The 71,256-nt window shown below is 47.9% G+C and overlaps 5 protein-coding genes, 1 non-coding gene and 1 pseudogene across 7 annotated transcripts; 4 read left to right on the plus strand and 3 right to left on the minus strand.

Annotated features, from left to right (window-relative positions):
- The first annotated feature begins 14,304 nt into the window (after positions 1–14,304).
- Positions 14,305–15,949, plus strand: LOC136460082 (LOB domain-containing protein 15-like). 2 transcript variants are annotated; one of them, XM_066459916.1, is made up of 4 exons: positions 14,305–14,415; positions 14,612–14,704; positions 14,993–15,290; positions 15,417–15,949. In XM_066459916.1, the coding sequence occupies exons 2-4, from the start codon at positions 14,691–14,693 to the stop codon at positions 15,846–15,848; spliced, it is 744 nt and encodes a 247-aa protein (XP_066316013.1). In that variant the 5' UTR covers positions 14,305–14,415; positions 14,612–14,690; the 3' UTR covers positions 15,849–15,949. The 2 variants fall into 2 exon arrangements, with proteins under 2 accessions (XP_066316013.1, XP_066316014.1); XM_066459917.1 differs by having other exon boundaries at positions 15,420–15,949.
- Positions 15,950–25,715: 9,766 nt separating this feature from the next.
- On the minus strand, positions 25,716–25,796 carry TRNAL-AAG (transfer RNA leucine (anticodon AAG)). The gene has a single exon. It is a non-coding gene; the product is annotated as a tRNA-Leu (tRNA).
- Positions 25,797–38,806: 13,010 nt separating this feature from the next.
- Positions 38,807–40,676, minus strand: LOC136461433 (protein MAIN-LIKE 2-like). The gene is made up of 3 exons (XM_066460726.1): positions 40,344–40,676; positions 39,869–39,957; positions 38,807–38,924 (listed from the first exon to the last, which is right to left on the minus strand). The coding sequence occupies exons 1-3, from the start codon at positions 40,674–40,676 to the stop codon at positions 38,807–38,809; spliced, it is 540 nt and encodes a 179-aa protein (XP_066316823.1).
- A 499-nt stretch (positions 40,677–41,175) lies between these two features.
- On the plus strand, positions 41,176–41,691 carry LOC136461434 (uncharacterized). Its single transcript, XM_066460727.1, has one exon. It carries the CDS (start codon positions 41,176–41,178, stop codon positions 41,689–41,691), a length of 516 nt encoding a protein of 171 aa, XP_066316824.1.
- Positions 41,692–48,191: 6,500 nt separating this feature from the next.
- Positions 48,192–48,677, plus strand: LOC136461435 (uncharacterized). The gene has a single exon (XM_066460728.1). The coding sequence runs from the start codon at positions 48,192–48,194 to the stop codon at positions 48,675–48,677; it is 486 nt and encodes a 161-aa protein (XP_066316825.1).
- A 2,183-nt stretch (positions 48,678–50,860) lies between these two features.
- Positions 50,861–53,172, minus strand: LOC136457254 (protein NUCLEAR FUSION DEFECTIVE 4-like). Its single transcript, XM_066457322.1, has 2 exons — positions 51,958–53,172; positions 50,861–51,682 (listed from the first exon to the last, which is right to left on the minus strand). Exons 1-2 carry the CDS (start codon positions 53,112–53,114, stop codon positions 51,217–51,219), a joined length of 1,623 nt encoding a protein of 540 aa, XP_066313419.1. The 5' UTR covers positions 53,115–53,172; the 3' UTR covers positions 50,861–51,216.
- A 7,547-nt stretch (positions 53,173–60,719) lies between these two features.
- Positions 60,720–61,988, plus strand: LOC136461436 (tryptophan--tRNA ligase, cytoplasmic-like; annotated as a pseudogene).
- The last annotated feature ends 9,268 nt before the right edge of the window (positions 61,989–71,256 follow it).

Below are 71,256 nucleotides of genomic sequence, written 5' to 3' on the forward strand. Positions count from 1 at the left end.
AACTTGTGGCTTGGCCCCTGGTTCATCCAAATTTCTTGCACTAATCGATCTCTAATCACTTCCTGTACTATACAATCAACAACCTTAAAATAATTGCTGACAACATATATATTCCCAATGCATATATTATTGGTAAGCGAGGCGTGGCTGCGTGGGTCGATCCATCGAGCAAGATTGGTTGCTCACTTGCTCTTACTGAATCTGCAGGACAGCTACGTACTACATTCAGGATCTTGAAAATGCAGAAACGAGCGCTGTCGCTTACTAGTCCTGAAGGCTGAAAGTATAAGCCATTCTCGCGTAGGTGCTGGCCTGGTTCCTGCTGTAACAAACAGAACCCATATCGTCACATAGTACATGCATACGTACTCAGGCACGGAGCCAGCGGTGGGGCTAAGGGGGCTCCAGCCCCCCTACCGCTCGCGAGCAAGCGAAGCCCCGTAGAGCTGCCGTCTGAAATTTCAGCTGTAGATGTATAGGTAGGAGGGGCTGAGATTTGCTGAACCTCTTTTCTTACTAATTACCGTTGTTTAGCCCCTTCTAATTTTTTTCCTAGCTTCGTCCCTGTACGTACTGGACGAACTGCATAGCTCGAGCTCGATCATCTCTTCTCATCGATGAAATGAAGCAGCAGTGCATGAATGTAGTACGGCAGGAGTATGTATGGGAAAAGTGTACGTTGGTAGGAGTTTGATCATCAACACATGGATGAAGAACATCTGTCCTAGCTAGACAAACAGCTTCGCGAGTTATTGGCAATCCAGTTACTATACGTTTTTGTGCCTGAAAGACCTATACAACGATTTGCAATCTGTGTGGATGTGGTATGCTGCAGTTCATGCCGTACGTCGGCCAACTAACGCAACCGATCTTGACAATTTCCTTGCAACAAACTCAATGTCGTTGTTCAAGCAATTAGCATACAGGATCTCCTCGATCGGAGTCTGATGCTGTGTCTTGTTTGCTCCTCATGCATGCACACCTACTCGAGCACCTAGTACTCCAATTTTACCTCTTTTGTAGTATGTTGGTCACCCTCCAACACATATCCAATTTCCAAGCTAACTCTGGAATCTCTGGTGCCAACAGTGATGCGTACTATGAAGCCGCATGCAGACAACCCTTAAGTTATAATCTACATGGGCTAGATCCATATAATATTCTAAAACTAGCAAGGTGGTAAGCACAAAATAGTGAGGTTATCTAGCTTTATTTTGCATTTGGAGTTTTTATCTGAAAATGGTTCATGCAAATAGCTTTGTTTACTTGTTTGACTCACTGCATCCATAGCCCCAAACTCTATATATATAGTTTTTATGCAGTTGGAGGGGCTTGCGCCCCGACAGAGAAATTAAATTACTAAAAAGAAGAGTCAGCAGTTACAAGCCATAGTTCAAGAAACAAAAAAGGAAGAAAAGAAGATAAAAGATAAAATACAAATTAAACAGATTCTGGATCCATAGGTCAAAGATATCTGAAATACTAGACTTTATTCCGAAGATCAACAACTTGATTTCTTTTGTAAAAGTCTCCTTGACATTATTGACTGATGGCTGAATGTTGTTGAAGATGAGGTCATTTCTTGCTGTCCAAATTGCCCAACTCATTAAGATAGCCACCAACATGAAAAAAATGGGAATGTGACTGAACTCTTATTTGTAGTAAAGCTTTAGGAAAAGCTGAATCAACCTGGAAGTCAATGTTCAATACACTCCAACATTCTTTAGCAAAAGGACAAGACAAGAACAAGTGTTGCACCGTTTCTTCTGACTGAGACTGACATAACACACAATTATAGGATTCTAGTTGAATATTTTTCCTTCTCAGAATGTTTCTAGTGCTTAATCTATCTTTCATGAGCAGCCAAAAGAATACGTTATGCTTTGGTTGATAGAAATAGGTCCATAACCATTTGAAACCTTGATGTACTTGTCTATGCCCAATTAAAGAAATATAAGCATTTGAAGCAGAAAATTTACCTCCCCAACTCTAACTCCAGATGTCATTCTAGTTGGTTAATGGAAAGTATTGCAGGATATATTTGTATTGCCAACAGAGGTAGGCTGAAGTCCCTTGTGATGGGTCTTGTGCATAAAGTTTCCTCACTGAGATGGCCTTTAATTTGTCATAGGAGAAAAGTTCTAGGTATTCATCCTTTAAGGGTTCTTCCAACCAGTTGTCCTGCCAGAAGAGGCATCTCTAACCATTTTGAACTTGTGCAGTAGATAGTGACTTGAAAGAGTCAATTAGTTTTAAATTTTGCCTACCAGAAAGAACCATTTTTTATATGACTAGGTAGTTTACCATTAGAATATTGTTTCTCCCATACTAGAGAGACCCAAGGGATGTTCTTTTTGTTAAAGAATTTGTCCTTGTTTTTGAACATCAGTGCTTCATTGTGTTTCTTTATATTTATCACTCCAAGGCCCCCTTCATCTTTTGGAATACACACCATCTCCCATGAAGCTTTTATAGTGCCTTCTTTTACCCAAAGACAATGCTATATAAATTTGTTGATCTGATTAATGATTGAATGTGGCAATGATAGGGAACTCATATATAAAGTTGGAAGATGATATAGGATTGCATTTGTAAGCTCTAGTTTACCATCTTGTGAGAGGAATGCAGAAATGCTTGCTAGTCACCTCTCACATTTGTTCACCATGGCAAGAATTCCTCAACCCTAGGTCTAATTAATCCTAATGGTAAACCCAAGTATGTGAAGGGAGGGCCCCTTTTGCACAGTGATGAGATCCTAACATATGGGTATGTTAAGCCTCGGGTCCAATGGTTCCCGAAAGATGAAGACCCCCTGACCGACCCCTCTAGGATCGCCCGGGGGCTCGGGGGCTATACCCATCGGCTACGCTCTCGCACACCATCTGAGAAGAAACCCGGCCGAGCCTAACTCTGCCACGACATCTGCTTGGGGCTTGGGGGCTTGCCCGAGCCTTGAGGCTCCTGATCTACGACAACACTTCGGCCCGGCCCTTGGCTCCTGCCCCGCCAACGACGCTAGCCAAGGCCCGGGCACAAGAAGACACGTCCCGAGCTACCGAGGCTCGGGGGTTCCCCGGCGCTGCCCCTTGGGCACGGCATTGCCGACCACTTTCCCAACAAGGTCACGCACGGGGCGTGACACAAGAAGATAAAGCTTCCCCGTGGCCTCTAGGGGCTTGGAGGCCCCTGGGCCCGCGTGTTAACCCCTGAAGCCGACCTCCTTCACCGTCAAGAAGACTCTAGAAGGTCCACCTGGGGGAGGCCGGTCAAAGCTGACACAGCCTGACATGCAGAGTGTCAAAACAGAGCAGCCGAATGACGCCCAAGGCTTCTTTGGCTCGACGACACCGCCACGGTCCACAGCGCGTCACTGCAAGGCCCTCCTGGACTCCGGCGCATGTAGACCATAGACTGGTTCCCCCAAACCGCCATGTACCTGACCTATCTCGTTATATAAGGGATAAGGTCGGACCTAGGAGGGAGGATCATCAGAAGATAGAGCATTCCACTCCATTCCATTTCTTGGCCTCTGCTCAGCACCGAGAGCAAGGCAACCCAGAGATGGGCACCGAGAGCTCCTCCACTGCATCCCGTCATCTTCCTCCTCTCCGACAAGGGAAAGACTCCACCAGCGGCGAGGCAACCTTAGGATTAGCACCGAGCTAACCCCCTACCAAATCTCTCTATAACCTGTTGTAACCCCCCGATTTTGGGTGCTTTTGAGTATAAGGATCATCAGCTGCTAGACGTAGGACACCGATTGGCCCGAACCAGGATAAATCGTTGCGTCCTCTCTGTGATTCTTGTGTTCTTGAGTCCACCCGAGCCACCAGAGACACATACTCTGACATCGACTCGGACAACAATGCTTGCCGTAGTTTGGACCCCGCGATAGCTGGTGCACCAAGTGGGGGGCAGCGTCAAGTGTGACTCAGGCTCTACGGTGGCCGGAGCCACCCGCCTCATTGCTGGAGCAAGCGGCACCGCCCCAAACGGCGGTGTCCGCTTCCCCGGCGAGTTCTCCGTCATGGCTGGCGCCTTCGCTCCGGGCTAGGTCCTAAACTTTGGGAGCCTGGCCTACATCGCTGACTGCTATGACGAGCTTTGTCCACTCCACGAGGGCCACGCTGGTGGGTAGCGAGCCCCCAGCGTGGCCTCCTCCGCTCGAGTTTTTAGGAGCAGATCTCAAGGTCTTGGCCCAATAGATCTGGTGCAGTTTGGGCCTGAACCCCACCGTGTCGGACCACTGCCAAATGTTCTACATACTGGCCAACGTCCACCACCAGATCGCCACCGGTGAGGTGCTCCCACCGCCTGATCACTTCTGGTACTACCTCCCAGACCTACCTTTTGGGATCCAGAACGCGGCAGCGTCCTTCTAGATTGAGCTAAAGCACCTCATCAGTCCTGAGGTGCCACGGAGTGCCATCCTCTCCAGCGCAACAGGGACCGATGTCTCGTCGTTGCATGCGCACCTTCTAAGAGATCCTCTCGAGGAACGACTCAGAGTACGACTCCTACAACATCGACTACAACGCCCCTCCACACATGTGCTACCACGTCGACGGTGAGGTTCTTGCCGAGGAGGCGCCTGGGCTCACGTCGTCGGACCAGAGTCCCCGCAGTCGTGTGGCCTACCTCTAGGAGAAGGAGGATCGCCTGCGGCTCGGTAGGTGGACCTAGAGGCTGCTGAGGCAGAGCTCGAGCACCAAAGGCAGGACCTTGCCCGGCAACAGGCCGTGCACCCTCTCGGCGACGACGACGACGCCCCCATGGGGGCTCCCAACGGCCTCTGCTTTCCCCGTGCGGCGTACAACATGGCAGCCACCGCCTACCGCCTGGAAGACATCTCTAACATGCCTAACCCGAAGACCAATGAGCAGCTAAATGAGGCAAAGCGGCTCCTCCACGTTGCTCTCGAGCAGCAGGCCAAGAGCTCGGCATCCCGGTGCTGCGTCGCGCTCTCCCGACCGTCCTAAATGATGGCCACTCCCAACGGGGACCGCTCCGACGTGCATGCCCATAGGCAGGGGGGAGTAGTGGCGACACCTCCAGCAATAGCTCCAACCGACCATGGACCCGGGGCACCAAGCCTTGGTAGGAGCAAAGGCATGACTGTTCTCCTCAGTGTCCCCCCACGTCACCAGATCGGCGAAGACCGCGACATCCGTGACACCATCAAAGTCAGGTGCCACGCTCTGGTGCAGTCCCGCACCCTTGAGCGTTGGGACAGGGGTGCCGTCCTGAATCACTTTGGCCCCCCGGCGTTCAGGGCAGCGATCTGGGTGGCTCCCTACCCTAGGCGTTTCTGGCCATCGACGCATATCTCCAAGTACGATGGTGAGACCAACCTAGATCATTGGTTAGAGGACTATCGCCTCGCCATGGAGGCTGGGGGGTCCGATGACAACTTCATGGTCTAGTACCTACCCCTGCTTCTATCAAGCTCAACCAGAGCTTGGCTCGAGCCTAGCAGCATCCGCTACTGGGGCGATCTCCGTTCGGCCTTCATCGACCACTTCCAAGGTATGTACACTCGGCCTGAGAACTCATTGGACCTCCGCAACTACAGGCAAAGGTCCAATGAGACCCTCCAGGAGTACATCCAGTGTTTCTCCAAGAAGCACAACAAGCTCCCCAACATCACCGACGCTGACGTCATCAACGCCTTCATCTGCGGCATGACCTACGAGGCGCTTGTCCACGCGCACGGCCGCGAGACCCCGCGCATGACACGGGAGCTCCTAGACGTTGGCACCCAGTATGCCACCGGTGAGGAGGTGGTCTAGGCCAACTTTAGCAACAAACCCAAGGTCGCCGGTCACCTCAGCGGAGTCGACGGTGGCGACGACCCTACCTTGTCTCAGCGACGTCGTGATAGGAGGAACAAGGACCGGAAGCACCGTGGGAAGGAGATGGTGGACGTGGCCAATCACGCTGCTAGACCTGAACCTCGCGGGCGAGGCGCATGCCTAGAATACTTTGAGAAGGCTCTTGAGGCCCCCTGCCCATTCCACGGGGGGCAAGCAAAGCATCTCCTCAAGGACTATGCCACCATGAAGGGCTACATCCATGGCACCCTCGCCCAACAAGGCAAGGCCCAAAAGCCTGCCTTGAAGGCCGATGACCCTACGGGAGGCGCCTATTAGGAAGACACTGAGTTCCCCAAGGTCGAGCACTGCCTCATGATCTTTAGGGGCTCCCATGCCTATGAATCCTACCAGCAGCGCCGCATCACCAAATAGGAGGTGAATGCCATTCACACCCTCACCTCCATGACATGGCTTCGATGGTCCCAGACGGCCATCACCTTCAACCAGGAAGACCACCCCGATCATGTCCCCCATACGGGGCGCTATCCACTCGTGGTCAGCTCGATCGTGGGCACCACGTGCCTCACCAAGGTGCTGATGGACGGGGGCAGTGGCCTCAACATACTCTACGCCAGCACCCTCGACAAGATGGCCATCCCTCGCAGCAACCTACGCGGCAGCAAGGCACCGTTCTACAGGATCATGCTGGGGAAGGAAGCCATGCCCCTTGGGCGCATCCGGCTCAATGTCACCTTCGGCCAGCCGAACAACTTCTGCAAGGAGCCACTCACCTTCAAGGTAGTTGACTTCCCCAGTGTTTACCACACCCTCCTTGGTCGACCATGCTTCGCCAAGTTCATGGCTATCCCCAACTACACCTACCTGAAGATCAAGATGCCCGGTCTGAAGGGGGTCATCACCGTCGAGGGCAGCTTCAAGCAAGACTGTGTTGCCCAAGCAGACGTACTCATCACCCCCTACGCTCCTGACGGCCCTGACCACGATGTAGGAGGGGCACCGGCGGAGGAAGCAACCAAGGCAACAGCAGTGCTCGATCGACCGAGCATCAGCGAGATGGACAAGGTTCCTGACGATAGTGGTGGCTCGACTGGCCCCTCCATCTAGGCGCTTGGCCGCCCAGAAGGGGTTGACCCAATTGAGGTGAGTTCTGACCTTTCTCCATGAGGGAAGGCCAACACCGAGCCATCCGCCTAGAAGCGCCGTCTCCCAAGCCATGACCCGCCTGCTGACCTCCTTCGTCGGCCTATCTCTCCAACAACAAAAACCAAGATAAGTCTTGTCCTCCCGACCCTCTTGCTTCGCTTATCTCTATAATTGTCTCCTTTAACCCGAGCCACCCAAGCGGTAGCTCGGCTGCAGCAGAGGATCGACCGTGCTAACCACCTGCTGACCTTTCTGAAGGAGGACTACTATAGAGCCCCCCCCCCCCCCGAGCGAGGCAAGGACAGGACAGACGGAGCGAGAGGACCGGGCGAATGATCGGCAAGGTGCTAATGGAATGGCCCCGATCGCCACATTACCAGCTATGTCATCTTTCCCTTCTCTTATGTCCATTCTGTTTTCTTTGCAGGTACCTGTCTATTTCCCAATTCTTCATTGGATCGAGCCACCCCACCGCATGATGTTCCTGGGGCCCCCCAAAAGGGGCATCGCCGAGGGTTCTAAGGCTAGCCTGCTAGGTTTCAAGGCCGCCCAAAGCACCTAAAGTGAAAGGGATGCTCGGGAGTCGAGCCCACACGGCTATAACCAGGACACCCAATAGCATCCTGACTGTCTGGACAAGCGATGTCTGAGTACTGATTCCAAGCCACTCGTGGTGACCCATCAAGGGACACAGTGAGCCCTCGAGTATTAACAGATGGGCTCGGGAACTATTCGAGTGGCTCAATCGGAAAGCCGAGGATCTCTCCTCTGGGGGACATGACCGGGGCATGGAACGATCGTAAACCCGGGGTTCTCATGGACTTACCCGCTACTAGCATGGGCATGGTGATCTTGGCCAACGAGGCTATCATTGTAATAGCCCATCCCAATGAGGGACTAAGTCTCTGAGCATGACTCAAGAGCAATGGGATTACAAACGAAAGATTTCATTTTATTAATTGGGAATGACCCGATTACAATATATGGCGGCAGAAACCATGATCTACTACCGCCTATACGATGGCAAAGACTGTAGGGCACACCCAGGGCTTCCCCCTGAGGCCTGAGGACAGGCGACACCGACCGTTGCACCATCAACAGGGCTGGTCCCTCCTTGCTGTCACCTGGATAGAGGGGCAGCGATCGACGTGTCGTGGTCCCCCTCCCCCGTCAAAGGGCGTAAGGACGCTGGAGTCCTTGCACCTTCTAGGGGAGGGGAATGTGACAAACACCTCTAGTGCCACGTCGTGACCCCTCCTTCACTGGAGTCCTTCCACCCTCGAAGAAGCAGTTGCCCGGCACACCAAGACAGGCTCACTCGGAGGGAAACGTCGCACTTCATCATCGTCATCACCGTCAAAGAAGATAGATCTGAGAGGAAGAAGAGAAGGGGCCAAAGGATGGGATTAAAGATGTCGTGTCCCTTAGGGCTCCCCTTTATAGCCCAGATGATGCGTTGTGAGCAGCTCCGGGCCCTCTGATCAGCCATCAACGTAAAGGGGCCCTGGGGAACCGGTCGGGCGTCTCCTCAATCCCTGCAGCACGTCTCTAGGCGGTTGCGTGATGATGGTCACGCAGTAAAGGTAGAGTTAAGGAATCACTGATAACGAGTCAAGTCTCCGCTCCACTTTCCACCATGCGCGACGCCCACTTCACACATGCCTCCTCGTGAGACTTGAGGGGATCCGACTCCCCTCGAGCCCACCGGCTATCATCGATGGCCTAGATCCATGCCCACCAAGTGCTGCAGCTCCTCCTCTGCCAGATCTGCTCCACATGGCTAAAAGCTCTAGTTTGGTTTTGGTAAATTGATGAAACCTTAAGTGCTAACCGAGTTTATCAAAGTGATTATGAGATAGGTAGCACTACTCCAAGTGGTGAAGCAAATGAAGATCATGACTTGATGATGGTGATACCATGGTGATGATCAAGTGCTTGGACTTGGAAAAGAAGTAAGAGAAAAACAAAAAGCTCAAGGCAAAGGTGAAATTGTTAGGAGCTTTTTGGTTTAGTGATCGAGACACTTAGAGAGTGTGATCACATTTAGGATCAATAACCGTACTATTAAGAGGGGTGAAACTCGTATCAAAATGCAGTTATCAAAGTGCCACTAAATGCTCTAACTCATTGCATATGCATTTAGGATCTAGTGGAAAGCTAACACCCTTGAAAATATTTGTGAAAATATGCTAACACACATGCACAAAGGTGATACACATTGTGTTTAGCACTTGGGAGCAAGGGTTCAAAACTTCACCGGTGGAGTGTTTGAAACTTCATGGGCGATCAGCATTTGAAGCAGGGGACATGTGGCGAAAATCTAAGGACCGGATGCTGGGGTCCTGTGTCCGGTCGATTTGACCGGTGCGTCCGGTTGGCCCGATTTTTCAGTGAACAGAGAACCAACGGCTCTATTCATGGGGGCTCTCTATTTAAGCCCCATGGTCGGCTCAAGCTCACTCTCTTGGCTATTTGCATTAACATAGCAACCTTGTGAGCTTAGCCAAAGCCCTCCCACTCATCTCCATCATTGATTCATCATCTTTGTGAGATTGGGAGTGAATCCAAGTGCATTGCTTGAGTGTTTGCATCTAGAGGCACTTGGTGTTAGTGTTTTGCTGTAGGATTTGCTTGTTACTCTTGGTGGTTGTTGCCACCTAGATGGCTTGGAGCAGCGAGGATCATCGAGTGGAGGTTGATGATTGTCTCTGGCTCCGATCGTGGTGATTGTGAGGGGTTCTTGACCTTTCCTCGGCGAAGAGCCAAAAGGTACTCTAGTAAATTGCTCGTGGCTTGTGTGATCCTCATCTTGTGTTGGTTGTGCGGCACCCTATTGAGGGTTTGGCGTGTGATGCCAATTGGCGCGTGAACCTCCAAGTGAGTGAATCACCACAACGAGGACTATCTTGCCGGCAAGCAAGTGAACCTCGGTAAAAAATCATTGTGTGAACATTTGATTCCAAGGTGATTGGTATTCATTGGTATTCACTCTTTTGATTGATTGGTTCATTCCTCAACTCGACGGTATAACCATCTTGCTCTCTCTCTTTACAATACCACAAACTAGTTGTCAAGCTCTTTAGTATAGCTAGTCGTGAGAGCTTGTTAGTTTGGTTAGTATGGCTCTTTAGTTAGCATTTGAGAGCATACTAACATAGTGTAGTCACATAGCCATTGTGTGAATAGAGACTATAGAAACTAGAATTGTGGTAGGTGGCTTGCATTTTTAGTAGGCTAGCACAACACTCGCTTTGCCTCATATTTGTCTAACCGGTTTGCTAAGTGTTGTTGTAGAAATTTTAATAGGCTATTCACCCCCTCTAGCCATTAGGACCTTTCAGTGGCCCCGACGTCCCACCTCCTAGACGAAGTGGGACGGCGCGGGGGTGCATGCCATAACTCCTCCTCCAGGAACAATGGCCCAAACGCCATCAACCGCCTGCGCAAGACATCAGCAGAAGGGACGTGCCTAGAAGCCACCACTTCCACTGACAGGGAGGCCCCATAATGGCCTCGGGGGCTATGCCAGCTCCCCAGATGGAGCAACCCGACCCCCCGATCGATGAGCGCTCGGGCAATGCACCCCCAAAGACCAACCAACTCCCTAGCGTTGGGGCGGGAGCCGCTGAGCAGTGGGCCCAATGAGGGCCTCCATCCAAGGCTCAGCACACTCCCCGTACCCCAATCTATGGCCGTAGAAGGCCAGCTCGAGAGGATCAGGACCTGCTATCATAGCCCTCAAAAGGGCATGGTGCTCCAAATGATCAGTTGGCCCTGAGCGAGAGCCCATACGCTCTCGATCACCTAACCCACGGCAGGCTTAGATCAAAAAGGAGGGCACCCCCGGGCCTAAGGTCGGCAACTCCTAGATGAGTTCACCGAGCCCTCGCTCGAGTCGAAGACCTATGTGACATAGGCTCACGAAGGGGTCAGCACCATCATTGCTCGGCCTCGATAGCCGAGTGACGCCCATCACATTGAAGCAAGAAGGCCCCAACCAGGGCACAACGCCCTTGTCAGCGGAAGCCATCCCCGCCAAGGAGGGTTCGATCACCAGAAGATCGAAATTCAGCCTTTCGTTGCCATCACGCCAAGTGAAACCACAAAGGGCTCAGAGGCTCCTGATGAGATCATAACATATGTGTATGTTAAGCCTCGAGTCTAATGGTTCTCTAACGATGAAGACTCCTCTAGGATCGCTCGGGGGCTATACCCATTGGGTACGCTCATGCGCACCCTCCGAGAAGAAACTCGATCGAACCTGACTCTGCCAAAACATCCGCTTGGGGCTCGAGGGCTTGCCCGAGCCCTGAGGCTCCCGATCTACGATAACACTTTGGCCCGGCCCTTGGCTCCTGCCTCGCCAATGATGCCAGCCAAGGCCCAGCACAAGAAGACATGCCCCGAGCTACCGAGGCTCGGGGACTCCCCGACGCTGCCCCTTGGCATGACATTGCCAACCACTTTCCCGACAAGGTCACACATGGGGCATGATACAAGAAGACAAAGCTTCCCCGCGGCCTCCAGGGGGTCGAAGTCCCCTGGGCCCGCGCGTCAGCCCCTGAAGCCGACCTCCTTCACCAGCAAGAAGACTCTAGAAGGTCCACCTGGGGGAGGCCGGTCTAAGCCGACATAGCCTGACATGCAGAGTGTAAAAACAGAGCAGTTGGACGACGCCCAAGGCTTCTTTGGCTCCACAACACTGCCACGGTCCACAGCGCATCGCTACAAGGCCCTCCTGGACTCTGGCGTATGTAGATCGTAGATTGGTTCCCCCAAACCGCCATGTACCCGACCTATCTCGTTATATAAGGGATAAGGTCGAACCTTGGGGGAGGATCATCAGAAGACAGAGCATTCCACTCCATTCCATTCCTTGGCCTCTACTCAGCAATGAGAGCAAGGCAACCCAGAGAGGGGCACCGAGAGGTCCTCTGACGCATCCCGTCGTCTTCCTCCTCTTCGATGAGGGGAAGACTCCACCAGCGGCGAAGCAACCTTAGGATTAGCACCGAGCTAACCCCCTATCAAATCTCTCTACAACCCTATTGTAACCCCCCGATTTTGGGTGCTTTTGAGTATAAAGATCATCAGCTTCTGGACGTAGGGCACCGATTGGCCCGAACCAGGATAAACCGTTGCGTCCTCTCTGTGTTTCTTGTGTTCTTGAATCCACCCGAGCCACCGGAGACACGTACTCTAACACCGACTCGGACAACAATGCTTGCCGCGGTTCCGACCCCGCGACACATAGCCAAAGGTGTTTGCCAAACGATCCAACTTTTCTTCAATCATGTTGATTGTAACCATCATAGACTTATTATAGTAAACCTTTAGACCGGTTGATTCTAAAAAAGAAAGCACAACTAGTGTCAAGAAGAACAGTTGTCTAGCATCCCTTTCCATGATGATTAGTGTGTCATCAGCTTATTGGGTGATAGGGAAGTCTGAGGTGGAGTTCAAAGGAATTGGAAACTTGAGGAGGCCATTTTCTATTACTTTGTTCAGCAAGGATTGGACGAAGTCTACAACAAGAACAAAGAGTAAGGGTGAAAGAGGGCCTCCTTGCATCACTCCCCTTTTACAATGAACTATTTTGCCAAGAACACCATTTAAAAGAACTTTTGAAGTTCCAGAAGATAGTATGCTTTTAATTCAGGGAAGCCAAACATTGCCGAAACCCCTAGCCTCCATGAGCTCGAGAATTGCTTGATGCTCAATTTTTTCAAATGTATTTTCAAAGTCTAGCTTTAGGATTACTATCTCCTTTTTTGAGTGATGGCAAGCTGTAAGTGCAATCAAGCTCTAAGTGGGTTTTGGTGATGTTGACCGTATAATTAAAGGTCTAATGGCTTTTGTAAGTATTCAACAATGTATGATGTATTATGGGTGCAAAGAAACACTAAAGGAGACCCCCAACTCGAAAGGTGGATTGAAAAGGCTAAAAGAGATAGTTTACTTTGTTTTCTATTTTGAATTTGAGTATAGGACAAGCGGTAGTATCAAGGGGGATACTAATAGTGTGCAAGGAAGAATCAAGTGCTCATATCCATCTACACCTTATATTCAACCAGCCACAAAATACCAAGAGCTTCTCATTCCCATTCTGTTCTGGGGTGCGTGGGTCCTCCGCGCTCTGTCTGTTGGGCCGGCCGTGGGAGTTGAGGGTTTATACTCCCCCTCTCTCCCCTACGGTCATCTTCCTTATTCATTCACTCCAACCGACTAGCAGCTCTCCCTCTCTCCTCCATTGATGCTCCAACAATCCTAGGGGTAAAATCTTAGTGATGCATCACCTCCTTAGCAATTGGTGATGGAAGATCCACGTCTTTTTGGGATGACACTTGGATTAGCGGGCAGTCTCTCTGCAGCACCTTCCCTATCCTCCACAGCCACAGCTCTAACAAGACAGTATCGGTCCGAGAAGTGGTGCAGCGAGGCTTCTGTGCCTTCCTTGTTCCAAGATTGTCTAATGCAACTGATGTCGAATGTGGCCTGCTTGAAGGCATACTCTCCACTGTTTCCCTTACACCGAATGAGGATGTCTGTTTCAGTATGTTTAAGAAAGGAGATCGCTGCTTGGACAGCGCAAAGATCTACAAAGCATCCACACAATCTTTTGTTCCCAAGCCGAGCTTCAAGTTTGTCTGGCGAAGCCACGTCCCACCGAAAGTGAAGCTCTTCGGTTGGCTACTACTTCAAAATCGGCTCCAGTACTGCGTAAACCTCTACAGGAAAGGCGTCCTTGAAGATGACACATGTGTTGTCTTCCATGGGAGTCTGGAGACTGAGGGTCATCTATTTAGTATTGTCCGTTTGCTGCAGCTTTTTGGGCAAAACTGGGGTCGACTCCATCCGGGACACATTGCAACTCTAGGCAATCGGTAGACCAGAGAACCTTCCTCGGCAGCTCTTCCCTACCTTCATTCTCATGTGATGCTGGCATCTATGGAAACACCGTCATGGTGTTGTTTTTCACAATGAGCAACCAGACCTGAGCCGAGTCCTGAGCTCCTGCAAAGAAGACAGTCGTCCATGGAGCCACTGTTTCCCCCGTCGTCGGATACATGTTACTAAAGTTTAGTGCTCTCTTTTCACAATGAATTAGCCCGCTCCCTATCTGTAATAACTTTGATATATTCAGGTCAATCACCGGCTTGCCGGAATCAATGCAAAATCACCCCCCACCCCCCGGTACTTGACTAAAAACATACTTGTCACACGTGTACATATAGGACACGGCGAAGATTGACACCGCATGTTTTTCTTTTCTTCCAAAACATCATCATCGATATCAGTTCAGATTCAACGAAATTTAGACGAAGTCGAAGAGAGTAAGGGACTGCACCACAGGGTTCTAGCTCTGGTTCCGCTGCCAATGGATTTTCCTAAGGGACAATCTCCTTGACATGATCAGAAACAGCAGGAGGGATCAAAGGTAGGGGATGGAGGGTGCCAGGCCAACTAATAAAAACAACAAATCTTTTGCCCGTCGCCATACATATTTGCTTACTACTACCAATTTGTCGGTCTTCAGGCCCATCCCCCTCATTAATGCCTTGCCTTTTAAGCACTCTTTCCTTCCAAACTTTATACACTTCTATATGCCTCATATCTCTCTGTCTGTCCATCAGCTAACGATCCCTCTCCCCTGTCTTCTCCGTCTCCGTCTCCTCTGCCTCTCCCAAGCACTGGAGAGGAGAGCATGCCTGGATGTCCACGGAGAGGTAAGATTTCTTCCTTGAATTCTGTCACAGTTCAACAACAAAACTTTCTCCGAGAAGGAATCTAATCGCTGTTCTTTGTTCGTTTCCTTTTGCTTGAAAATTAGTTAATCAAGAGACAGAAAATGGATACCACAGTCCACAAACTCTTATTCTAGTGTTTTAAGTTTTAACCTCGTCCCATTGCGCTTGCCATCAAAATTCTCAAGATTATTCCCCCTCTTTGATCCCACAATCCCACATGCAACAACCCCTAAGTGACAGCTCTGCCTGTTGGACTTCCATCTGCAGGGAGAGACTCGATGAGATCGGGAAGAAGATCAAGCGAGAGCCGGATACAGCCGCCGCCCTCGCCGTCGCTGCCGCCTCTGCCTCCGCCTCCACCGTGCCGGCGGATGACCACATCCCACGCCGCCTCGGCCTCGGCGGTGCCCTCAACACCTTGACACCGTGCGCCGCGTGCAAACTCCTCCGCCGCCGCTGCGCGCAGGAGTGCCCCTTCGCCCCCTACTTCTCGCCGCACGAACCCCACAAGTTCGCCGCCATCCACAAGGTCTTCGGCGCCAGCAACGTCTCCAAGATGCTCTTGGTAAAGCTTCAACATGAAGAAAAATCCATCCTTTTCTAGTCTAGTTAAAAAAAATCATCCTTTTCTAGTCTAGTTAAAAAGATTTAACCGTAGATGGATTCTGCGTAAACGCGTCGATTGTCACAGGAGGTGGCGGAGGGGGAGAGGGCGGACGCAGCAAGCAGCCTGGTGTACGAGGCGAACCTCCGGCTGCGGGATCCGGTGTACGGCTGCATGGGCGCCATCTCCATGCTGCAGCAACAGGTGAACGCGCTGGAAGCCGAGCTGGAGGCGGTGAGGGGCGAGATCATCAAGCACAGGTACCGGCAGGCCGCCGGCAACCGTCTCATTGACGACGAAGCGCATGCCACGGCCAGCTTCGTGGCTCCTACGTCGGCTCCGGTGCACGTTAACGACGTGGTATCGGTGGTGGAGGCAGGCCAAGAAGTCGCAGCCACCGGCGGCGCGTCGGGGATGTGGACGCCGTCCGCGGTGTACGTTGCGGAAGCCGAGCAGCCGGCAAGTACTAATCACTATAGCTCCCTTAACCCAAGTGAGCATCCTGCATACTTTGGTTGACATGCATGGATTTATTTAACATTTTGGTGGGATCACAACTAGTAGAAAGTTTGGGCGAATAAACCATGTGCAAGTTTAATTATATATACAAGTTTTCTAGAAATAGGTTTATCGATGTGGATATATATATTGGGTGACTAAAAAGTTCATCCAATCCAGTATTATGGAATGTATGTACCATTTATTTTCTTGTAATTGTCCATTGCGATATTGTTGGTTGATTAAATTAGTTCGACGAAGTAAGCGCGTCATGATCCTATATATATAAATAGTACAACCATCATCAGTAGGGATTTGGCACTCAAAAGTTTTATGCAAATCCCATAGCAGCTAACACCAAACTTGTGTAGCTCAAACACACTGTTTCAGTGGATTAGTTCACGCATAGGCAAATGATATTCCTTAATTTGCTTGCAGTGAACAATAGATTTTTATGAATTTATTTATCCTTGCCCGAATGAATTTCTATATCGAGGTTGATATTCCCTCTGTTCTAAAAAGAATAAAAATCTTGCTTCCAAGGAGTTAAACAATTTCAAATTTTGACCAAACATATACAAAAAAAAAATATACTAATATTTTTATGTGTAATAATATATCACTAGATTAGTTATAAAATCTATGTTATAATAAATTTATTTGAAGATACAAATGTTGATACTATCTTGTATAAATCTAGTTAAATTTAATTTGATATTGTTTAACTCATTGGGAAATAAGAATTCTATTCTTTTTGGGATAGAAGTATATGATAAATGGATCCTTTCAGCACTTAGTTTTCAGGTACTATCTATAAAGACTGTTCTTCCATGGACCCTTTATTTCAGGCAGTAGTTTTTTTAACAATTGATCCGTATCTATCTGTTGAATGATTAATGATGTCATTGTCCAACTTTCTGTTTTTGGCATTTCATCAGTGAGTTAATTTTTCAGTTTTTCTTTCAAATGGAAGTCTAGAACTGTATGCGGATAAGAGTCTACAGAACTTATGATTATTGAAGCAAAACAACGAAGCTATTATATACTATTATATAGCACAGTATTTGTTTTCATTCCACATCAAAATTTATAATAATGGTGGACACCTATAGCACACTTGCCAAAATGCCATCCATATGCTATAGTTCGGCATTGCTACATTTTCAGTAGGGGTGATATATATAAATAATATGTGATTGACACATTTAATTTTAATTTCTCGACGAGCGTTTTGACCATGAAAAGTTTGTTATCCTGTATCGCTAAATTGGTCACTGAATTTCCCATCTATGTTTTTGTCTGCTATGACTGATCATTTTCTTTAGCTATATATATGTTAATAAACTTACCTAGTAGCTATATATATATATTTGACGTGCCTATTCTTTGTATTGTTTTCTATAACATAGCCTGTTCTGATGAAGTAGTCTTAAGAGGCTCAGAAAAAGGATCAGATTCATATGTAGGATCACGTGGTTTTCTTTCTACATACTCGTACTAGTTATGTATGCCATATTATTACCCCACAACAAAGTAGTAGGCACACCATGTTTATTTCTTAATTAAGCTTTGCTTTTACGTTATATTATATTTATAGCTTTGTATGCCATGACATACACCACAACTTTCTTCAATGAGTTACGGTTTTAAAATATTTATATTTTGATGCTAGCTAGTTCCTGTGAGTTGCAATAGTGAAAAAAATCACAAGATAATATGTACACTGCTTGCTTGTCAATCACAAGATTCAGAACGTTTGCATGAGTTACAGGGCGACAACACTTCTGTTACTTTAAGGGGGTTATATATATGCTGCTCTGATTTTCACATGGTTGGTCTAAATTATTATAAAGCGTCAAACAAAAAGTTTAAATGTATACTTTGATGTGTGCACACCTCAAAATAGGTTATTTTTATTGGAGGGCAGGGCAGTATATATCATTGTTTTCAGGCAACGAAAATATGAAATCCTTTACCTAGTACTGTTCACGTGATCTTGTATACCATTAGAAAGAATGCTCATTGGCCACTGGAGTAGTAGCAGTTTTCGGTATCTGCATACATATGTATGTCTGCATATCTACTGATCGAGCTGTGAGGTGGCTCTTTCATGCATGGATTGGACGTCAGATGTCAATGACTAGGCATGACGGCTATATATGCTAGCTAATTGCATTCCTAAAGGCTGTATAGGACGACGAGGACGATCGAGGAGCCTTTCCTTTGCGTGCAGAGTTCGATTGCCAAGAGCTAGCTCGTGCTAGCTGAGTTCGAAGTTGGTAAAGTCAGGTACAGACACTCCACCTTGAATTGAAAAATGCAGCATTACCAGCACACGGGCTTGTACTACATGGCTCCAGGACCCGTCCATGTGTGCTCGAGAGACTTCGCTGTTTCCGAGACAGCTCAGACAGCACCGAATTTTTTACTTTTTAGCGCTTTTTTTATTTTAAAAGTTTGTCAAAAATAGACCTCTGGAGGAAATATTTCAGAATCTGAACCCTTAGCTCGGTTGCATCGATGCTGGCGCCGAGTTAACACGTCTCGACGCCAGCGTCCCTAGCGCCGAGGTCTTAGGCTCGACGCAGACTTGATGCTGACTTGGCAGGCACCTCAGCGCCATAGATGCTGGCGCCGAGCATGCAGTTCTAGGCCTCGAGCGTCGTGCACTCGTGCTGCCATTCACCACCGTCCAGCGTGGAGTGCAGATGCTGGTAGCCTGAAAAGGGTCACGTCGCCTAGCTACTAGCAATGTGTGCACGATCAGGCATGGAGACTTACCTGCGCTGCACGGCACCTGGAAATCACATCAACTTTTTACTGTGTTAGGCCAAGCTCCGTCACTAGCTTTTTACTGGATGGATGGCAGAGGAGAAAAGAAAAACACTTGCGTCGACTCATTGGAAAAACACTGCGGCCACACACTTCTCCCTATGACGTGCTTGAACAAGTTATCTTCCAGCAACTTATGAAATGTAGCACTTATTTTCTTCGCTCAAAGTCACGTGCTTGAACAAGTTATCTTCCACAACTTATGAAAAAAAAATCAAATGGTAGTACACTCTTATTTTATTCACAAGCACCCTGAAATGATTCTTCGAACTTCTCTTTATATACCACGTCCATCCAGCAAAAAGTGTCATTGTAAACTTTAACTAAATTTATACAGAAAAACACAAATTTGGATAATACCAAATAAATATCAGTAGTTTCATCGCTGGATATATTTTCATAGAAAATCTTATTTGTTGTTACAAATATTGACAATCTTCTCTTTACACTTGGTTAAACATCAAACTTTGACTTAGGAAAAAACTTAAACGTTACTATTTGCGGAACATAGGCAATACATGGTAAATCTTGTGGTTATACTATTACTATACCATGCCATTTCTAGATTCAAAATAGGTTTTCAGTTCATAATCCTTTATAGTCTTTTTATTTACTATCCGCATGTCAATAAATGACACAATAGTTAAGGTGCAAAGTCACATTCCAGCTAAACTAGCTATATTCATTCCTTTTATTTAATGCCTGCTCCATGTGTTTGTTTTAGTTAACTTTACCTTTGTCCTAAATCATGGTACAACAATTGTGACCAAGTATTTTTAGAAAACAAAACATACTCCCCTCATCCTAAAATAAATTAACTTCTAGAGTTATCCAAAATTTAACCATATTATGTTTGACTGGTTTTGTAGAAAAGAAGACCATTTTTATGACACAAAAATGATATCATTAGATACATGATGAAATATGTTTTCATAATTTACTTATTTGGTATCATAGATGTTGGTACTTTTTTTATAAAGTTTGGCAAAATTCAATTAGTTTGACTTAGGACAACTCTAAAAGTTAATTTATTTTGGGACAGAAAGAATTCACAAGTTTAAAGGACCCTTTGGAACAAAGAATTTACAAAACATAAGGATAGGAAAACATAAGAACGAAATGTCGTAACACTTTAAATCCTACAAGATTTCAGAAGAAAGGAAAGTTTAGGAAGATGCCCTTTGAAAAAATGTAGAAAAAACATAGGAAACAAAACGATGAGATTAGAGCTCATGTTTAGTTTCCTCCAAAATTCTTTAAAGGAATTATAGGAATTCAAAGGAATTGTTAGGAAGCATTCTTGTTCCAAAGGGAATTATAGGAATTTTTCCTACATTTTTCCAATGTAGGAAAATAAATGCTACCTTTCATGTGTGCCATACCTAGTCACAAATAAGAAAACCGGCCATACTTCGGTTCAATTTCTCACTCGCTAGTTGATTGTGAAATCCAGAGACCACCAATTTCTCACCGATCCATTGCGAAGCCGTGGAATGGCATCATGAATAGTATACAAGAAAGATTTCACACACAGTGGTCCTCAGCCTCGGGGGTTAGCACATCTGTGGTCACATCAAAAGCATAGGAGAGGGTGAGGGAGAAGTGTGTGGCCGCAGTGTTTTTCCAATGAGTCGACGCAAGTGCTTTTCTTTTCTCCTCTGCCATCCATCCAGTAAAAAGCCAGTGACGGCTCTTGGCCTAACACAGTAAAAAGCTGATGTGATTTCCACGTGTCGTGCAGCGCGGGCAAGTCTCCATGCCTGACCGTGCACACATTGCCAGTGGCTAGGCGGCGTGACCCTTTTCAGGCTACCAGCATCTGCACTCCACGTTGCACGGTGGTGAATGGCAGCACGAGTGCACGGCGCTCGAGGCCTGGAACTGCATGCTCGGCGCCAGCGTCAACGGCGTCGAGCTCGGCGCCAGCATCTATGGCGCCGAGCTCGGCGCCAGGGTGACTGGCGCCGAGCTGCCTGCCAAGTCTGCATAAAGTCTACGTTGAGCCCAAGACCTCGGCGTCAGAGACGCTGACGCCGAGACGTGTTAGCTCGGCGCTAGCATCGATAGCGCCGAGCTAAGGGTCCAGATTCTGAAATCTTTTCTCTAGGGGTCTATTTGTGAGAAACTTAAAAAAAAACTAAAAAGTAAAAAAATCGCGAGACAGGAGAGAAGCTTCAGCCCAGGACCGCCTTGCTCTCTCGTTTGTTTATTCTATCTACTAGAGAGATGGGGAGGGTGGGGTGATCTGGGATGTATATGCAGCGGGATCTGGTCCACCGTTGCTTGTTGCTTCAGACGGCGGGCATCTAACGATCGATCCCCGCTTGTCTGCACTCAACCCAATGCCGATGCTTCCAAGTCTATACTAGACACTAGCCTCGAAACCCAGCACGGAAGAAGATGCACACTCGTACAGTGTCACTGGTGCTCAGCGCACGCATGGCAGCTATGCGTGCAGTAGGCGTACACACACGTAACAGCGGGCGAGCAGCCATGGATACGGTTCTCGCTCGATCGCCGGGATGGACAACCAAGCAAGGACGTACGATCTGTCGCAGCAGGCCATGGCTTGCTCGTTGAGTTCCTGGCATCCCAATCCACAGGCTTTGACTGGTCGGTGCGGCAAACAGGACTGAATAAGTACAGTGCGGATCGATTTGAACTGGCCGGCTTGTTAGTTAAATCGTTTCTGCCGAAGATAATCTAGCGGTTTCATTGACCATGGAGGCGCCGACTTCACGAATCTTGAGATGCCGCACATGGTGGTGGCAGCTCCACGCGACCTCGGTGCCGGCCACAGTTTGACATGTTGCCATTTTTTTAATAAAGTTCACATATATTAAGACATTAGAACCAGAGCATATCGATTTGAGAAATAAAATCCCAATTACATGGTAGAAACCACCAAGCAGCACAGAAGAAAACTATGCCTACATCAAGAGACTGCATCCTAAGAGCAGAAACTAAGCAGGTAAATTTGAATAAGTTCTCCAAATTCGAGTCTTCCAAAGGTGTCAGAATGTCTTTCAAATGCCCCATTGAGAACATGGTGAACACTATCACTGCGCAATGGCGACAAAGACCACCGAGGGCCTTGAAGGGAAACAGAGTACCTCAGAACCGTAGATCAGGGGGTAAACATGTTTCTTAGATGAAGAAATTGGTTCCTCTACTTCGTCCTTGCGCAGTTGCGCCGCAGCCGCGTGGACGTCGGTGTCGTGGGAGCTCGGCGCGGTGGAGTCCAATGTAGTGGTGGCGATGCAGAGGCGACGGTGACGAGAGGTGCCGCGGTCCGGTGGTGACGGCAAAGTCAGTGGGTCTTTCCGTCGCTGGCAGCACTCTCTTTAGATCGGGTTAGGTTTAGCTATTGGTGGTTCACGGCGGCTCAGGTCAACCTCGTAGTTAGAGCCCTGGTCCCTACCTCTCTTTATAGTGTTGTGCGACGGGGGCCCACCAACCATGAAATGGTTGGACGCCCCCGATCAGGGCATTGATCCAAGGGCCCAATTGGCCCCAATTGGTGGAGATCAAACTAACATTCTCCCCCTTGATCTCACATTACATCTTTCAATTTCATATCATTTACTTTTGTTCATTCCATTACAGATTAGCGCATAGAGCATGTTTCATCATCATGGTCAATTGCCGATAGATTTAACAACTACAATACACCACTCTGTTCTGAAATAGATACTTAACTTTGGGTCTTCTTTTGTTCAGGAATTATAGGCTTTCCCTTAAACCCATGCCGGCTATATGTTCTCTGAACACGTTGGGTGGTAAGCCTTTTGTAAGCGGATCCGCGAGCATCTTTTCGGTACTTATATGCTCAAGACTTATGACATGATCCTGAACTTTATCTTTCACAACATAATACTTTATATCAATGTGTTTGGCAGCACCACTTGACTTATTATTGTGAGCATACTGTACTGCCAGATTATTATCGCAGTATAACTTAAGTGGTCTATAGATGTCGTCAACCACCTTCAAATGGGGTATGAACTTCTTTAGCCAGTTCACCTACCCTGTTGCCTCATAACACGCTACAAACTCGGCATACATTATAGACGATGTAGTGACGGTTTGCTTTGAGCTTTTTCATGAAATAGCTCCCCCTGCGAGAGTGAATACATATTCAGACGTGAATTTTTCTATCATCTCCCACATAATCAGAATCTAAATATCCCACTATATGGAGTGAATCTGATTTTCTATATGTCATCATGAGGCCTTTCGTTCCTTGCAAATAACGCAAGACTTTCTTTACTAATTTTTAGTGTTCTGTTTCAGAATTGCTCTGGAATCTGCTAAGTAACCCGGTAACAAATGTCAAATCAGGACGCATACATATTTGAGCATATTGTAAGCTTTCGACAGCTGAAGCATATGGAACCGTTTTCATTTGATCGATCTCATACTAATTCTTGGGGCATTGAAAATCCCCATATCTATCGTCCTTGACTATAGGAGCAGGTGAGCGACTACATTTGTGCATACTAAATTTCTTTAAGATCTTATCTATGTATGCCTTTTGTGACAGTCCTAATACCCTTTTACTTCTATCTCGGTGAATCTCGATCCCTAGAACGAATGAAGCTTCACCAAGATCTTTCATATCAAATTTTGAGAACAAAAACTTCTTTGTCTCCAGTAGTAGACTGACATCACTACTAGCAAGTAAGATGTCATCCACATACAGGACAAGGAAGATAAACTTCCCATTCTTAAACTTTGCATAGACACAATTGTCCTCTACATTTTCTTTAAACCCAAAATTTCTTATTGTCTGATCAAACTTCAAGTACCACTGTCTTGAAGCTTGTTTTAATCTATAAATGAATTTCTTTAGGCGGCATCCCATTAGTCCTTTTCCTTCCATGACAAAACATTTCGGTTGTGCCATGTAAATATTTTCCTCTAAGTCCCCGTTGATAAATGTCGTTTTTACATCCATCTGATGTAATTCTAAATCGTAATGTGCCACTAATGCCATTATGATTCTGAAGGAATCCTTACATGTGACTGGAGAAAATGTCTCATTGTAATCAATCTCTTCTCTTTGCATAAAGCCTTTTGCCACAAGTCGCGCTTTATATCTCTCTATATTCCCTTGAGAGTCAAGTTTTGTTTTGTAGACTCATTTACAGCCTACTGTTTTGGCTACTTTAGGAATTATTTCCAAGTTCTAAACTTTATTGGCATTCATAGATTTCATTTCATCTTCCATGGCCTCAAGCCACTTTGATGAATGATCACTTCTCATGGCTTCTTCAAATGAGGTGGGATCGTCCTCCATTTGAAATTCCTCAGTGTTGTATACTTCATAGTCAGCAGGAATAGCTGATTTTCTAACTCTTTGAGACCTTCTAGAGGCCTCCACATTTGGCATATCTTCTGTTTGAGGCTGTTGTTGCTCCCTCTCATGTGTGGCAATAGGTTCTATAGGATCCTGAAGAAAAGGTTCCTCATCGTCATTCATTGTTGCCACAGGCAGAATAACAACAGGTGCTGGCACCACAGTATCTTGCACTGTCGATGCAACGACAGCAGGTAGTGAGAAAAATAGCTCATGAATCATCGGAGTGGGCGCATACACCCGCTTCTCTTCAAGGTCAATTTCTCGAGCTACCATGCTCCCCCCTCATCATTTCATCCTCTAGGAAGACAGCGTGTCTTATTTCCATAAACTTTGTATGTCTGTCTTGACAGTAGAAACAAAAACCTTTTGACTTTTCTGGGTAGCCAATGAAATGGCAACTTATTGTTTTGGGATCTAGCTTCCCAATGTTTGGGTTAAATACTTTAGCCTCAGCATAACTCCTCCACACACGTAAGTGGTTTAGTGAGGGTACTCTTCCTGTCCACAACTCATACGGTGTTTTGGGCATCGACTTACTTGGTACTCTATTGAGAATATGAATGGCGGTTTTTAACGCCTCCATCCACAGGCTCAACAGTAAGGTGGAGTAACTTATCATACTGCGCACCATATCCATCAGGGTATAATTGCGTCTTTCAGCTACTCTATTCTGCTGAGGTTCGTCAGGTGTAAAATACTTGGCTACTATGTCATTCTCCTGTAAGAACCTTGCAAAAGGTCCAGGAACTTGGCTATATGGGGTATGCCGACCGTAGTACTCCCCCCACGGTCAGACCTGACTATCTTAATCTTTAAATTATGTTGGTTTTCAACTTCCGCCTTAAATATCTTAAATTTATCCAATGCTTCTGTTCTTTCTTTGATTGGATAAATATAGCCATAACGGGAGTAATCATCTGTGAATGTTATGAACGAATCATAACCATCCACACTCTTTACAGGAAACAGACCACAGATGTCTGTGTGAATAATCTGTAAAATTCCTACGCTTCGTTTGGAATCTTTCTTAATTTTCTTTACATACTTTCCTTTTTTGCATTCTCTGCATGGTTCTAAATCTAAGAACTCTAATGGAGGAAGAATATCATTCTTAACTAGTCTTTCTATTCTCCTCCTCGAAATATGGCCTAAACGACAGTGCCATAATTTCGACGACGCAAAAATGAGAAAATGTTAAAAAGCACGAGTTATAGGCAATCGCGTGTCACGTGTCAAACGATCCAAAAATGAGAAAAAGGTTAAATCGCTTGCCCGCTCTCGCCTAGCCTTGCCGAGCAAGACCAACGGTTTAGTCCTAACGTGTTGTAAGTATCCCATTCTTATCCCCTGATGCACGATTGCCTATGCCTGCACGAGTTATAGGCAATCACGTGTCACGTGTCAAGCGATCCAAAAATGAGAAAAAAATAAGAAAAAGGTTAAATCGCTTGCCCACTCTCGCCTAGCCTTGCCGAGCAAGGTCAATGGTTTAGTCCTAACGTGTTGTAAGTATCCCATTCGTATCCCCTGATACACGATTGCCTATGCCTGCACGAGTTATGGGCAATCGCGTGTCACGTGTCAAGCGATCCAAAAATGAGAAAAAGGTTAAAAAGCATGAGTTATAGGCAATCGCGTGTCAGGTGTCAAGCGATCCAAAAATGAGAAAAATGTTAAAAAGAAAAAAAAAAGCATGTTGAGAGTGGGATTTGAACCCACTCACTTTCGGACCAGAACCTTAATCTGGTGCCTTAGACCAATTCGGCCATCTCAACTTTTGATGTCAAGATTCTTGTAAGTTTATTTGATAGCTATATGTATGGTAATCATATTGCCATTTAAGGATTCTTCGGTATGATAACCTATTTACATGATTTTGTTCCCTACCACCAAAAAAAAACAAATGTACAAATATAGCTGGTGGACTTTTACCTATGAAAGGTACTGAATTGTACTCCTTACTATGCTTTTCCACAGCACACCGATGTGTGCTCTTATATCCTACCCTAGGTTAGGGTTCATAACCTATACTTTTGTTAAGAGCTATTTTTAACTTAACTATTATCAAAGTACTCACCACAACCTTTGTTAATAAGTTTTAAACTTAAATTGAGAAGTCATGGATTTAACCTCACTTTTGTTTTAGGCTCTTTAATATTTATCTTAGACTTCACCAAAAATTTTCAAATCACCCCTTGATTAGTACTAGCAAATATGCCCGTGCATTACAATGGGACGTATATTTTGTGACGAGGTCACCTGAAATTTTACCTCAGAGATTTATTTCACTATCACGTCATGCATTTGAACTCACGTCGGAATCAAACTCCATATTATGCCTGGACACGTGTTGTTCGCTCTAACCCTATGAGAACCGAACAGAATGGCAAACCATGAAAATGCTCGATATTCTAATTTGTTTGGAATCGGAGTCCATCCCATATTTGAACACGCTATTCTTATTTGTACGGCACAAGAGAGATTAGGTCCGGCCATCCTCAGCAAACATTTGTGAACGACGGACAAAAAAAATTCTCTCTCTACTATTAGAGACATTCGTATATTGCTGGTTAGAATGGTAGCACATCAACCTGACCAAGGCTTGAAGCTAACCATAAATATTGCACGCTGCTGTATTCCACCTCCACCTCTCTCCCATCCACACACACCTTTTCCGATCTCACTCTGAACAGGCGTAGGAACCCAAGCTAGAAGCTCCCCTCTTTCTTTTTTGCTTCGTTCCTCATGGAAATAATTAAAGTCCTGCCGTCGATAGGAGATTAACTCGAGATTGTTTATTTGTCTGTGGGTGCGCTCGCAGGTTTTACAAAGAAAGAAAATCGTCGGCTCAAAAAGAAAAAAGGAAAAAAAAACTCGTGCATGCCTTTCCTGCTTTCCATCTCATGCTGGCTGCTGCCCAGTGACTCGGAACTTTAGATAGGAAAACGTGAGAGAGAGGAGCGTGAGATTGGAGACGGTTAGACGGCCAGACCAAACAAATGGAACCAATAAAATAGAAGGAAATTTTGCTTCTTTATTATTAGGGATAGGTTCATTACATGTTACCCTTTGGTTCCCATGGTAGACTAACAAAAAAAAATGTAAATTGCTTTGCTTGAGGGAAAGATGCATATCGTGCCGATGGGCTCTCTTTCACCCTACAGGTATTATTGGGCCTTCTCCAGCCCGAAGAAGGATTATAGGCCGAATGTGCTTAATCGAAAAAAAAAACCGAAGAATGTGTTTGCCGGACGCGCGCAGCTCATCTATTCTCTCACACTTCACACAATTGGACGAAGCTGGTCCGATTCAGGGGCAGCCATTTTGTTCGACGGAAAGGAACGGGAAAAAAAAAATCTTGTGTCACATCGTCCTACGGATCATCCCATAACTACACGGTGTAACTGATGCTCTTGGGAACTTGACGAACTTTTCAGAAAGTAGAGGAGCAGTGCAAAGCTCTGCTCTGAGCCACTGACCATAGGCTAGCCATTGGAGATCGACGTGTTTGATTCCTGAATCGAAACTGGATCTCGGTGATATGCTGGATGCCGCGGATAAGGTTTGATTTCCCTTTTGCTGCCACAAGTGAATCCATTTCCTCCAAATATGGATCTCTATCACTATCAGTATAATAAATACCTAGTACTACCAAGTCTTCTCGACTTCTATCCTTCTTTCTCCATTTGTTACAGAACACAGTGCTTATAATTATTACCTGCCATGTAAGATAGATGCTCCATTTTTTTTGACACAGTGGAACTCCTATATATAAAATCGGAACTGAACACTTTATCTATCTATCTGTTTCTTCAGTCGATTGGGATAAGATTGCTAACCGCTTCTGCTTGCTAGCCACCGCATTGGCCGTATACAGGTGCAATTCGGCTGCGGCTGGATTGAATGAACCCCTGCTAGGTAGCGTCTGCAGGTTGAAGACATGGACAAATTTAAGCGGCACACACTCGAAGCTCCCCTAGCTAGCTAGCTATCCTGATCCCTGAAGTCACGTACATTGGCACAAACTAACGAAAGCTCAAGATCAGCAGTGCTGGCGCTGACGATCTGCATGCGTTACAAGCGGTGTCTCTCTCCCCTGATCTCTCTCACAGACACAGGAGTGGACGACTTGATGACGTAGGCTGTCTACGCAATACTTTAGTAGTACTGAAAAGAACATGGAATAAAGATCCGGCATGCATTTGCGTCTTCTGAAAGACATCATCAGCTCTTCTGCATCGTCCACTTACTACTCGTAGCTCTCTGCTGCTAATACGCGAGATGGTGGCGGAGCCCACTGATCCTCCCTCTTGCTGTCTTGCAAAGGCGCAGTGCAACCGTGCAGCTAGCAACTTTCTAGTGTCTACCTAGGGCGCAAGAAAGAGACGGTCAAAAGGCACCGCCGATCCCTGCCGATATACCAAAAATCTCGTGGAGGCAGCACTGCGCTTGCACTTGCACTTGCAGAAGAGTTGCGTCCGCCAAAAAGGCCCCTCTCTGACGATCTAAGGTGCCTTTTCTAGCTTCTCTCCCAAGTCCCACCACCCCAGCTGGGTAGCACAACGCACGGATAGACGTACCAGCACAGAGCACGCATCACACCTGCATCAGCGTGATTCACACATATCGACAGACCTTCACCAAGCAGGGACATGCATGTCCCGTTATAGTCATTACTCAGCAGCAGTTGTGGGGTTCCAAATATATCATTTGTGTTGCATGTTCACGGCTGCAACAAGCTAAGCGAAGAATGCGCGTGTAGGTGTAGCTCCAGAATTGTGGCAATCAAGGCCGTGTGTTGAGGCGATCCCATCGACCTGTTTGTTGGATGGCTGATCAGTCCGTCTATCGATTCCGCTCAGAACGGGGCCAACCGCTGTGTAGGGTAGCTAGCTGCTGGCTGCTGCCATATGCCAGGCGGAAGACGAGACCGAAGTGGCCGCGACACGCACACGTGAACACAGCCGGCGTTGTGCTGTGACCTTAATTCTTCTGGCTCGTGGTCGTGGATGCCGAGCACTAACCCCCACTTCGTCCTGTGGCTCCTGATTTCTCCTCAGCTCGCATCGTATAGCAGTATCATTTTTTCCTCCCTCCTGTCGCGCTCGCACGGTCGCCACCAACACATGGTGGTGGCCTCTGACGTCGCCAAGGCGTCACGGTGGCGTCACCGTCCGCGGCGCGCCCCCACGCACGACCGCTGTCGGGGCACGTCGGCATTCGAATTCATTGTTCCTCCGCTTCCGCCTCGGCTATCCCTTCACGCACTGTGGGATGGGCCGTGGGCGTGCGTGATCGGCCGTACGTCGCCGTCACACGGCCCCGCCGCATCCGCGAACTGGAATCATGACCTAAACGCGGCCGCCACGTTCTCTAACGTACCCATGCATTTTGATTTTGGTAGCAGAGTACACGATTGACTTGGGGCGGAAAAAAGAGTCAGCTCACCTGGGACCTGGCTTTTGTTTCTCTCGCTCGGCCTCATGTCTCTGGCAACAGACCAGAGCAACGTAACCACCGTTCGGTCTCCCAAACGAACCGCACCAGGGTCATCAACCCACTCGCCGTGACTGGCGCGCCCCGTACGAGCGAAACGATGACTTCCCACCCAAAGCCGTAGCCGGCGCACGCTCCGTTGTTTAGATCACGTACGTACGGGTCGTCCCGTGGTGGTGATGCGCCGGCCGTGACCCGCCACGCCAGGCGCGACGCAGGGCACCACCTCCACCGGGGCAGCGCTTTGCCATGGACGGCACGGGCGGGCGCGGGGCGGTGGCGCGACGCATTACGGCTTAATTCTGCGATCCGCCGGACGAAAAGCCCTGCCCTCTCGGACGAGCAAGAGCTGCCGGACGGCCGGGTCGGCGCGCAAGCCGACTCGATCTGATCTGATCGCTCTGCCCATGTCGCGCATTACGACCTGTCGCGCGCGCCCGGGTGAGTGAGTGCGCTCTAGGCCTTTAGCCCTCTCGCAGTCGCCCTAATCTCCGCTTGCTCCTGCGCACCTTTCCTCTCCTTTTCGCTTTACACGGCCCGATGTAGTGAGCCGAGTTCAGACCGGCTTTCCTTTGCTTGTACTCATGCACGACACGGTCCTTTTCCTCACGCGCGCGCGCGCGCTCGCCCCGCCCGCACGCGATCGGAAAAGCGCCCGGGATTTCCATGAACGGATGGATTCCACCACTAAACCGACGTTGCCGGACGAGCTCGACTTCTCCTAGTTTTGCCGGCTCGTTTTTCTGGCCTGGCGTGCCCGGACTCTTCACCGTCCGGCAACATCAAGCGCACGCAGCGCCGGCTCCGTCCCGTCCATACAATCTCGCCCGTTCGACGCTCGTCGCTTTACATTCATAGACATGTTCTAAAGTAAAAGCCTATGCTAGGATGCGCGGCTATGTACATTCGTGCGTGCGTGCGGTTTAAAAGGAGCGGGGATGCAAAGAGACAAACCGATGGTCACCACGGGCTGCTGCACGCTCAGTTGAACGATCGGTACTATAAAAGGTTGTGGCGTTCACTCATCGTCCTCCACTTAATAAATAAACTAATAAAAGCGGCTGAGCGAAGCGTGGCAGGACGTTGTACGTAAGTGCAAAATCTTCCTTGATCGCCATGAACCAACCAACCTGTCCGTGCCGCGCCGCGCCGTCTTCCATCGTACGACGGGCGGGCGACGCCGCGTGCCCAGCGCGCGTGCCCTTGGGCTTTGGATTTTTTCTCCCCACGTTCCGTAGCGAAAACAGTGGGTCTGGACCACCCACCTCGGCCGCGGCCGGACGGCCGGCGGCAGCCGCACGCGATGCGACCGATATGATCCAACGAGCACTCAGGAGCCGTGTATCCGCAGTTACTGGACAAGCACGGGGGAGGACTGGAGCAGGGGTCATCAGTCGTCACGACCTGCGTCCTTGTCCAGGCGTGGTTTTCACCGCCGGGCGGTGGGGCCACGACCCCGGTCGCGGTCGGCACCGGCAGTGCCGAACTAGCGGTCCTGAGATTATGGTCGTAGAGTTCCTTCCGCCTCCTCGTGTAGGAGTATGTGGCACCAGCCATCAGTTTCAGAACATAACACATAAGAAGTTTAACACGCTGATGCTTATTATGATCATCCTTAACAATGAAGTGCACATTCATGTGCGGTGCGGGCGGGCGGTGACGCAGACGCAGAGCTGCAGACACCGCAGCGTGCCGATCTGCGGGGTATAATACCCACGGCCATGGACATGGCCGCACCATTAGAAGAGATCTAGCCCATAAGATCAAGGTCTACGGTGCTCAGGTCTGAACGACATACATCTCAAGGCAATCAGAAGATATTTTGGCGATGAAGTAAGATCTTTTCGGATATGATAGATATCATATTCCTGGTAAATACTTATCATATACCCAAATGGATATAGATCTAACCGGTGTGTAACCATGTCCCCAAACTATATAAGGCGGGCAGGGACCTCCTCGAAATCATCTTATATTCAATACAATACACCAAAGACACAGGACGTAGGGTATTACGTCGATCAGACGGTCCGAACCTGTCTAAATCGCTGTCTCTGCGTTTGTGTCACCATCCGGCTCCTATTACGCGCACCTCCATCAATTCATCTACTACCATAGATATACCCCTCGGTAGACTGCCGATCATATTTCATCGACAGTGACACGCCGAACAGAGGCTATGCGCATGATCCATGACGAACCAGATGAACCTCAAAATCACCGCCATCCGTGGCAATTTAGCTTCAGGCGGCGGCGCCCTTCACCTATGATGGAGCCGCCGTCTCGAGGCTATTCGCAGTGACTCGACGTCGCTACGCCACTCGTGAATTCGCGGCGGTACGCTTGGGTACGTGGAGTAGATCCTGTTCGGCGCACATGGCTCTACGTCCTGCAGCAACCCTATTAATCAGGATCGGCAGCCACGCACGATGCTCCTGTTCATGCCATCGGTGGAAGCGTCAAGCGACGTCTACGTAGGAATCGTCACACAACCTCAGGCAACAAAGGAGGACGTACAGTGCTATGCATTAATTGGCTTGTATATACGGGAGTGCGCGCACACACATGCATGCATGTAGGTCGCAAGCACAAACACGCCCGGCGTCTTGTTGACAAGCTAAGTCCTATTCCTTTCTTCCAATTTAGTATCGTATTGCATGTTTATGTCTGTGTGTATCCACATACGCTTCTATGGTTATTCACAGCAGCGATCATCCTCGTCTTCCATCACGACACATCGGACCTCGCCCTCGACTACAGCCCATTTGGTATGGCTCAACCAAAACGGCTTCGCCGGTGAAGCCAAAGCCGGTGAAGCTAGAAAAACTGACTTTTTCAGGCTTCTAGTTCATTTTAACCCCGGCTTACAAAACGGCTTCACGCTACAGTGCCTCGATTTACGCAAAATAGATGAAGCCGAAGCCGGCATAAGCCGTGCCAAAGAGGCCCTACGACTACAACTCTTCTGGCCCCGTTCGCTTGGAGGAATTCTGGAGGAATTTGGAGGAATTTAGATGAATCTGAAGGAATTTGTGAGAGGAAAACACTGTTCCGGATGAAAAAAGAAGCGGATCAAGCCGAACTTAAGGGTACGCGAACGGGGCCTCTGTGTAGACGCGAGCTGGATATTATATACGCCGATTACTCCACTCCGTCGGCTATTAAAGTGCCATGTCGCATCGTCTCTCCGGCCAGATTGAATGCGGCTACAACAACGATCTCTCCATATCTGATCTGCCTAAGGCCAACCAACGGCATAAGGATGACGTCACCCGAACTACTCACTCCAACCACATGCCGCGTCGCAATGATGATCGCCGCGTAGAACGGCGCTACGACGACCGCGACTGACGCCATGACGACAGGCTGAAAAGTTCAAGGGCCGGGCAATTTCATCGACGCGGACCAGATAACATCATATGCCGCCGATCGGACATTATGACTAAAGATAAGTACATCTCCTATATCTGCATTTAATATAGTTTTCTCTAATTATTTTCTCCAAGTTTTCGCCATGCTTCTCCAATTATTATTTGTCCGGTTATTCTCTATAATTAAATATCTCCATGTGTTAATATCTTCATGTTTAAGATGCTCCATAATGCAGTATCTTGAACATATTCTTCGTAAACTCACCGACCAGCCACATTCTCACTTGTGTTATCCAGAGACGGTCATGTTCCTGATTTCTCCCTAAACGTGCATGAGCAGTAGCGCTCTGCGTCATGGACATCGGCAGCGGCTCCTCGGCGACGCCTATACCCTTAAGCGTGCATGAGCATTAGCGCTCTACGCCATGTGGTATGGCTAGCTAGGGCTAGAGACTCGATAAAGAACCAATTGGTCGGACTCCGTTTATATTTTAAATTTGAACACTTTATACAAAAATACGAACATAATATCGCATATGTTGTTCATATATTTTTACATCATGTACTACCTATTCTACATATTTGTATTATAGAGGCCAGGTTCAGTCGACGAGCTTATTTTTTACGCTCGGGGACTGAATCAGTTGGGATGGACAAGAGGATCATCGTCCGGATGGTCACACCACCTAGCACTCGGACTTCACCGCCGACCAACTGGTCGGATCGTTAGGCTCGATCGGTTGGTCGGATTGCTCGGCGTTGTTGGTAGACTGCTCGGCGCTCCCTATGTCTCGGCGCTCACTTCGTCGCCGACCAGTTGGTTGGGCTGCTTGGTGCTCGATTCTTCGCCAACCAACTGGTCGGATTGTCCGCCATTTCATCACCAGCTAAGCTAGGGACTCCTTGACGTTCGGATCCTTCGTGCAAGCGTTGCCAGCTAAGCTGGGGACTCCTCGGCGTTCGGATTCTTCGTGCAAGAGTCGCCAGCTAAGCTAGAGACTCCCTTGATGATCGGATCTTGTTACGTCTCATCGGTGTGCTATCAACTTGCTTCATGTTGTTCGGATTAGGGTGCTGATTTTGGGTAGCACATCTGGGGTCTTGATACGCACATGACAGATGACGTTGGCAAGCTTTTAGGCTTATTTTCTTTGACCCTACTACAAGATTCATTCTTCATCTTCTAGTAGGCTCGGGGACTAAGTGGCTACACTTCACTTGGCGGTGAATGTAGTGCCTTTTTTCCTGATTTACACTTTGATCTCACAAACGGAGTCTAAGTGGCTACACTTCGCCCAAGATGGAGAATTTTTAAAATTTTATCTTGAGCCCCTTATATCCTTCTGGCAAGCCTTACTTGGCTAAGTCCAAGATTTGCGTACCAGTTAAACCAGTCGGCTTCGACTGGTCGGATTACCAGTTAAACTGGTCGGCACTACATTTTGTTGTTTGTATTACCAGTTAAACTGGTCGGATTGCCAGATTTGGTGGCTGACTCCAAGTTAAACTGCTTCGACTTGCTCAAGACGGCGTTGCTCAGCGGATACAAAGCGCTCGGGGACTACTTGTGGGGGTATAACCCTAGGTATCCACGGCAATGGACATTGGCCACACCACCAGGGGAGGTCCAGCCCATAAGATCAAGGCCTACGGTGCCTAGTTCTGGTCGGCGTGCACCGCAAGGCAATCAGAAGAAATTTTAGCGATGAAGGAAGATCTTTTCGGATATGATAGATATCGTGTTCCTTGTAAATACTTACCATATACCCAAATAGATCTAGATCTAACCGACTTGTAACCCTACCCCCAGACTATATAAGGCGAGCAGGGACTCCCTCGAAATCATCTCATATTCAATACAATACACCAAAGACACAGGACGTAGGGTATTACGTCGATCAGACAGCCCGAACCTGTCTAAATCATTGTCTCTGTACTTGTGTCACTATCTGGTTCCTATTACGTGTACCTCTATCGATTCATCTACTACCGTGAGCATACCCCTCAGTAGACTACCGACTATATTTCATCGACACGATCCCCAGCCGACGTGGCTCGTTTGTCGCTCGCACCCTCCCCGTCATGCCATCACCTGCCCATGCACAGGTTTCTCTCGGACACCCTTGCCCATGCAGGGAGGCATGCGCTGCTCCTCACAACGTGGGGCATGCAACTGGACGGCTTGTGTCATACACATTCCACGGCCACCATGCCGAGTTGGATATATATATATGAATCATATCAATTTCAAGAAAGAAGCTTTAAAGCCTTGTGTTGGTTTACTTGAAATGTTGACCATGCATGGGTACGTATCGACCAAATTTTTTATTTTTAGCCCTTTTTTGAAAACATTTCACAAATATGCCTCTGGAGGTAATATTTCAAAATCTGGACCCTTAGCTCGGCGCCATCGTTGCTGGCGCCGAGCTTACACTGCTCGGCGCCATCGTTGTCGGTGCCGAGGTCTTGGGCTCGACGTAGACATGGCGGTGACTTGGCAGGCAGCTCAGCGCCATTGATCCTAGTGCCAAGCATGGCGCCGTAGATCCTGGCGCTGAGATGGTGTTTTTTCCTGGCTCCAACCTTCCTACCCGAGCCTTCTTTCTCTTCTTTCTCCTCTCTCTCAGGTTTTTTCTCTGCCCACTTCGCCTTACCTCACGAATCGACATATTGGACCTTGAAAACTTTGATTTGATCCGTAGATCTTCGAGAGCAAGGTATCATCACTCTTCTCCTAGTTTTTTCGCATCGATTTGGTATATATTAGTCGGATTTTTCAACCTAAGAATCATCATTACTTAGGGTTTCATGCAATTTTTAACATTTGTATTATACAACACTAGGTTTAGGGATTAATGTTAATTGCTTTCGGTTCTTAGAACAAAATTGGTTGTATTATAGTTATGGTTCTCATTGATATTAATTTGTGATGTTTTGATTTTTGTTTATTAAATTACAACTATTTTGTTAGATGCAAGAAATGTATCGGGAGGTGTTTTCGCGAAAATGGGGTCATCCTCGAGAATTATACCCCGACGTGTCTAGCAAAGATGCCCCCATCCCTTCTGATCTCCCTGTCCCTAACTGTGACTGTGATTTCCCGGTCAACGTGTTTTAATCGAGACATCTAGACACAGCGGCGCGTTGCTTATACACATGCAGTCGTTTTAATGTAAGTTATTGTTTTTACTATCTTTTTTCTTCATTTGTGTAAGTAGGCTACTAATATTTTGTTGGAATCTTGTTGTGTAGGACCATGAGATGTGCCTTTTCTTTCAGTGGATCGACGGTGCAGACAAGTTTGACCCTAGGTACCTCCTTTTCGACGATTGGTGTAGAGGGAGACATCCACGTGAGCACTTCAAACGGTGGGTTCCACCCCCCTAACCCCCCCCCAATGACGGCTAAGGAGAAGCACCTAGCCGTAGTTAGACGACTCGAGGAACCTCCTCTATGCGAATGCGGAGATCGAGCTGTGATAAACCCTAAGAATATGTTAGAGTTTGTTTGTCCGAACAAACACGAAGTAAGTGGAAAGTGTATCTATTTAAATGTTTATCTCTATAGGTGTGCGTGTACTAATGTATTATCTTACAGAATTATGGATTTGCGAAGTGTCGTTCCAATGAGTGGCTCTACAGTCCTAAGAATCAATGGCTGGAGCCACCAAAGGCAAAGGAAAAGAAAAAAGAAAGGTTAATTTACAAAGCACCTCCAGTCAAGTATGAATGTGGTGTTAAATCCAACTACGGTCTAGTCCCTTTGAAGCTTAGAATAGGCCATTATTGCGGCCATATGGTTGACTATGATTAGGTTGATTATTTTTATGGTAAACATAAAATCGTATTTTGTTTCTTTTGCTAAGACATATATGATATAATTTTTCGCCTGAACAGAACACTAGGAAATGTAGGTGGGAATGTTACGAGGGTCAAGCTAAGTTCTTGGATAAACTGAAGGGGAGGCAAGTAATTGCACGAAAGAGGGGATATGGACCTGACTACGTCAAACTATTCATTAAACATCATAAAAATAAGATGCGTGAGTTTACTAGACAGCGCGGTATTCGTAACCCAATCGATGTTGGGCTTGACAAATGGGGATTAGAGTGACAGAGGACATTAGAGGAGGAGAGGGCAAGGAAGGCGGCAAAGGCAGAGACAAGACTACAGATGTAGGTCTTGAACGAGCATGTTGTTGCATAATGTGCCAGTGAGTGCTTGAAAGCCTTTTTTCGTTGCCTAATTTTAAATATAATATAATCATGTTGCTAATTGATTGCATTTTATACATCAAGGGATTAGATGCAACGAGGACCATACCGCAAAGGTGGCTCGTGCAAGGTATGAGGAAAAAAAGTTAGATGAGCATAGAACACGAGCTGATCGCACCGTTTAATCGTCGATTGTGTTGTCTGATGATGGGGACAAGGTTGAGGACGACACTGCCAGGTTGAGCAATCTCATCGCTCTTGCTGAGGCAGGCTTACAGGCGGAGGAGACAGAGGACAACACTGACAGACTGAGCTAGCTCATCGCTCTAGCAGAGGTGGGCTTGCAGGCAGAGGAGGTTGAGGACGACACTAGCAGACTAAGTAAGCTCATCGCTCTAGCAGAGGCAGGCTTACAGGCAGAGAAGGCTAAGGACGGCACTGGCAGACTGAGCGAGTTCATCGCTCTAGTAGAGGCGGGCTTGCAGGCGGAGGAGGATGATGACGCATTCTTCATTCAGGCCATAGAGGCCACAGATAAAGTGGAGGCTGCTAACTACAGGCGACACGTAGGTCAGAGCAATGCAGGTGAGCCTAGCCATAGCAATAAGGTTGTGGTAGAGGACTGGTACTCGGATGATGAGTTGCTTACTCAGTATGTTTTAGACTGAGGATTTAAAAGTGCATTTGCCCCTTATGTGGGTTTTGGTGTATTGATGATATCCAAATTAGGGAATAATGTGATCTTCATGAGATATGTCGCAGCTATTAGTCCCATAAAAGATTCAAAGAGTTGATAAAGATGAAATGGTATCCCTCAATTCTTGAAGTTGTAAAGGCGGACGAACTCAAAGCGCTCTCTAAAGGTTTTATTTTTGTTTTTGAAGTTGGTCTGAGGAAGATAGAGTGCTCAAGCATAAAAATAAAATAAAATAAAAAAGAGACACTCTAGCACTCCACGAGTACGTAGAATATTTTTCAGTGACTGTTAGTGTCGGAAGTCCCGACGTAAGGCGGAACTCCCAACCGTCGGAAGTCACGACTCATGCCGGAAGTCCTGACGCCCAGTCACTTAGCCTGCACGGTGATTATGGCCGTCGGAAGTCCCGACGTGAATCGGACCCCCCCGACAGTCGGGAGTCCCGACACAAGTCAGGAGTCTCGACACCTGGGTTTTTGCTGGTCGGCTGTCTGCGCACGTCAGAAGTCTCGACGTATGTCGGAACTCCCGACAGTCTGTACGATATGATTGGAATATACATGTTCTAATGAATTTACATTTAGCCTGTGTACTACATTTGTGTCTTTTTAGCAGTGTAGTATAATTAATGATTCACGAAAAAAATTCGCAAGAGTTTCTCTTGTTTCAGGAGCATCCATAGTTACAAACAGAGACATCATTATATAATCCAAACATTTAATCGTCCAAAGAGCATAATGCAACCACAACGAACATCACAATCAACATAACATGTCCTACATAGTCCACAATGTCCATACAGTCCAAAATAGTTACAGGAAAGTGACTACAAAATCTGTAATAGTACATACTAACATCTACCACGACACCTCACTTACCCTTGTGATCGAGAGCGCTTGTACTTGGAGTGTAAGGGTCAGGTGGACGGCGTCCCCTAGTGCCTGGAGGCTATGTAGGCTGAGTCGAGGGAGCGTCCTAGAGCTGAGAGGGGCCAAGCTCCTCAAGCCTCTAGTCCACGTTGTTGTCGTCCTCGTCCTCATCCTCATCCCCTGTAGCTGTTTGGCTAGAGGAATCTAAGCCTCCTCTGCCTGTGGAAAGAACATACACGTCTTGCGTCGTGTCTGTCCTACAACCACAATGAGAAACCGCACGATGTAGCCTATGTGACAGCCTCTGTTGTTCAAAATTACGTTAACTGAAAGAATCTAACATATTAATAATATGTTTGAAAGAATATTTTGAATCTTACGTCTAGGAAGCTACGCATGTCGTCGTCCCTAACTCTCGGACGAAAGCACTCACTGTCTTCAACGGAGCATTTGAGGCATTGCCCTGCAACAAAGTTCTCAGTAATAATACTTCTTAACATATAGCAACATGTTTTCTTTTCTTTTGTACAACAATCTAACGTATTATAAGGATGCTATGGCTCGAAGGTGGCACTAACTTTAATAGATTCCTCTAATGCATAATGTAATGGTATGCAACTTAACGTAGAAAAATAAGGCAATTGACTTACCACTCTGTCCAAGATTGGTCCTCCCTCCACCTGCCTTTCTGTACGAGTAGATTGGTCGTACGTCGTGTCTTCATCGTTAGAGGACTCGATGTTGGTGTAGTCATCTTATGTCCACTGTACCCTCAGCCTGCAATGTGTCGCACGTTGGTACCAAGCTTGGTACCGCTTGAACTCACGGTTCATGTGCGGCTCATTGTTCTCATCCACATTGTCGTGCATCTCCTCCCATTGCTCAATGTAGTACTGGTGGTGCTTCTCCTAGTCAAAAATCTTTCTGTTCTTCTGACGATCCAACCTGCACGTATGTCATCGTTACTTGAATCTATGTACATGTCACCATATTAATGGAAATGGACCATCACGAGACATTTGAAGTAGCAAAACACTTACTTGTGTAAGTCAACGCCAGTCGAGAACGGAGCCGTTGGCCAAAGCTATCTCACTCCAAATTAGAGAACGGAGCCGTTGGCCAAAGCTGTCTCACTCTAAATTGGCGTGCAACTCTATCTGATAGGTGGAACTCAATAGCATAAAAATAGATTAGAGGGCACCTCATCCTATAGAAGTTGTCGTCGAACTCACACATGTTGCTCAAATGAAAAGGAAGTGCCCCCTCTCCATCGTACGACTCCCACGACACCTGCAACATGTCCAAACAAGATGTTAGATGGTATACGAAACCATTTCAAACCAGCATGGGAAATAAAATTTACTTACATTAGACGTCGTGAGCGTGTCTAGCTCGTTCGTGAACTCAATGTACGCCCGTTGTAACCTCGTGTGCGGAACCCTAACCTGGTCCCAAAAGTACGCCCACGTCGGCTGCCGACGTGGAGGCTGACCTAGGAATCACTCACGAGGAGCCAGAACATCGGGACGGTCAACTGGTACACGAGCCCACATCCACAACTGAAGCAGGTACACGCATCCACCAAGTGACGCTGTGGACGAAGTCCGACGACACCCCTCGTACAACTGCTGGTAAAGAAAACCCAAGACTGTAGAGCCCCAGCTGTACTGACCCACCTGGTCCCAGTCACTGAGGCAGTGGACCCACATCCATGATGCAGTGTCACCCGTGGCGTCGGGAAAGAGAATGCGGGCAAATAGGTGTAGGATCCACGCCCTGTAGTTGTACCCAACTATCTCCTCATCTGCTTCCTCAGGGCACTGTGCGAACTCTTGCTGGAGCCAGGATATTAGAACTCCAGAAGTGCAAGCCCCTTGCTCGCCAGCCTCACGATCAAGGAAGGCCTCTACTCGTGCTCTCCAGCCTTCTGGCATGCACTGCCCGGTGACTGCTTTGCCGTGAATCCTCAGGCCTAGCATCTTTTGACAGTCCTGGAGCGTGACTGTCATCTCCCCAAAAGGTAGATGTAAGCTGTGAGTCTCCGGCCGCCACCTACATTTTAGACAAAAGCAAGACTACATGTCAAACACGTAACGAAACGCATGTCCTTTAGTAAAAAATACACGCTAACTACTAACGTGAAGGTCTCTAGTATTTAGATAAGTAAATATATACTATGTACTAAGTACTACATATATATACTAAGTACAAAATATATATGTATCTAACTATGTAATAACTATATACGAAAACTAGTTATACCAACATAAGTATCTATATATCTATCTAAATATCTATCTACCTATTACACCCTAACTATTATTAACTAAGCACTAAATTACCAATTCAAATGAATAAAGTAACTTACTTTACTGTGCAGTCGGTGGAGTGCAACAGCAAGCCGCCGGAGCGCCTTGGCGTGCCTGGGCCGGAGCTCCCGCGTGCCTTGGCGTGGCGGGTAAGGGCGGGCACGGCATGGCAGACCGTGCAGGGCGAGGCAGGCCGCGGATGGCCGGCGAGGGCACGCGGGCACGACGGTCGGCGAGGGCGCGCGGGTCGCGGACGGGTGGGGCAGGGCGAGCCACGGCGCCGAGTGGCGCGGCAGGGCAGGGCGCAGCGGGTCGTGGCCAGGCTGGGCGGGACGGCGCGCGACGTGGCGGGCAGGGCGGGCATGGCGGCCGGCGAGGGCGCGCGGGCCGCGGATGGGTGGGGGCAGGGCAGGCCGCGGTGCCGAGTGGCACGGCGGGCGCAGACGCCGGCGTGGGAGAGGGCACGGCCGGGGCGGCTGGGATGGCGCGGGGAGGCACGGGCGTGCGGGCGCGGTGGCGCGGCAGCGCCGACGAGGACAGCGCGGACGGTGCGAGCGGGGATGGTAGAGAGAAAGAGAGAGGAAGAGAGAATGGAACCTCGGGCCCATACGTAAGAGGGCTTGGCGCCAGAATTGTTGGCGCCGAGCTCGGCGTCAAGATCTACGACGCCGAGCTAGCTGCCATGTTAGCGTCCATGGCGCCAACGTGGCCCTGAGCTGACGTCAAGTTAAGGGTTCAGAATTTGAAATGTTACCTATAGGAACATATCTGTGTAAATTTTTCAAAAAAAAGCTAAAAAAATCGGACGTATCGGTCGCTTAGCTAACAGCATTGGACGCATGTGGGCGCCGTGGTCATGCTAACGAGATACTACTTCACGCGGAAGCCTGTTTGGGAGGACGTCAAACCAAACCATCCCCGAGTCCTTAACACTGAGTACATTTTTGGGTTCTGTTTGCTGTCACGACCGGGCGAGCCGAGCCATAGCCGGAGCTGCTGCTATATGCAGAAAAGTAGCCATATCAAACCGTTCTTTGTTTAGATGACGTCGCTGGTAGACAAAACAGAATCGAATTTCTCCAAGTGACGTCTAGGATTTATCCAGCTGAGAGATTTAAGGGGTCGAAAGTGATCGATGGCGCCTCGGGTGAAGATGAGATTTTTACGTCAGCCGATGTGATCGTGTCAGGCTCCGGAAGAGACCAACATGCCCTGCTCGTTCGGGGGGGGGGGGGGGGGGGGGGGGGGGGGGGGGGGGGGGGGATGCTGAGGTACTAAGGTCAGATATGGTTCATCACCACTCTGATTGTGTCTTGTTCGCTTCTGAGGCGGCGATAATTGACACAGCAAAGGTGATTTCGTGTCGACGCATTTGATGCGTGATGGCTGTGTACATCCGCCCCTTCCATTCCGAATGCGATGATTGAAGTGGATACTGATTAGGGATGCCGCAGTTTTTTAGTTAAAAGCAAAAGAAGCAGTAGTCCGAAGCCGCCGCCTCTCCTTTTCAGCTCCCTCGCCGTTTTCTGCCTCCTTCTAGGACCCCACTCATAATTCTTACTCTCTGACAAGTCCGCCAAGGTGAAGAGACCCATCTCGCCTTTTTTTTTGATAACACGATGTTTATATTGATGCTATGTGATCTCTTTTCAACTGTAATACATTTGTCAATCACTTTTAATGTTTTGTGTCCATATTCATACTTTTTGCCCATTTGTATCGCACTTTTACCTGTCTTCAAAATGTGTTTAGTTGAAACATTAGCAAGATTATATATATCGGCTTTTGTTACAGTCAATGTGTCATTCATTTGCCACTCTGGACGCTGAATTTCATTAAGCAAAGAATTATTTGTGTAGTGGTATTCTCTTACAAAGGTAAAAGTGCTCAAAAATAAAATGTCAATATAGATACGTCATAGTATTTTAGTTAAAATGTATATTTTTATCTAAAATAGTAAATTATATAATTTATTATGATGGATCGTCAATATAATTCAAAATAAATTTCCTATGTCATTGGCAATTCGATTCTTTAAGGGAAAAACATGATCACTAAACTGTAGAAATTTGTATTTATCACTCATGCACACATTTATTCTTGGTCTCCATGGTGGCATGTGCATTTACTTTGATCTATTTTTTGTACATTAATGTTGGTACAAGTGGTATTAGAAATATTTATAGGCGTAGTTTATCGTTAATTGTAAAGTTGAGGGGTGATTCAATAGTATGCGGGTAACTTTTGCCCATTTCATATTGATAATACTGATAGGATTTGCATGTGTATACATCTATTATAAGGCCTTGTTTAGTTCCTACCCAAAAGTTTACACTATATTCCATTGAATATTTGGACACATGCACGGAGTATTAAATATAGATTAAAAAATAACTAATTACACATATTACGACTACTTTACGAAATGAATCTTTTAAGCCTAATTAGTCCATGATTTGAGAATAAAGTGCCACGGTAACACATATGCTAATAACAGATTAATTAGGCTTAATAAATTTGTCTCGCGGTTTACCGACGGATTCTATAATTTGTTTTTTTATCAGTATCTGAACACCCGATGCGACATCCCCACATGACACCCGATGTGACACCCAAGACTTCACACCCTCGAACTAAACAAGGTCTAAATATAAGTGTGCAGGCATGGGAGCATCAACGTTTGTATACTACGGTTTTCAAAACATCGCAACTATCAAAGGAGGTGGACGAACCGTCCATTAAACAATTTTTGAATAAATGAAAGAGTTATGTTGGAAAGCACTGTGCTCAATTGCTTCGGTAGGGACTCGTGTGTTGATGACTGGACGGCGGATGACCGTCCCTCTCTCACATGACATGATTCGACGACGCGGAAATGTGGATCGCGATGTTCGCGAACACGCATGGTCCTCTTGGTTGCGTTACATCCTCGTCGGACCGATCGACGATCGGACGTGTCACCCATATGCCACATGCACACAGCAGCAGAGCAGCCAGCATTACCGAACGAATCTACTCCGGCCATCAGCGAGCAACAGCAAGCAACGAGTAATCATTGCGTCCACAACACATGCGGACGATGTGTCCAACCAACCAACCACACGCGATCTCGGTGGCAAATCTGCGTTTACACAAATGGCGCACACTTTCACTTCGTTCCCCCAGCCAGTCCCCTGCGGCCCGTCCTCCTCCAGGCTCCCCGGTTGTCCGCTGATCACCGTCGCGCGAGCTCGGCATGTGCGTGCACAGGGTCACGCGCCCTCTCAACAACCACCGCCACCATTAGCCATTACAGCGCCACCAACACCGGCATCCCCATCTACCGCACTAACTCCCCTGCTCCCGTCTGCAGGCAACCGTTGCCACGTTCCCTTGGCCAAAAAGCCAGGGCTGTAGTTAAGGTTGACTGATTTGGTGTCAGAGTAAAATGCTGTTTATTGACGGAAAAGTACGGTATATAAGTCAAGCGAACAAAGCACCTGTATATGTACTGTAGCAGTGGAGCACAGCCAAGGACGCGACGCGATTGGCATTGGACGGCACAGGAAGAATCAGGCTGCTGAGGTTTCAATCTCAGATCCATCGACCATGAAGCACTGTTGAACCATGATTTTGTCTTAAAAAATGTACAACTGGCCGGGATTCGAGTTTATGACAATTTCAAGCCTGTCTGGCAGACCCCAGGCTGAACTGAAGTGAGTGATCGGACGTGCCATCATCACCGACGTCCAAGGAGCAGTGAGTGATCAGGCCAACCAACTTCATAAAACCATAAATGAACCGGCTCACCTCACCTCAGCCCTCAGCAGAAGATTGGATTTGGAGGAGACTGTTAGCTATAGCGAGTGAGGTGTGAGCCCATGCGGCCGGGCCTTAAGATTGATGATGGCTCTGCTGCAAGCCTGCAATGCATGCTTTCGGCGAATAAATAGCCATTGCAGTTACCCATCTATCCAAGTACACGTGCAAACGGACAACTCAACTGTGCGCTATCGCACAACATGTGACTGAGAGGACCACGAGACGAAGAACCGACGGATAGATGGATGGATCGATCGATCGACCTACTACTACCCATCGATCCTTTATGGCTACATCCATCCATCACATGCATGCTTTCAGATCCCCTGACCTCTGTTTCCCTAGGCCTTGTTTAGATTGCAAGAGTTAGAAAATTTTGGTACCGTAGCACTTTCGTTTGTATTTGATAATTATTGTCCAATCATGGATTAATTAGGCTCAAAAGATTCGTCTCGTAATTTACAATCAAACTGTGTAATTAGTTATTTTTTTATCTATATTTACTGTTGTATGCATGTGTCTCTAGATCCGATGTGATGGAGAGAGAGTGAAAAAACTTAGAACTTTGAAGTAATCTAAACAAGGCCCTAGTAGCTGTTTCTGTCGGAAGGAGTGATGGTGCATGAGACATGGGTCACTGTGACTGTGAGCGCTCCCGCTCCAGCTCCAGGAAAATGAGCTACTTCTAAGTTTTTTCACTCTCTCTATCGCATCAATTTTTAGCCACTTACATGGAGCATTAAATGTAGGTAAAAAAAAATAACTAATTGCACAGTTTAGTTCGAAATCACGAGATGGATCTTTTGAGTTTAGTTGATCCACGATTGGACAATATTTACCAAATAAGACGAAAATACTACTATTCATCGATTTAAAATTTTTTGCAATCTAAACATGGCCTGGTCGGTCGTGGTCACGAGAGACGCGACAGGTGGTGGTAATCAAGCGTTTCGACATGTCCAGAATGGTCACCAGAGTTGGAATTGGCAGAATCTTGAACGGTCCATGGGCCACCGTCGCGTAACTTTCATCGTCCCCTGTCCAGTGGTATATATTTTCACATGCTAAAGCATGGCTGTGCAATTCTTAAGAGAGCTAGCTTCTTAGTAGGCAGGTACAGGTTCTTTGCCGAGACACTCGGCAAAGACAAAATTACATTCGGCAAAGCCTTTATCAAGTGCAGCACTCGATAAAGAACACACGGTAAAAAATTGATCGGCAAAGCCCTATTTACCGAGTGTCTTTCATCGGACACTCGGCAAAGGCTTTGTTGAGAGCCCCAGGGGCACTCAGCAAAGAAAAGCGACCGTCACGGCGCCGGCCCCGTTGACGGTCGCTTTGTCGAGTGCCAACCCTGCAGGCACCCGGCAAAGATTTTTTTATTTTTTTTAAAAAATTCTTTGTCGAGTGCCCTCTATCCGGCCCTTGGCAAAGATGTTTTTTTTTTTCTAAAAATTGTTTGCCGAGTGCCCCCTGGCCGGCGCTCGGCAAAGTTTGAATTTTTTTAAAAAAAATTCTTTGCCGAGTGCCCTCTGGCCGACACTCGGCAAAGTTTGAATTTTTTTTAAAAAGATTCTTTGCCGAGTACCATGGTCATGACACTCGGCAAAGCTGAAAAAATGGTTTTCCGAGCGCTCATTTTTCCAGCTTTACCGAGTGTTGTGACCATGGCACTCGGCAACGGGGTCCTTTGCCGAGTGCAACACTCGGCAAAGTGTCCCAAAACGGCAATTTTTAATTTTTTTTACATTTCATCATGACAAATAAATTCATACAAACATATATCACATATATATCTCATTCATCACATATATATCTCATCCATCACATATATATCCCATCCATCCACACATCCATCCGCACATATCACATCCATCACAATATATATCACATATATAATAATAAGTGTTCAAGTCCATCCAAATAAATCCATAAGTCCATCAAAGTCCACAAGTGCATCACAAGTATCACAAGTCCATCACCAAGTGAACAACAAATGAAAAAAATACAACGTGCACTCATCTCGGCCACTGCGACTGTGGTGAAGGCCCAGCTCCCTCCGCCTCCTCCTGCAGCTGGCGTGGTCTTTGATAAATCGAGTTCACGGACCTATGACGGTCGTCCGCCATCTTTGTTCAATCACCTGTAATAAAAAAGAAAAACAAGACGTAATTAGAAATAGGTGCAAAAATGGACAAAACATAATTACAAAAAACATAGTAATACATGTATTAGAAATATATGCAAAAATGAACAAAACATAATTACCAAAAATATAGTATTACATGTATTAGAAATAATCTTCATGATTGAGATTAGCTGGATTATAGGTCTCGTCATCACTATCAACATTGTCCAACTCATCAATACTATCCGAAGGAGGAGTGTTGTCTTCATTGTCATTGCCTAAACGTAATCGCTCAAGCATTTGTATGTCCTTCAGATTTCGCACCTTGTCTCCAGCGTCCTTGTCATCATCCCTTTCATTGTCTACTTCCATTCCTATCTCTTCGGTTAAGTCTATGTCAAACCTCCCTTGTAGCCCCTCTTCTTGATAGAACTCTCCATTATATGTGTTTGGGTTGAAGTTGTAATCTTCATCGTTTGGGACAGGTAGTTTACTGTGTGGCGATACCTTGTGCACAATAGACCGACCCTTAAGATGCTCGGCGTCTTTGCACGCGTATGACGTATAATAAACCTGGACGGCCTGTTGAGCCACAATGTAGACATCTTTTCCTGGATAGACGGAATCCTGTCGAATCTCGACTAGACCAAGCTTAGGGGTCCGTCTCGTTACTATAGGATGAAACCAGTGGCATTTGAATATGACAGGAGTAAGAGGTACCGTAGGATTTTCACGGGGATCATAAGTTGCCTCTTCTGGCCATTCATCAGAGTCTACCTCTAGGTACCTAGAGGATTTACACTTTGGACAGAACTTTGCATGCTTTTGTTCTTTTCTAAATAGGACGCACCACATATACATATACATAGGTGAGGTATCCAAAACATGCAAAAAACATACGACACAATGGCCGATAGCCACATATACATATGCATTCAATTCAACATATCATTGCCAAGTCACATTCATCCACCACCACCACCGCCGCTGCCGCCGCCGCCACTCTACTCTTCTACTACTACAACCACCACCACCACCGCCACTCTACTCTTCTACTACTACAACCACCACCACCACCACCACCACCACCTATTACTACTACTACCACCACAACCACCTACTGTACTAGTACTACCACCACCACAACCACCTACTACTACTACTCTATCGAACTCTACTACTAAAACATACTACCACTGCTACTCTACTACTCACCTATGGTGTCGGGGTCTGGGAGGGCGTCGGGGCATCGGGGTCGGCCGAGGCGTGCCGAGGACGGGGAGAGGATGGCCGCGGTGGTCGGGGGCGCGCCGAGGACGGCCAGGGTCGCGCCGAGAGGGCCGGGGCGCGGGCCGCGGGGTTGGAGCGGCGGGCGTGGGGCAGCGGGCCTCGGCGGGCCGCGGTGTTCGGGCGGCCGGCGGAGTCGCGCCGGTGTGGGCGGGCCGGCAGGCGAAGGCGGTGGGGCACGTCGGCTATGGCGCGCCGCCGTGCGCGGGCGGCGGAGCGGCGGGGGCGCGTCGGCGGGGTGGGGCGGGCGGGGGCGGGCGAAGGCGGTGGGGGCACGCCGGCGGAGGTGCGTCGCCGTGCGCGGGCGGGGCGGGACGGCGGGCTGGCCGGTGCGGGGCGGGGCGGGCTGGACGACGGGCTGGCCGGCACAGGGCGAGGCGGCGCGGGGCGGGGCGGGGGCAAGACGACGGCCGGCCGGCACGGGGCGGGACGGGACGGTGGCGCGTGTGTGTGCGTGTTTGCGTGTGTGGGAGGGAGGGAGGTAACGGTTGGCCGGTTTGAGTGTGGATGGGTCATTTGCCGAGTGCCCCGATCTGGCACTCGGCAAAGGACTAGGGCTGTCGGTTTGCCGAGTGCCAGATTGGTGCACTCGGCAAAGTGTTTCCTTTTTTTAAAAATCTAAACCATAAACAGCACTGCATCGTATTTTTTTTAAAAAATACCACTTTGCCGAGTGCCGGGCGGAGAGGAGGCACTCGGCAAACATTTTTAAATAAATTTGGCACGCTCTTTACCGAGTGTCCCCACGGACACTCGGTAAAGGGAACACTTTGCCGAGTGCGTGGCATCTGGCACTCAACAAAGAGGAAGTGGAGATGTCCTGGTTCGTAAGTATCGTACGTGATAACGTGCACCAAACCTTCTCAAATTTTTATCACATCCTCCACATACGATATCATGATATCTCGACAAGTTTCATGATTTTCGGACTTCGTTTGCATTTTATAGAATTTAAAAAGCAATTCGTCCGTAAGTTCGTGGTCATGTTTCGTGAACAAGATTTTCGAAATTTTGGGTCCGTTCCTGAATACGGCCTCACACTACACTCAATACCATGAATATCATTTTTTGAATCATTAAATTCGATTATTCGATGCACGTGCAGTTCAAATTTGCATTTTCCGAAAAAATTAATTAAATGAAATAAATTAACTAAATATAGCAAAAAGTCATAAAAATGTACCAAATTTTAACATGGAGTCTCATGTACTGTAGGACTCGAGAAAAATTTTAGAGTTCAAAAGTGAGGAAAAAAATAGTTTGCCATTATTTTTTGCCGAATGTCAGGGTCTGGCACTCGGCAAAGAAGTGGTTTGCCGAGTGCCTACCCGCTGGCTCTCGGCAAATCTGGACGGCAGGCGGCGGCCATTACCTGACGCCGCTTTTTGCCGAGCGCCAGGGTTTGCCGAGTGCCTGACACTCGGGAAAAAGGGCCTTTGCCGAGTGTCTGGCTTTGCCGAGTGCCTGACACTCGGTAAAGCCTTCTTTGCCGAGTGTATATCATTGTCAAGTGCGACGCTCGGTAAAATAGCTCTTTGTCGAGTATGCGACTTTTAACCCTTGACAAAGAAAATTAGACTCGGTAAAAGATCTGTTTGCCGTGGTGATAGTTTGAAATGATTCCGTCAGGGGCCAAACGACGAGAGTAGTACGTAGTACAAGACAACCGCACGCCTACGGGATATGGAGATGGCTACACGGCACAACCAAAGATATATCTCTTCACGGGAATTTCTTCCGCGCCGCTCTGAGGAATGGCGACTCCTCAGCGCCTTCAGGCAGTACGAAGTTGACGGACAGTTACAGGTACTAAACATCGGCCTTGACTTCACTTCCAAGTTGTCTTTTTAAGTTGGGGTGTCGGTTATTTTTTCAACCAAATTATTGATAGTTAGGTAGTTATTATTAGTTGGATTAATTCGACCCAAGTTATAAGGGTGGCGTGAGTTGGGATAGTTGTATCAAAGTTGTGTAGGATGTGTAGAGCACTCTCCTCAGTTGTATGGTTTTCTGGCCTAGTTTTCTTTCAAAAATTGGGTTGACATTTGCCTTTTTTTCATTCTTCGTCCAGCAGAAATCGTGGCAAACCTTTTTCCATACTTTCTTAAAAAAAACATCACCTCGTGTACGGACTCACAGTTAGGTCTGGACCCTGGACACGCGTATAACAACCAAACCGCATACTATCACTAGTTCAGTATTCTTTGTTTTTCCTTTCCGTAATTCAGTACTCGTATTCTCTACCACAGATGTATCTACCTATCAGGCGACTGAAAACTTTTTACTTCTAGATGTATAGTAAATTTCAGAATCAATATAAATTTACTATAAACTACTGTACTTGTGTAAAATAAAATACTGTTGTTGCTGTATAACTGTCCTTGCACTAAATAACGTGGAATAGCAGTATAGCACTGCCTGCTCTGGACCACTAATCATATGCATGTATCTGTGTTCTCGTAAATACCGAGTCTATACAAGTCCAAAGACATTCATGGTTTCTTTCACGCACGAAATGCGAATTCCGGGTCCGCGTAGGCACGCGCGCGCGATACATCAACCTCTCACTCTCAGCGGCACGGCACTAACAAGGAGTGCAGTGCAGTACTGCGTGGTCCATCTAACCTCCGAAGAAGAGAAAGAGAGATCACAAATGCGATCGAAATAATATCAGCACGGAACTAAACCTGAATTCCTTTCAAGTTTTTTAAGTGTACCACTCATATATATATTGCATATATATACTATATGCACTACTAATAACAAGTGAAAAAGGTGGCCAACCTGCTGCACAACAATATCTACTCATGATCAGCCTCCCCCAAGGCTTTTTTCCTGTACCCGGCCCCTTCCATCGGGATCAGTCAAGGTAAAAACTCAAAGAAGAAGAAGAAAACAAGGTTGGATCAAAAGTTACATCGCCTACAGGCAGATGCTTGATCGATCGATGGGTGTTGTATGATTAATCAGGCCCTCAGATCAGAAACTTCTGGAGCCTGCAGCCTGCTACCACCTTATACCACCTTACGATGATGACTTGAGGCAATTAGCTAAGCGGGCGAGGCATGGTGTCCTTACTGCTAGTTTCCTGCGCGAGCGCGCGTAGAGGACGGCGCAGAGCAGCGTGCCGACGGCGCAGGTGGCGCCCCACACGACGAAGGTCTCCCGGTAGCAGGCGGCGCCGATGCACTGGTGCGTGCTGCCCCGCGCCCCGCGCTGGTAGAGGTAGGCCGCGAAGTAGCCGAAGCAGAGGGAGCCGACGGGGATGTTGCTCACCACCACGTTGTGGTTCACGCCGAAGTTCTTGGTCCCGAACAGCTCGCTCGTCGCCGACACGGCCACCGACGTTATGGCGCCCGTGCACGTCCCGATCACGGCCGTGCTCAGGTACAGGAACAAGTCGCTCGAGTTGAGCAGAAGGAAGAAGGCGCCGGACATGGGCGCCATCAGTGACGCCATGGATCCCGTCCGTGAGATGGAGTAGCCACTCCTGCATAATATGCAAATACAGAAGTTCGTTAGCACGACAAAGAAACACTTACTTCTGTACGTAGCAACAAGCAGTTCGTTAGCACGTCAATTAAAAAAGACCGCGCGCATGGATCGATCTAGAAAGTTGAATCTGAAGCTACTACCGAGTCTTGGTATATAGACTGACTGATTGACTCCAAGATCTCAGGATAGATATATACCAATCAAATTAACTATACTAGGCTAGATAGGAAGTGGTGTGAACAGAATGCTAGCTTGAAGCTTGTTGCTTACTTCGCGGAGTAGTAGTCCAAGAAGGACGGGAGCAGGCGGCCGAAGAATCCAAACGAAGACGACAGCGAGACGAGCGTGGAAGTCTGCCCGAGCCGTCGCGACTCGGCTATCTGTCCCAGGTTGTTCAAGAACACCAGGCCCAGGGTGCCACTGAACATGTAGCTGAAGAAGTAGAGCCAGAAGTCCAGCTTCCTCAGCAGCCGGAGGCCGCCGATCTCCTCCTGCGGTTTCTCCGCCGTCACGTCGTCTCCCTCCTTATTACTCTCGGCGGCGGCGGCGGCGGCGGCCACGTCGATGACGACGACAGCGCCCGCGTCGTCGGTGCCGAGGTCGTGGATCCTGTTCTCCCGCTTGGTTTCCCTTATCTTGTGGAGGCTCTCCCGGACCCTGAGCGCTAGCGGGATGAGCACGGGGGTGGCCAGCAGCACGCCGAGGCTGATCACGTGCTCCCTCGACGACAGGCCGCTGCCGGACGTGGAGCCGATGCTCCCGACCACGGCGCAGGCCCCCGTGGCGAGCGTGATGGCGAACATTACGAGGAATGCCGCGTCCGTGCTCGCCTCGCTCGTGAGGTCCACCACCCTGAGCGACGGCGCCACCACGACGGTGACGAGCATCGGCACGACGGCATTGAGGAGGAGGTACGTCTTGGCCTTGGAGCTGGCGGCCAGCCAGGGTAGTACCGAGTCCGCCAGGCTGGTGTAGACCTTGGCGCTGAGGCCGAGGTAGCTGGTGGCGAGGCTCACCGCGACGCGGCTGCTGGAGCCGAAGTTGCGGATGCAGAGGAGGTAGCAGACGGTGTTGATCCAGCAGATGCCGTTCCCGGCCAGGGAGGTGAGCAGGAACAGGTGCCAGTACCGGAGCCCCGCGCTGTCGAGGAACAGGTACTGGACCCCGTAGCCGACGAGGCCGAACGCGGCGCCCACGAAGGCCACGAGCCACAGCGGCAGGTACAGCGCCGCCACCCCGGAGAACCAGCCGAAGAGCTTGCCCGCGTCCGACGCGAAGGCCAGGAAGTTGAGCTGCACCTGCGTGATGTGCTTCAGGTCCTTGAGCTGCGACGAGTAGACGGGGAAGTCCGCGTTGGGACCGTTGATGGTCTGCAGCCAGATGCTCCCGACGAGGCTCAGCCAGTGGGCCGAGGAAGGTGAAGGCATGGTGAGAGATGAGGGAGGAGTCGTGTCCCTCTCCGTCCGGTGGTGCTTGCAGCTGCCATTTGAGAGCTGTGCGTGCCAGGTATTTATGCAGCTCCGGCGGTTAATTAAGCCAAACCGGCAATTTAATGCCCCGACTACGATGGATGTGGCCGCAACAGATACGTGGTTTGCTATTAGCCGAGTAGGCGAGCAGAGCAGCCTAAGTGCTATGCTATGAGCAGCTAGCCCAACAGAGGAAGGCGGCCAACGGTGCAATGCAAGGCCGGGGCCTGCCGATCCACGCCGAGACGTAACTTTCGGCCGGTGTGAGCAGAACGAGGTGTCGAGGTGCAGCCTCGGTTCAGAGTTCAGACTGTTGGTTGCTCGGGCGGGAGCCTTTCGGTTTCGGCACTGTCGTTGCGTGACATCTGTTGACGCTTGCTTGCATAAGCCGACGACCTGTTGCTGCACTGCATCCATTTTCCTGTATCTATTTCCTGGCCGGGAACGCTCAGGCCGGTTACGGTTACGCTGCAGCCACGACGGATTCAGATCGCAAACAGAGTTATTGGCTTGACATTGGCATAGCCGTGGACGTCATTGAGATCTGCCGGTCATTAGAAGCTGCAACGAAATCAAACACTTCGCCGCTCCAGAGAGGCGCAAGCTCTGCGTCCTGCAATGTGTCTTGTGTGCCGATGTATAGGCGTCCTGCACCGGAACCCGAAGTTGCCAAGCTGCGACGCCAAGCAGTTGTACAGCCTTTACACAGCGCTATAGCAGGGCTTCTTCTTCGGCCTAAGTGCCTAACTCAGGTGATCTGATCCAGAATAGGAGACGAGTCAACCTGAACCAAGCACTCTCTAAGCCCTGATCGGATTCGATATTTCATTCAGAGCGGTTCGGATGGTTTTTACTGACGGATGCTGTTTTGTTGTGAGAGAAAAACATTGTATCATGACTGATGTTGTTTTATTGTGAGAGAAAAACATTGTACCATGACTGATATTCCATGTCTCGGAAAGAAATGCACAACTTTCTAGTCTTCAGCAGCGGTTTCGCCTGGCAGCGCGCATAGATCGTTTCCATCTCGATCTGTCGACGTGAAGCGTTTCCCGCCATTCAGCTGGCCGCGGCTTCAGTTTAAATCAAACGATTTAGAATGCAATGAACCTGCTGCAGTGCCTGCACTGACTGGTTCTCCAGATCTGAATCCATGGCTCCTTACGTTCCGGCCGTCGCGCTCACGAGCCAGGACTCAGCGGTTCACCGTTGCCTGAGGGCTGAGGCAGTTAATGGGCCTGGTGACATCAGGCGCCGCGTAAGCGCAACAAGAGGCATGGGTAATAACTCGCCCTCGCCGTGGTGCTCGCCCACGTCTGGCCACCCTCGCCGCTGCGGTTACCATCAGCTCGCCTCGGCGCCATTAAAAACGGAGACCCCAGGACAGGGCGCCATGATCGACAGACAGCAAACGCTAGCGGCGCAGAACCAGGCATGACGCATGGATTCGTGTACTCGTTTCTAGCCATGCCTGCGACAGAAGCCCAGGTTCCTCGGCACTCGCATTCAGACTCAGACCGGCTTCAACGTGAATCTGAATGAAACGCCGGCCGAATTACCTCCTAAACTTGCATAGGATGCTTAGACACATGCATAAAGTATTAAATATAGACGAATTACGAAACTAATTGCACAACTTGCGACTAATTTGCGAGACGAATCTTTTAAGCCTAATTAGTCCATGATTTGACAATGTAGTGTTACAGTAAACATATGCTAATGACGGATTAATTAGGCTTAATAGATTCGTCCCGTGGGTACTAACGGATTATATAATTTATTTATTTTTTATTATCCGAACACCCTATACGATACCCTCACGTGAGACACCTCTTAAATTTTAGTCGTCGGATCCGGACACCCCCTTACATTCGCAATTAGGTCACGGTGACATCAGACCGGCACCGCGGCGCCGGGCTATCTTGGACTGCTGTACCTGTACGGAGTGCAGCCTGACCATACCTGAGACCTAATTCTCTGAATTTCTTCATTCAGACCGCCACCTTTGGAGCCGGGAACTGGAAAATCGCCGTTGCTGGCGTTCACTCGTTCGGTAAGTGGTGACAATTGGCGTTCACTCGCAAATGGAAACGTATACTCATGACCAACCACGCTTTCCGAGATTCCTGAAACCGAGGACTGGCGTCCAGATCGATCACTTCAAGCTCTGGGATGGGATGAACGGAGATCACTCTGAGCTAATGCTGAGCTCATCTTGTGAAAGGTTAGGATTATTGTGCTGCTTGTATGTATGATAATGTCATTTTCCTCTTTCAGTGGAAAAGCTAGCTAATTCAAAGGTCAAAAAGCAGACGAATAGGATCGATGTCACGATTTGTGAAACACACGCACATGATAACACCTGAAAAGCAGCAGCATTTTGTGCTCAGTGTCGTTTGAAGAACCGGTTGGCAGTCCTGTCAGTTGAATCTCCGGCTGTATAGTGACGTAGCCTTTTGCTCACATGGTTGCACACCACGTTCAGAATTCAGAGTTTTGGCCAGTCGAGTGTGAAATGTTGTGATGCTCTAAAAGCAGAAGTGCATCGCTGGTTCGAACACGGTATTAGAGGGGCAGCAGCCCAATCCACAGTGGCCGAGTTTCAGCATAAATGTGGGGGAGGAGGCAGGATCGTGGAACCAGATAAATTAACTATGTAATTATTTAATTAACCTGTGCTGATTGCTGTTACTTAAAAGGAATTTTGCAGAACCAGGGGTGGCCATGAGCCCATGACCCACCTTGTCATTCACTGTCCTCCGCCGCTGCGAATCCAACTCACCACATCCACGGAAGACCCACAACCTCCATAGGCAGATTAAATCCCAGTGTGTCATTCCGCTCAAAGTTCCCTCTTAATGAAATACGTCCTACGGCATGTTCTCGAAAAAGTAATTCCGCTCAAAGGACAGGTGTTGACACCGGATAGATTCCGGATCACACACCAGCAAGGGCTAGCATGCCCGAGCGGGATCGACGACACCAATCTAGAGACCGATTAGTCCGATCGATGTTGAGCCCGTTCTTCGCTTGATAGACTTCTGAATTTCTCTCGGGAAGACCTGTCAGGGAGGAGCACGTGGAGGGTGTCATAGGACCATTAAGGCCACCTAGAATGTCGTTGAATCTCGTCAGGAGACACGCCGAACAGCAGGATAGCGAGGAAAAGGGGTAAAAGGGTTGTTGTAGATCGATTTTGACGATTGAAAGTTGGATTCCTCAAGCAGTCGTGATCCTCTCATATATATAGAAAGGGGCGGTCTCATCACAGGAGGAAAAAGTCCAAATCGCAATCTCTAAGTTTTCCACGTCCAAAAGCAACCAAAAACCGATTTGGAAACAGACCAAATAGGTTTCGAGCAGGGCAGTCGGCTAAGCCGACTTTATCGGGCCCGAGACCAGGGTTCTGGCCGGTCATCGGTGGAGTCGGCTTAGCCGACTGGAGAGGGGGAGCCGGCCAAGCTGGCTAGCCAAGTCGACTAAGCCGACTGGGTCTGGCTTGTTCGGCTCGCTTTTCTTCTTCGTGTGTTTTCTTCCATGTTTTGTCACATCACTTGACCTCTAGCACGTCCATGAAGTTTTATAACTTATTGGAGATGCCCATAATCCATATTGGGACATTTTTTAGCGTTAACAACAAGCCTCAGTTTTCCATAAAAAAGAAATAGGCAAGAGCGAGACCATTCAATTAAGGTAGAGGAGCAAAAACCGAGTTGGTGTGAGCCGCACAATGCTCAAAAGTCAACAACACAAGAAGATAACTACAACTCTGTTGCTCATATAACGTCAAAAAAGAACTCTATTGCTCATAAGTACCAAATTCAGCCCTTGTTTAGTTCCAAAATTTTTTTCCAAAAAGTGTTACAGTACCTGTCACATCGAATCTTGCGATATATGTATGGAGCATTAAATGTAGACAAAAAAAAACTAATTGCACAGTTTGGTTGAAAATTGTGAGACGAACGTTTTGAACCTAATTAGTCCATGGTTGAACACTAATTACCAAATAAAAACGAAAGTGCTACCGTACCCAAAATCCAAAGTTCAGCCAACTGAACACGTGCTCACTATAAAATATGCATAATATGCATACGTGACAGCATCCATGCATGGCGGTCTTATACGTGTATATATAAATTAAAGTAAAAGCAGACTACATGTTCTCTTCGTTCATAAATAACTGTCGTTCTCGCTTCTTAAAAAATAACTTTTACAAATTTTATATAAAAATATTAAAATTTATGTTACATAATTACTATCATTAGATAGATCGTTTAATCTATTTTTATAATAAATTTATTTAGATATACAAATATTATATATATTTTTTTATAAATCTAGTCAAACTTATGACACGAAAATAAAAAAATGATAGTTATTTAGCGACGTAGGGATTATATGTCTACGTGCGTACTTGTGAGAGTAGTCTCCATATCATATACGCGTAAGGTGTATACGTGAGCCAGCGTACAGCGTATGACCTTGGCCCACACCGGCCGGCCAGCTGCCATTCAAGGGTTCGAGAAGCAAGGAAGAAGAAATAAAGAAACGATAATGATCAATACTGGCGTTCATCCCTAACTTCGTCCGGACGTTGCTCCATAGGAGTGGACCCATTTCTCTCAGGAACAAAAAAAAAAAAAAAATCCCCACTTTGTCGTATGCTTATCCGCTTGGTCGTGATGCTGTGGCCGCTCATCCGTCTGCCCTCTTCCCTTACCATGCACTCGTTGGGCTGCCACGCCATGCCCTTCCCCCCATTGTCAGTCACGCCGTGCACCCTCGCTCCCTGCGTCGCTCACTTGCTCCTAGTTACCTGCGCCGCTCGCTCCCTCGCTATCCATCTGTCGTCCATCATCGTCGGGCATGTCGCTAACCCGCCGTGGCTGCTAGGGCGCACGTGCCGTGGAGCCTCAGGTCTTCCCTAGGCGAGCCAAGGGCACCCACAAGCGTGGCCAGTGCTGGTGGTGCTAGCACGCCGCCGCTCGCTGTCGGATCCCACCTCGACAACCGGAGTCGACCGGCTTGACCTTCTACTCCTCTATGTTACGAATGTATGTTTCAAGTGTTTCAGATGTTTCAGACGTATGTTGCACAAGTTGTATATTTTTTTTGCAAGTGTTTTCAGTGGTATGTTGCAAGCGTTTTGAAAAAAAATATTTCATCTGTTTTAGACGTATGTTGCAGCAGGTGTTTTATCTGAATGTTGCATATGTTTCACACACATGTTGCAAGTGTTTTATCTGGATATTGCATATGTTTCACACACATATTGCATAGTCTTTTATTTGGATTTTGCATATGTGTTCATACATATGTTGCAACAGTATGTTTCAAATATTTCATCTGTGTCCGACGTATGTTGCATTCGAATGTTTAATGTTGCAAGTGTTTCACGGGGTCACGTTGAGTGATAGGCGCATGGCCCGGGCGCTGGGGAATGGGGCGCAACAGAGCTCGGGACCGACGAATAGGGGTGCAACGAGCTAGGGTCGGCTCCCGGGTCCTGCCCACACGGAGGGAGAGAGGAGGGGGTTAGGTGGAATGAGTGGTGCGCAGCGGGGGGCAGGCTGCGCGTGGGAGGCGGGGACAGGCTGCGCGGTGTCTATCCGGACGCGAGGAGCAGCGGGCACAGCGTCGGGGGTGGGGTGCACGTGCGAGTTAGAGCGAGGCAGACAAATACGGGCTACGCTAGCGTCTGGACGTCCGGGCGCTAGGCACGCTGTTAAAGAAAAGAAGCATTGATGACAAGTTAGCTATTGCTACACCAACAGATCGAGGAGTATATCCGAGCCTATCGATCAACTTGTCGGCTCATCTGCTCCTAGTGCCTCGAGCAGATGAGCCTGGAAAGCATGAGATGAGCCTATCCGAGGCTTACACGTACGTGCTCGAGGAATTTCCGGCCTAGTTAGTTCCTCGAGCAGCGGCCGTAGACGGCCACCATGTGAACTTGTGAAGTGCGTGGTGACCGGCCGCTGCGGGATGGCGCGGTTCGCGGCTGCCGACTGGACTGAGATGGGAGACGGTGTGATGACATCGCGGCGTCCCCAAAACGCTCGAAGAAAAACGTGTTCAGCGTCAGCAGGGAGCCGTCTCAAACTTCTTGATTGGCGTCAGCAACTCGGCACGAACCAAAGCAATGTTCATGCAGTGCTGGAAACTCTTCCAGTTCTGTTCTGTTATGCATGCCCACAATGGATTCAATGCGAACAAGCAGCACAACTGGTAGCTGGAAGAGGCTCCTGCTGCTGTCCATGCACAACCGCGGCCTGTCCTAATTTCAATTTTATCTTGGCCTATTCTTACTTTCCAATGCAATAGGCGATGGAATAAAAAAAAAATGCAATAGGCGATGCATTCAGGTTTCAGTCAGCACTCAACATGGTCGCCGGCGCCCGGCGCCGAGCTGCATCTGAAAGAGTAGTCATGGTTGCCGCGCGTACGACATGAAGGAGGCGTGTTGTTGGACCGAGAACTATTCTAACACGCAGTCGTCGCACCGAGAACACGCAGCTCTGCACGCTGGCACGCCGTGGAGGTCACCGTCACCCATGCCAGCTCCCAGATTCTGAGGACACCATGGCCGGCCCATGCGCTCACGTCGAGTTTCTCTGCACGCGACGCGACCGTGGTGACACTGGCCGTTATGGATCTTCTCGTGGCGCCATTGTTATATGCACAATAGACTGAACCCGTGATCACCGTGCAACTGAATCGGCCGCGTCATCACGTTCCGCCTCGCCGCCCCTCAGAAAGGCCCGGGCTCTCCGCCCTCTGCCACGCGGTGCCAGCAGCCGGGATGGGCGCGGACCACGTGCCGCCAGCGGAAGACCCTTCTCCTGAAACACTGCCAATACGCGCTGGCACAACGAATGCCACCGTCAGCCTCGGAAGTCGGATCCACCGGCGACCTCTAACCCCTCGGCAGGGCGCACCGGCTTGGCTCTGGCTCGGCAGCACTGCGGCAAGACGCGGCAGGTGCCAACCGCTATGCCGGGCGGCTGCGACGTGCGACGTAGGCCGGCGCGGGCAACCCCGCAGGAGCGCGGCACGGTGGCGCAAGCAAGCCCCGACGGAAGGCAGTGCGGCGGGTCTGGAAGGCAGCGCAGGAAAGGCCATTGCGGCGCGGGAGCCCGACGAGCGCTTCCGCCTCTGCTTGCACAGGTAAAAAAAACTAAATATTCTATGCTTGGATTTGGATGCACAGGTATATCTGTTGGGCGGTAGATGCATTTGGGAAACTTGCTTCACATCAAAGTGACCGAGTCCGCGTCCGGATCGAATTGAGGATAAGTATGTGCATTCGCATCGGCCTCGGTTGCCTCGCCCCCGCCCGGTCGCCCCCGCTCCTATATATATATCCGCTGGCACCGCCTGTCTCCTCCCATCCCACCCCCGCTTGGCCACCGCCTCCCTGCCGCCGGCCGTTGGTTCCTTCGCCTCTCTGCACCTACACCGCTACATCGTGCATCCAGCAATATCGAAGATTTGCAGGCACAAAGTCAAGGTTTTTCGGAGATAGAATAGATCTGCCTCCGGATATGGAAGTTGGTGCTCAACGTGAAGCGACACAGCCGATGCTCGTCGTGCAGGAGGAGACGCCGCCGGTGGTCGGCGTTCGGGCCAAAGATACAGAACACGAGACAGAGGCGGCGGCAGTGGAACTGGTAGTTACCCAGTCGGAGGTGTTGGCTCCGGAGGGGCGCATGGACTACGACAAGCTGGTTGACCTGTTTGGGTGCCAGCGCATCGACGCCGCGCTCGTTCACCGCATCGCGCGCCTCACATCCCGCCCGCCGCATCGCTTCCTTCGGCGCGGAGTCTTCTTCGCCCACCGGGATTTCAACAGCGTACTGGATCTCCACGAGGAAGGGTAGAAGTTTTACCTGTTCACGGGGATGGAACCCTCATCAGAGGCGCTGCACCTTGGCCATCTCATCCCCTTCATGTTCACACAGTATTTGCAGGATGCTTCCAAGGTGCCCGTAGTAATACAGCTATGTGACGATGCAAGTTTTCTGCGGAACAACAACTTGACTGTTGCTGAATGCAAAAGGCTTGCCCGTGAAAATGCAAAAGACATTAGCTTGTGGATTTGATATTCAGAGAACTTTCATCTTCACAAATATCAGTTATACCAGAGGGGCATTTTATGAAAATATCCTTGAAGTTGCCAAACGTGTGACATGTGAGGATTCTATTGGGATAATTGGAGGTAGTCAAGAAGATAACTTTGGCATTGTTGGCTTTCCTCCTGTGGAGGCTGCTCCATCGCTCCCTTCTTCATTTCCCCATCTCTTTCCTCGCAATGACCAACCGCGGTGCCTTATACCGTGTGCAATATACAGGGATCCTTTTTTTAGGATGATCCGTGATATTGCTCCTAAAATTGGTTTTCAGAAACCTTCACTGATTGAATCGAAAATTTTGCCTGCACTTCAGGGGGAGGAGAGCTCTAAAATGTCGGCCAGTAACCCAAATTCTGCAATATATGTGACAGATAGTCCTAAGCAAATAAAGACAATGGTGAATAAATATGCTTTCTCAGGTGGCCAGAGCTCTGTGGAGCTTCACAGGAAACTTGGTGCCAACCTTGACGTGGATGTCCCAATCAAATACCTAGAATTCTTCCTAGAAGACGACGATGAGTTTGAGCACATAAGGAAGGAGTACAAGGATGGAAGGATGCTGACAGGCGAAGTGAAACAACGCCTCATTGCTGCTATATCTGAGATGGTTTCTAGACACCAGAGAGCTAGAGCTCAAGTCACCGAGGAGATGGTTGATGCATTCATGGAATTAAGGCCTCTTCCAAACATGTTTAGCTGAGCAAGACAAGAAGGGCTGGACATTTTCGTCGATCTTTTATGCCATACTGAGGTGGCCGGATGATTTATTAAATATTTAAATATGTAAGCAGTGGTGTCAATTTGAAATCAATTTAATGAAATGAATCCATGCTGATTTTGTTGAACTTTTAAACAGTACTTGAATGCCATTGTAATATTGCAGGTGGCCTGCGTCGTTATTGGAATACAAGTTGAAGTCACCCTTGGATACATGACTTTGTTTAGTTATTAGATCGCTAGTAGCTGTTTCTTGATGTAGGATTGTAGTACCACAGGGACTATTTCATTGCATTGTAGCGGCTTAGCTGATTGATGTAATGTTATGAAGCAACCTAATTCATTGTTGCTTCCTTGCCATTTATTTGTTTGACCAATCTTTGTAGCAGGAATTGATTAGTGCAATATTTGTTCAATGGAATAAAATGTCGACTTTGTGTTTATAAAATGTCTCTTCTTATCTATTCCCAGTACGGGGTTTACAATGCAGCTCCTGTCAGGACAGTTGATTTTAGCCTTGAGGAAATGCTCTGACAGAGCTTCACCTCAATAGCCAACGGTAAAGCTAAAGGTATGGAAATTGTGAGTTACTATTCCTTATCTTTTCTGGCCTTAAATTAAACAAAATTTTAGTACAACTGCTGTTTGAGTTACAGGTCTGAATCTTCTGCATGGTGTTGTGCCTCCTTTGATCCACGAGACAATTCCTTATTTGACACTGGGAAAATGAACCGTTCCTTTCTTGACCCTGAAATTTTCTTCGTTCCTTATTTGACACTCACTTAAACTTTCATCCTTAATATGACACCGCAGTCAACTCTATCAGCTAACCGCGTTAAGTGGTGTTTAAAAAGACCTTTTTGCCCCTGGTGCTGGCGCATGCATGCAGCGGGCGCTGGACGCATGCAGAGGCACGGGCGCTGGGCGCATGCAGAGGCACAGGCGCTGGGCGCATGCAGCGTATCTGGCCGCTGGCTGCTCTTTTTTTTTGTCAACATGTTTTTGCTGAGCTAACCAGTCGGCCGATAGGATGGTAGATCGTGTCCTGTGACCTCTGGCCTTTTCCCTTTTTTCTCTTTCATTCCATGCCTGCTTGCAGTTGCAGCAACACAAACTCGATCGATCTCAGGACCAGCAATCCGGCATGCAGCTGCATGCTTTATGATTTCTAACAACTATTTTTTCAACATTTACACAGCATGATGATGACACATGATATAGCAAGTTCACAGACCAGCAAGTTCACACATATACATGCAAGTTCATAGGAGTCCAAATTCACATGCAAGTTCACACACAAAGGTTCACGGATACATGCAAGTTCACACACAAAGCGGAGTCCAAATTCACAGATACATGAGGATCACAGGCTGAGCCTCCTCCTTTTGCTTCTTGTGCTCATTGCATGGCTATCAGGATCGACCTTTTTGCTTCTTGTGCCCATTGCAGGGCTGTCAAGTGGCAGCATAGGAATGGTGGTTTTCTTTTTAGTAGGCTCCTTTTTCTTTTTGCTCTTTGCCTTGACTGGAGCAGCAGTAGGCGCAGGTTCATTTGAATCTGATATTGACCTGTGTACGGCAGAACTAGATTTGAACAAGAGACAACAAGTAACAGTAGCAACAAAGTAACGGCAGAACTAGATTTGCCAGAAAGGGTTGTATATGTAGCACCAGACATCTGGTGTAGAAGACTGTTACACTATTGACAATGGCAAACTAGTAGCTCCATCAGGGAGACAGGGAGCTGAGAACAAATCATTCTACTGACATGAATACCATATCAAATGAGGCCAAGAAAATCCAGATTTCAGTAATATTGTGAATGATCATTCTCTTTTAGCATGACAGTGCATAAAATATTCCGTCAATTTTGCCAGGTTGAAAAGTGTTACGCTCAACCTTCACTTATTGAGTTAGAAAACCCCACGAAGAATGTTCAACGAGATACAGAAGTACAGTAGCTATATCATGAACTGCGTTTCATTACCTTTTTGATGCTCCAGAACTAGATTTGCCCTTATTTGCCTTTTTCTTGGATGTAATCTCCGCGCTTGTTGATGCTCCAATACTAGAAATGACTTGGTTATCCTTACTCTTTGTACTTGTCTCCAAATTTTGGCTAACATGGCAAAAGTAAAGTGCTTCAAAACTTGCAGGTTGTTGTGGTAAAAAGTGAGACAAAATCATGAGCTAACCTTGGTGGAAAAGACATAGAAGTTGCTGGTGCTTCATTGTCCAAAGGCACAATGGATGACTCTGCTGTTTTGGTTTTCTTTGCCTTCTTCTTAGGTGGTCCTCTACATGATAAAGAAGAAAGTAGTTACAATCTATATTATGCCAAAAGGAAAATGCAATCAACAATAAAGTAGTTAGCATGTATAGTACCTCACAGCCATCATAGCAGCAATGTCCTCTGGATTACCTTTCTTGCAGTTGTGCCAATGATGGCCATAGCCTGTACAAATAGGGCACTGGTGCTGGCCTTTTTTCCTCTTATTCTCACTACAGCCTTTGTACCTCTCAGTTTTTGGCCTACCAGCAGTTGCTTTCAATAGAGGTGGATGCATAAAAAATCCATGTGTAGATTTAGGCCACTGGCGTTTGTCAGTCATAGCAGGGATTAAGTGCTGATATGCTGCTCTAAACTTGTCAATAGAGTAATACATGTCTACATACTTCTCTAGAGGAGCATTGTGAAGTGATGTGATAAATGCTACTGCATGTTTGCAAGGAATGCCAGAAACTTGCCACTGTCTACATGAACATGTCTTATCTTGCAAGTTGACAACAAACCTAAAGCCAGTACCCCCCAATGCTGTAACTTCAGCAACTTCTGAGCATTCAAGCACCTCCAAGTTTAATTCTCTACTCATTTCTTTCAGTTTCTTAATTATGTGGGGCAGAATCCAGCCATCTAACTTCATTGCTATTTTTCTCCTTTGGTTCCACTTGATCATAAGCATTTGCCTTAATTTGTCCATTAAGTCATCCAAGTTCAAGGACTTGTGGTGCTTAATCCAATTGTTGAAGGACTCAGCCAAGTTGTTGGTTACATAATCAACCTTGGAAATGGTTGAGAACTGACTCCTTGTCCACAGCCTAGTGTGCCACTTCCTAAGGTAATTAGTAGCACTTGGCTTTGCTGCCTCCATTGCAGCCCAATGTTTCTCAAACAAATATGGGTTCCATGAGTATGCTGCTGCCCAAAGGTGGTCATCAAAAACCTTGCCATGAAATTTTTTCTTAAAATTGGACACCAAGTGAAACATACATTCCCTATGTTCTGCCTCTGGGAACACATCACCTACCCCTGACATCACTGCTTGGCCAGCATCAATGCATATGGTTAAACCCCTTGGTGATCCTATGGCCTCTCTAACTCTCTCCATGAACCATTTCCAATTATCATTTGTTTCAGAATCAAAAACTCCAAAGCAAACAGGAAATAACCAATTGTGGCCATCAACAGCTGAAGCACTAGCTAACTGCCCCTTAAACTTGCCTGTCAGGAAAGTGCTATCTATTGCTAAGTATGGCCTACAACCACTTATGAACCCATCAATGCATGGTTTCAAGGCAAAGAAAAAACTTTTAAATCTGATCTTCCCATTTATTGTGTGATGATCTATCACTACTACGCTATCAGGGCAAGTGCTCTCAACTTGTGCCTTAAACCTATACAAATTGTCAAAGCTGTTGTCCCAGTCACCATAAATATGCCTCAATGCTAGCTCTTTACCCATCCACACCCTCTTGTAGTGGACACTCACCTTGTAGTGTTCTTTAAGCTTCTTTTTCAACTCCATTGCACCAAGTGATCCATCCTCAATGAGCCAGTCCTTAACTTTAGCACATACCCAATGCTTGGTGGCATTCTTGACCTTCTTCTTCCTCCTTGTACTAGAGCACTGATGAGCATATGGGTTCTTCTTCACCTACAAAAGATTAACATCCCTATTAAGCTACACCAACATAACAAAATAAATATTTAGAAAAAAAAACAGAAATTATTTATGCTGAATAATTACCACTACAGTGCACATATCATCTGTTGTAGAAGCATGTAGTCTCCATGGGCAATTATCTTCCTCCCGCCTTGAACAATAGGCCCTGAACCTAGATGGTGCACTCTTCTCTGTGTTATACTCAAATTCATGTTTGATTGCATGCTGAGATAATGCAATCTTAAACTCTGCCATGCTAGGATATGTTGAGCCAACTACCATTGGAGGGTCTTCTTTATTATATTCCCTGTGTTGGAATATGTTCTGCCTCATGTCCTACCAACTCTTGGTCATCCTCTAATTCAGTCCCTGACTCAATCTCCAATTCATCCTCATCCTCATCCTCATCCTCATCCTCATCCTCATCCTCATCCTCATCCTCACTCTCAACCTTTTCTTTGTCCTGATCCTTATGCACAATCATAGCCATATTTGTATCTTCACAAGGTATCTTCTCTAAGTACATGACCTCATCATCAACACCTACATGCTCATTCTCTGGTACTGGGTTGCAAAGGTACCTATCCTCATCTTCTGCAACATTCTTGGCTGCAGCCTGCTTTTGCACATCACTATGCCACTCTTTGATGGGCTCAAATGGTTCAGAGGGATCACAGTAAGAAATGAACATGTCGACAACCTTTGTCTTTGAATTTTTCTCAAACATAGACAACAAATCTTGGTCAGAATGAACTTCAGGGAATTCTTTCATATCATGGTCACAGTACTGAAGATGAGCTACTTCCAAATAACCTGGCGGGTACTTCTCTACAATCTCTTCAAGTAAATCCTTATAGTTTGTCAAATCTGAATCAATAGTCATATCAAAACAGAAACACCTAAAATCCTTTCTAACTTTCTTTTTGTTGCCAAACAATCTAATTTCTAGCAAATATGTTGAATTTGGATCCATCCTGCAAATGAAAAGAACAATCTAAGGAATCAACACTGCTACTTGCACATCACTTTTGCACTGCTTAGATGAATCGAAGGCTAGCACTCACCCTTCAAGGAGCCAGTCTGGCTTTGTGCCAGCATTATCAGACCCTCCATGCCCCCCTAAATCCCGCCCGAGCGTGCTGCCTGGATTTTGAATACAAGTCAATGAGCAAAGATTCTATCCTGGGTAGAAGCAAAGATTCTATCCAGTGATATAATGCATTCCACTCTTCGAATCAGCAAGCTAACTGACATACATGATTTTTATGATGACTTTTGAAACATTCTAACATGGTATTCTAGTCTTTTAGCTAACGATGGCGCCAGCCCCCCTGGGTGCCATATGATTTTTCCAACATATATATGTTCTAGCTATGAAAAAGGAAAGGCATATTAAGTGGCAATTTCTTAGAGATCCATAGTTGCAAAAGATGGGACACCTTTTTTGTATTTTAAGAAAGACCACCTTGCCTGGCTAGCACCATTCCCAGACTTTCAGAGTTCTAAAAGCACCCATTACTAGTGTGCACACACAAGAATGAAAAGCAGTGTGCAAATAGGTACTTTGGACATAAATTCTGTTTCAAAAGAAAAGGTGTGGCTGAAGCAAAAATCAAAGTACTAGAATATGTTGAACTCATTGGATCAGCAAGCCAGAATGGCAACAATATATATGTGTTCTATTTGCAAAAGGAAAATGCAGATCATATTTCGATAGTGGCAACAATATATAGATCTCCAATATATATGTGTTCTATTTGCAAAAAGAAAATGCAGATCATATTTCGATTTTAAGTCGAAAAAAAGGAGAGACGGTTTCTTTTAGGGGGGGGGGGGGAGACTGCCTGCCTGGCAACATTCTCAGAATTCAGAGTTCTAAAAGCAGTCATCACTAGCATCTCTCATGACAGATAAGCAGAACAATATTTCCTATAGCACAAGAGGAGATAATGATATTGATCCACTTGGAACAGAATTCTACAGCCCATGAGCTGAACGAAATGCAAAATAGCAATGCTGAAACTAATAAAGCATTGTGCAAATCAAAGAGAAGAGGTAAACAGAGGCATGCACACAAGAGTCCGCGTATCAGCTCACCCCAGCTTGCCGCCGCATCTGCAACCAGGCCAGGGGAGCTCGTGGCCGCCGCTGCCTGCGCGCGCCGCTGTGGGGGGCTTGCCGCAGCCGCCTGCGCAACCCGCCGGGGGGAGCTCGCGGCCGCCGCTGCCTGCGCAACCCGCCGGGGGGAGCTCGTGGCCGCCGCTGCCTGCGCAACCCGCCGGGGGGGGGCTCGCCGCCGTTGCCTGCGCGCGCCGCTGGGGGGGGCTTGCCGCAGCCACCTGCGCAACCCGCCGGGGGGAGCTCGCGGCCGGCGCTGCCTGCGCAACCCGCCGGGGGGGGCTCGCCGTAGCCGCCTGCGCGCGCCGCCCGGGGGACCTCGCCGCCGCCGCCAAGCCCCGCCCGAGGGAGCCGCCGGCCGGATCCACATCCTCCCCCGCCGGATCTCCTTCCATCTCGCCGCCGACGGCCGGCCACCGCCAGGAATCTCGCCGCTCGCCGCCGGATCCAGCCTGGGACAGACGCACGGGAGAGAGGACGCACGGGAGCGAGGACTGGGAACCGCACGCACGGGAGAGTCGACGGAGGCCAATTTTGTCCTAATCAAAATATCTGACAGCGCGTCCCAGGCTCTCTGACGGAAGAAGCTAACGGATCGGACGGTAGTGTCATATTAGGGATGAAAGTTCAAGTGAGTGTCAAATAAGGAACGAAGAAAATTTCAGGGCTAAAAAAGGAACGGCTCATTTTCCCAATGTCAAATAAGGAATTGTCTCTTGATCCACAGGGATGGCGAGTATGATTTTCAATTGAAATGGGTCGGAGAAGCAGATGCGATAGTACTACAGAGCTGGAGCTAATGTCGTAGTGTGCTTTGACTGACGGGAAGCATCGTTGCAGACGATACTGATGCTCTCTTGCTGCCCCAGTCGGGAAAACAGGTGGACATTCAGCAGAGATAAAAGAACTAATTAAGGAAGCAATTACCGATCTCTCATCGGGACATTGTTGGGTCAAGCTATATTCAGCTCCAATGCCTTTCAGCAGAGATCACAAAAACAATTTATTAGCTTATATATAAGACAAGAGTACGTGTGGCCGGGGCGGCCGCGCGGCAGCGAGGCGGGGGCGGTCAAGCCAGGTGGACGCGGCGGCCGGGGAGGGCCAGGGCATGGCGGCGGCGCGGCAGCGAGGCAGAGGCGCTCAGGCCAGGTGGACGCGGCGGAGAGGGATGGGGCAGACCGCTCGGTGGCCGGTACAGTGGCGGACCCAGGATTTCGAAGTCGTGGGAATGCCTAAGCAAAAACCAAAGGGGATTCGGTGCCTTTTTAGTTTCCAAAATTTTACAAAATTTTTCAAGATTTCTCGTCGCATCAAATCTTTGGACGCATGCATGAAGCATTAAATATAAATAAAAAATAAAACTAATTACACAGTTTAGACGAAATTTACGAGACAAATCTTTTAAGTCTAATTAGACTACGATTGGACACTAATTGCCAAATAACAACGAAAGTGCTATAATATCATTTTTCAAAAAAAATCGTCAACTAAACAAGACCTTAAGATTTTACCTCTAAATTTAATTAGATTATAATTGAACACTAATCTACCTAGGCTTCTGCCTTCTAGTTGTCTTGTGGGTGTGTGGCCTCCTAGCCAACTACCAGCGTGCGGCGGCTGTGATGTGGGTGGTGTGCTTGCCAGCAAATGAGGCTGGGCAGCGAGCGCTGTTGTGTTGAATGGACAGCTGAACACCTCAGAGGACCGGTGGATCCGCACCTAGGGCAATAGGGTGCTGCCATGCCAAGGTGTGACCATGCGGGGTAGACGGTGGCAGGGTCGGCAGTGCTGGCCGGGCTGTTCGTTTGGCTGTGAATACGTCGTAAATGATCGTAAATTTTTAGTTAAAATATTATTTTTTTCTCACATAAATTAGTTAATAATATTTCTTTATAAATCAGCAACGATATAAATCAGTCAACCGAACAGACTAGTGTTCCCGGTTCACACCAAAGCATAGGCCGTCAGGTGTGGCCGGTGGGGAATGAGTGCGTGCGATAGGTAAATGTTCCGGGCAGCTGTTTGTTTGGATGAATAAGAGGTCAAAGAGCATCTTTATATCCTTCCTTACTACTAGAAATAATGGTTTGGGTAAATAAAATTTTTTCTACCAATTTTTTTAATTAGATCTTTAAACATTATCATCTTCTATTCTAGATTTCTTGGTAGCTAAAGATAAAGAGTAGAGTTAGCTCTCTAGAGTGTGAATGAGATACATGGAAGTTGTGATGATGCAAAAATATAGAGAACGATTTTTTATTCAAATGGCTCTACTTGATGATTTAGAGAATGAGTTTTAGAAAAGCTCTTGAAAATGCTTATGGGAGAGAGTAGTAATTTTAAAGCTTAAATATATTATACATATGTATATACCCATGGGCTGGCAGGCAGCGGCGCGGCGTGGCACGTAGGGCAGGCGGAGCCGGCCGAGGAGGGTGGGGTTCGCACCCTTGTCGTTGCTTCTTTGTTTTTTTTTATTGGTGGCTGCGGAAAGAAATTATATGCGACACCGTCGCACACAGATGACGTGCGACACAGCATGGCTATGTTACATGTGTCAATGTTTCTCTATAAAATCCTAACTGCGGGCTGCTTGAAACGTGAACTGGTTCATTAGTTTGGCCATGCAGAACGGCTGATCGCCATGCCTGGTGGGCCCTGTAGACATGCGTCGAGCAAGCGGAGGGTGTCACACGTCGTCTTCGTGCGACGGGGTGTCGCATAGGATTTCTTTTCGGCGCGAGGGTCCTTGAAGGGACGGGGAGCTGGTCGAAGGGAGACTGCTCGGGAGAGGATGGTGGAGGGTGTCGGAGGATGCCGTGTGGCATCGGACGGATAGGGGAGAGCAGTGACGTCGACCAAGGAGGAGGAAGAAACTGGTATGCAAAAATTGTAGTAATGGTAGATGTGAAAAAAATATTCCAGAGAATGTAATTATTCTTTCTTATTGATGTGGCCACCATAGCACTAAATTGTGGCAGTGAGGAGTTTACTTTGTAAAATATAGGCAAAGAACCTACACTTGTTTTCTGCCTTTACGGAAGCTAGGTTTGGTTCGAAGAAATTGAAGGAGCCACCTCGAATAGCATATTAGTCATAGGGTCAGGCTAGTCCCCGGAAGTCGGCCCGCGCCGAGCCCACCTGCTAGCACGTCTGCACCTACTTCACGTGGGGCCCGTGTTGCTCC

Source organism: Miscanthus floridulus, chromosome 6, assembly GCF_019320115.1.
Source record: "Miscanthus floridulus cultivar M001 chromosome 6, ASM1932011v1, whole genome shotgun sequence".
Taxonomy (NCBI): domain Eukaryota; kingdom Viridiplantae; phylum Streptophyta; class Magnoliopsida; order Poales; family Poaceae; genus Miscanthus; species Miscanthus floridulus.

Coding starts and splice junctions, on each gene's coding strand:
- LOC136461435 (XM_066460728.1), top strand. CDS start 48,192: ATGGCCGCGGTGGTCGGGGGCGCGCCGAGGACGGCCAGGGTCGCGCCG.
- LOC136460082 (XM_066459916.1), top strand. Junction 15,291..15,416: donor ACGTCTCCAAGATGCTCTTG/GTAAAGCTTCAA, acceptor CGATTGTCACAG/GAGGTGGCGGAGGGGGAGAG.
- LOC136461433 (XM_066460726.1), bottom strand. CDS start 40,676: ATGACAGTCACGCTCCAGGACTGTCAAAAGATGCTAGGCCTGAGGATT. Junction 39,958..40,343: donor GCCTCAGTGACTGGGACCAG/GTGGGTCAGTAC, acceptor GACATGTTGCAG/GTGTCGTGGGAGTCGTACGA. Junction 38,925..39,868: donor GACAACTTCTATAGGATGAG/GTGCCCTCTAAT, acceptor TTGTGGTTGTAG/GACAGACACGACGCAAGACG.
- LOC136461434 (XM_066460727.1), top strand. CDS start 41,176: ATGGCCGGCGAGGGCACGCGGGCACGACGGTCGGCGAGGGCGCGCGGG.
- LOC136457254 (XM_066457322.1), bottom strand. CDS start 53,114: ATGCCTTCACCTTCCTCGGCCCACTGGCTGAGCCTCGTCGGGAGCATC. Junction 51,683..51,957: donor TTGGACTACTACTCCGCGAA/GTAAGCAACAAG, acceptor CATATTATGCAG/GAGTGGCTACTCCATCTCAC.